Source organism: Paroedura picta, chromosome 16 (assembly GCF_049243985.1).
Source record: "Paroedura picta isolate Pp20150507F chromosome 16, Ppicta_v3.0, whole genome shotgun sequence".
Lineage (NCBI taxonomy): Eukaryota > Metazoa > Chordata > Lepidosauria > Squamata > Gekkonidae > Paroedura > Paroedura picta.
The window spans coordinates 2,553,027-2,603,863 of NC_135384.1; the positions used below are offsets into that span (position 1 = coordinate 2,553,027).

The window sequence follows — 50,837 nt, forward strand, 5'->3', positions numbered from 1 at the left end:
CCGCTGTGGGAGAGGAGCGCGAGGAGACGAGAATGGAGGGTGTTATGCCCTCTCCATTATTCATGACCGGATGGATGCCTGCGATTTTTCTGATGATTCATAGACAGAGACGCTCTTCGGCGCCTGGTTAACACGGCAGCGGGCCAAGAGGAGGAACGTCTTCCTCTTTGACTTGTTCTGCTGCCCCACCTCGGTGCCCACGGAGGGTCTGCCCCCTCTCCTGGCTCCGTGGGCCCTTTCTTCCAACCTGAAGCCCACCCACACAGTCCTCCTCCTCTCCTGTCCGAATCCCCCCCCCCCCAGCCTGATGGGCTCTCTCCTGTCTAGCTCTCACATAATCCATTAGGTCCCATTTTACCTTCTGAATAATTCATCCCCATGGAAGCATTTCTGGGCACGTATATTTTTTAGGTACACGTTGTCCCTGGCACCTGGACCCTTTTTCCGGCAAGGAGACGGGTCCTGGAAGCCGAGACCCCCCTCTCGCCACCTGCCCAAATCTCACAGGCTTCATTGCTCTCCCTGAGATTCCTCGGAGAGCTTTTCCGTGTCAGAGTCTGGAAGGGGAGTCGGCTTCACAAGAGCTGCATCTCTGAGCATTCTGGCGGTTCCTTTGGCTGGGCGGCCCTGACTAAAAGGATAGAAAGCCAGGAAGGAGGCAAGGTGGTGGGGCTTAATCGGCCCGGAAAGGCAGCGTGCAAAGATCTCCGAGATGGAAAGGTGGAAGCACAGCGACGGAGAGACAGAGTGAGAGAAAGAGAGAGCAAGGTAGGAAAGAGAGGGAGCCCCAGACATCCCGGCCGGCCGGCCGACTCCTGGAAAGAAAAACCGTGGAAGGCGGAGGAGGCTGGGTCAGGTGACGGAGCCTGAGGGACGGGCGAAGGAGACCTTCCAACTGGATCGATAACCTGAGAAAGAAGACCTGACGGGCTGAGCAAGAACCACATTGGGAGAACGCGGCAGGAACGAGGCGGAAAGAGCGGGAGGCGGAAGGTCTGCGGAAGAAGCGGGCGACGGAAAGGCAGGCGCTGGCTGGAGCCATCGAGGGATACCCAAAATAGACGCCAGCCTGATGGATTGCTAGGGAAGGGGAAGGGGACAGGGCAGCCGCCAGACCGGCTGGACGCCTCCGAGCAGATCGGATGATGGAGACCGGAAGCTGCCGGCAGCCGTTCCAGGAGACCAGCCCCAGCTAGGCGGGATACGTGGGAGGACCGGCCTTGCGAAAGAGACTGCAGGTGGGTGCTGGAGCGGTCAAGGGGTGCCTCTCCCCAAAATGGCATAGCCGGACACTCCTTCCCGGGAAGAAGACCAGAAGGAGGTGGTCCCTGGAGTCCTCGAGGAAGGGGGAGAGAAGAAGGAGAATCTCGCTGCTCCCAGGCTGTGTCCACGAGACACTCCTTGGCCTGCCCCATGGCCCGAGCCCCACCCTCCCCTCTGACCCCCAGCAACATCCCAAGGAACCTCAGCTACATCGCCGGCCTGTACGAGCGTGCCTACTACCGGACCTCCCGGCCAAGCTTGGCCGAAGACTCCGGCACCGAGGGCTCCGAATCGGAGTCGGAGAGCAGGCCCCGGAGCAGGCCCCGCAGACGCCGCCACCTCTTCGGGGGCCCAAGAAGGAGGGGCAGGCGCCGGACCCGATCCGCCCCGGCCAGGGGCAGAAGCCGGGGTGCCTCCCGCAGCCGGAGTCCCGGCACTCGCAAAAGGGTCCGTTTTGCTGACTCCCTCGGCCTGGAGCTCACCAGCGTGCGGCAGTTCTGGCCCAACGACCTGCCACAGGTGCCGGAGCGGGTCCACGCCCAGCTGAGGCGCGACTCCCTCAGCCATTTTGCCCCCTGCCTGCCTTTCTGCCCGCCGGTGACGGTAATGGGGTTCAGCTGATGGAGGGGCAGGGTGGGCTTCAGGGTGGGGAGGGGCAGCGGGGTCGCCGGGTCAAGAAATCCCTGGAGGCTTTGGGGAGGGGTCTGGGGGGAAGGGGAGGGATGGTGGCAGGGCGTCGTCCCTGCTGCTGCTTTCTCCAGGGAGACTGATCTCTTTATCCTTCTGGAGATGAGTTTGAATTCCGAGAGGTCTCCCTGGGCTTGCTCTGAGGTTGGCATCCGTGGTGGGATCGGGTGGGAGCTGGTCAAAGAAGGATCGGATGGGATCGGGTGGGAGCTGGTCAAAGAAGCAGAGGAAACAGATCTAGTGCTTTGGTTTCCTCCTCCTTCCCAGGGGACATGCCGGGAGAGGTCCATAGAAATATTATTTCCACTTGGAAGAATTTGCCACTCCCCATGGGGCCTCAGCAGACCAGCAGCTTTGGCCTGACGCAGAACCTCTCTCCAGAGGCCTCCATGAGAAAATAGCTTTTATCTGTGGTGCTCCAGTTGACCACCAGGGAGCGTTAGAGGTCCGGGGGTAGGGATGCATAGTAGGAAGATCGGTTGGGTTCCAAAGGAGAAGTACATTCCAGGATTTAGATACAACTAGTCCTTCTGCCACTCTGGCACGCAAGCAGAGGTGGGTGCTGCCTTCATAGTCCAGGGCCTCCTGGTGCATCTTCCGCCCCTCCCCGAAAGCCCCTGGACGTGTAGCGACAGGCCCTGTTCTCCACAGATGGCACCTGCCCGGTTTGGAAATTGCAGGACATGGAAATCCTTCCGGGAAGGCATCCCTCAGCCTCCAGAGATACTTAGGAATGCCCAGAACCTCACACAGAGTCTGAACCCTCCAGCCACCCCTCCGGTGTCCCCTAAACCTCAGCTTCTGGGGCCCTTTTGCATCTCGGTCTGCTCGAGGCGGACTGGCCCTCAGTCGCTGTACCTTACAGCCCCCTAAAGAGAAGAAGCAGAATTCCCTTGGGGGATCCTTGCAGAAGAAAGGTGTGTGTGTGTGTGAGGACTTACGGAATGAGCTTTTCTGGTCTTTAAAGGTGGCCCCCATGAGATTTCGGGAGAGGGTCACTCATGGCAAGCTGGAGGCTGTTCTGTCTCCCATTCTGCCTCCCCCCCCCCCTTTCCCTTAGGACTTCCCTGCTCATTTAGAGATTATCCCCTTTGCGGGCTTGGTAAACCTTTTCCTTGGGTTAGTTTCTCAGCATCTGACCTGTTACTCGTCTTGGGTTAACAGAAAGCGATAGAAATGGAGTCCAAGAGCACCTTTAAGACCGACAACGGAAGCAGCAGAAATATCTCGAAAGGAGATTTCCATTCCTCTTTTTATTTCAGTGTTTTCATTTACGGCAGCTTCCCTGGTCGGGATGATTAGCGGGGGATTCACCCTGTCTGCGGGACGACGTCCTTTTAGAGCAGGGGTAGTCAAACTGCGGCCCTCCAGATGTCCGTGGACTACAATTCCCAGGAGCCCCCTGCCAGCATTTGCTGGCAGGGGGCTCCTGGGAATTGTAGTCCACGGACATCTGGAGGGCTGCAGTTTGACTACCCCTGTTTTAGAGCCAGAATTCCCCTCTAGCCAACGCCTTCTCCTCCTCCTCCTCCCCCTGTTTTCAGGGCTCCTTCCATCTTATTTACTCTGCCCCACCCAGTTTTTTTCTGCATTCCCCCCCCCTTCCCTCCCCATTTCTTCATATTTCACATATTCTTCTTTCCCCCCTTTTCTTTCCACTCCTTTTTTTCAAATGTCATCCCGGTATTTCTTTGTCTGCATATTAAGTTATTGTCTTTCCTTCCCTCCTCTCTCTCCTGTTCTTTGTTTTGAAGATCCCTTCGGAGGGCTCGCCTGATCTTGCCCAGTCTCCGAAGCGAAGCAGTTTTTCAGCTCTCTTCCTCGGGCTTCATTTTCGCTAACCCTTCCTCCGCTGTCTCCCCAGGATGTGCTGAATCTATGGTGCCTGCTGGAGCCCACCTTCCCCGACCCGCTTTCGATGCCCGATTTCTTGCCACGCCTCTTGGCCCAGTGCGTCCTGCTGGAAGGAGCCCGCGCTGAAGGCTCTTGCGTGTCCGGGACCATTCGGGTGCTCAACTTGGCCTACGAGAAACGGGTCTCCGTGCGCTACACCTGGGACTCCTGGGCCACTCAGCGCGAAGCCCGGGCTTCCTACGCCGCCCCTGCAGGGCGGGACCGGGACCACGCCGACCGCTTCGCCTTCCGCCTGCCCCTGCCTGTCCCGTTGCCCCCAGGGGTCTGCCTGGAGTTCGCGCTCTGCTACCTGGTGGGCGGGAAGGAGTTTTGGGACAACAACCAAGGGCGTAACTATTGCCTGAGGCCCCCGCCCTCCGTGGAAGAGGAGGACGAGCCCCCCAGCCCCACTCAAGACTGCTGTGAGACAGGATGGATCCATTTCATATAGGCGGTCCAGGCTGCCACGCTGGTGGAAGAGGGGGAAGGAGATAAAACGAAGGAGAGAGCTCGGGCAAAGAGGAGACTCGCCAAACGTAGTGAGACTGAGACTCACCTTGAGACCAAGGAATTGGAAGGGCTCCCAATGCAGCTGATGAACAGTCGGGGTTTTCCCTACCATTCTGTCCCCCAGAGTCTACCACACAGTTGCCAGTTTAGTACCACCCATCCTCTAGTTGAGTCCTGGATGAAAGGGGGGGGGGGAGACCCTCTACGGTTGTCTCCTGCGATGTGGCACCTTGCTTTTTAGTGGGGTGTGTGTGCTTTCCCCTAAACCGTTTGACCCCGGGAATCCAGGAGGGAGGATTTCAGGACAGTACTGACTTTGACTGACCGGTGTCCTGATTCAGTCTAAGGCAGCTTCATGCATGTTCTCTGGGCCTGATCAAAAGCTACGTAAACATGGCAGATATTCTTTGCCTCTTCCATGCAACGTATGTGTTGCCAAGGAACCTATGCCCACCTTGAGGTTCCTCAAGAGGGTCTCCTTTCTGCCGTGGGGTCTCGTTGGTGCTTTGGAGCGAGTCAAATGCATGCCCAGACAGGAGGCAGGGGAGGAAGGCAGAGACAGCTCCCAGAGTAATGGGAACAAAGAGAAAGTTTGAAGATGACGGATATTCTCCACTGCCACACTCACGGGGGTCTCTGCCTGGCTGTCACCAGGTTCTAGGTCACTCCCTGGGTTATCGTGACCAAGAACTGGTTCACTTGTTACCTTCTTGTCCCACATCTCCCTGCATGAATTCTCGGGAAACACACATTGTCTGAATGTTCACGCTTGTATCGTTAGTGTGTCAAATTTGAGCAAACCTGGGGAGGGAAAGAGTTTATTCCCTGTGCATGTTGTTGTGCTAATCCTGTCACACACACCCCAAAAAAGACTTCCGAAATGTTAAAACGGATTTGCTTTGTGAGCAGTGTATGTATTGAAAATCAGTCGGGCCTTTGCAGCAAATTCTCATATCCTGGTTACACGCTTTCCACATACACATTGCTAAAATTATCTTCCCGCAGGAACAAAACAAAACATATAATGTTTGAACTGGACCTACGACGTGTGAACAGCTGCCACAGAAATGGCCTACATTGCAAGTTGGGTTTGGGGCCTTTGCTTGGCTTTAAATACTTGCCACCCAGGGGAGCCTGATCTTGGCAACTAAGCAGGGTCAGCCCGGGTCGGTCCTTCGAAGGGAGACCCCAAGCAAGTACACAGAGCCAGGTGGCACCAAAACCACCTTGGACCGACTCTGGCCTTGAAAGTCCTAAGGGGTTGCCCTACGTCAGCTGCGATTTGACTGCACTGCCTGCCATCAAAGCCTTAGGGCAGTCTCTTGCAGCCTTTTGACCAGAGGAATCCCTGAAATATTTTCCAGGCTTTGAAGAACCTTGGGCGTGGTGACGCGCCCCTTCAGATAAGCGGGCGCAGGAGGAAGATGGGGGAGCCAATCGATCTTTTACTGTTTCCGTGGTGGAGAAAGAGGCCTGTAGAACAACAAGGGAAGTGGGCTCTAGTGATGTTTAGTGAGGACAGCGGTCATTTGGACCTCTGGGAAAGGACACGGAACCCCACGGTTCCCCAGAGCCCTGGTTGGGAATCCCAGCTCTCCAGGCCCATCATAACACTGGGTGCTCCCCATTGTTTTCGCTCTTGTGAATTATGGATGACCCCAGACTTCTGATGGCTCGGCTGAGCTACTGAGTTAAAACTTGAACGCACTCCAACCTGATACTCAGCCTGGTACTTTAGAAGGTGTAAGTCTGACTCCCCTCCTTTGTGCCTGTGCAAATGACCGTTCTGTCTGTATTTCTGGACTGGGAGAAAACATGGGCGGTGATTCTTGCAGAGATGCAACAGAGAGTCCCCTCTGAGGGCAATCCTGCTGTGTCTCTATGCTGGGGGTGAAGAAACCCATAAAATTGCAGAACAGGTTTTGAGTCCACTGGCACCTTTAAGACCACCAGAGTTTGATTCTGGGTATATGTTTTTGTGTTCATGTATGCTTCTTCAGATACAATGAAACGCTTTCCCTCAAGCTCTGCATGCAGGTAGAGAGGTGGGGTCTAGTCAACATGCGGAAGGAACTGAGAGGTTTTAGCAAAGGCTGAATCAAAGCAGTTGTGAGTAACAGCACATTAGTATAATACAGATAATAAGAGTTAAGAAACAGATGCAAGAACAGAGTGACTCAGCATGTGAAGTGAGATAAGAACATGATAGCTTTGTTAAGCCCTGGGGGTTCCATAGCTCTACTATAATCACTTGTAAATGGGCTTCATGGTGCCACTGGAATCAAACCTGGAATGCAAGCACAGTTGATGCACATAGGGTGGAGTTGCCTGCCCCCCTTAAGGAATAGATTGGGGGGAGAGAAACAAGGCCAGAACAGGGATTCGTGCAAATTCACCCCTCTGTGGCTCAAATAAACCTCTTATTCTGTAATTATCAGTTCCTTCGTTTTAATGTGTTTGTAATTCATTTATGTGTATATTCATTTCTTGCATAAAAAGGTGCCCACAAGATCCCAGTGTGGACTTTTTCTTTATGGTGGTGGATCCATTTTCAACAATTAGGGTAGAATAAGTGGGGGCTAAGATAATCTAGCACCACTACACACACACACACACAGAGCATCCAGGTTAGATCAACTACAAAGTTTGGACAAAGGATTCCTAGGAAAGCTTTTTGTATATTTCCTAAATACTGCACGGGGTTGGACTAGATGACCTTGGAGGACACATCCAATTCTATGATTCTATGTAGACTGGTTAAGTCCAGGGGCACCTTGAAGAAAGCAAACCAGAATCTCCAGGAGCAGCGAAAGAAAGAAAGAAAGAAAGAAAGAAAGAAAGAAAGAAAGAAAGAAAGAAAGAAAGAAAGAAAGAAAGAAAGAAAGAAAGAAAGAAAGAAAGAAAGAATCGTGGAGAATAAAGCCAAGCACCGGTGTCCCGCCCCCCTTCCTCCTCTTTCTCCTCCCTCCCGCTCCCCTCTCCAAAAATCCCAATTCTCCTCCTCCTCCTCCTCCTCCTCGCTTCGCTCAGATCCCTCCTCCTTTCCGGACCAGGCGGCGAGAGGGGGGCTCCGGCGTCCTCCCGGCCCTTCGCGGACCACCCTTCCCACCCCGGCCAGGTAACTCCCTCCCAACTTTTCTTCCTCGGTGCCAAAATCTTGCAAAGCTCCCCCCCCCCGGCCCCCTTTGTTCGTACAAGCCCGAGCTGAGCCGGGGGTCTTTGTCCTCGCGGAAGGGGTCGGGGCCTTTCGGGGGTGGGCCGGGGGCTGCTTCTCGCCCTCTTTCTGGATCCCACCCAGAACTTACTGGGCGGTGGGGGGGGGGTTGTACTTCTCCCCTTCACGTCATGCTCTAGAAAGAGGCTGCAATTGGGGTCCCCCCTGCCTTTGATGCCCCTTATGGATGCCAACCTCCAGGTTGGGGCGGGGGGAGGGGTCTGAAATCTAAATGACACTGAAGTCTGGATCAGTTTCCCAGGAGAAAAGTGGCAGCGTTGGAGAGGGATTTCCAAGACATTATGCAACGTTCAAGTCCCCTCCCTACTAAGGATGCCAGCCTCCAGGTGGGGCCTGGAGATCCCCTGGAATTCCAGCTCACCTCCAGACTGCAGAGCTCAGTTCCCCTGGAGAAAACAGATGCTTTTTGGGGAGGGGGGCTCTTGGGCACTCTGCCTCGCTGCTGTCCCTGCCCTCCCCAGGCTCCAGCCCCAAATTTCCAAGAGTTTTTCAACCTGGATCTGGCAACCTTTGCTTTCTGTCTCTCTGCCAGCGGGGTCCACCCCCGACGACTCCACAGGAATGCCGTGTGGCCTGGCCCTGCTCTTGGTGGCCGCGACGTGGGCCGTGGCCTCCTCCGCCGACGGGTGTAACAAGGCATTGTGCGCCAGCGATGTCAGCAAGTGCCTCTTGCAGGTGAGATTCTGGGAAAGATGCGCCCCCTTTGGGGCTTAGCCCTTCGAACCAGTCGGTTAAAACGTGGCAGCCTCTAATCTGGAGAAACAGGCTTGGTTCCCCACTCCTCCACAGAAATCCAGCTTGTTGACCTTGGGCTACTCACAGTCCTGTTAGAGCGGTTCTCTCTGAGCTCTCACAGGATGTCTGTTGGAGGGGACAGGAAGGGAAAGGTGAAGAGCCTGCAGATTTAACGAGGTCTCCTTTGAGACTCAAAATGTAGAAGGTAGAAGCCAGGCTTGGCTCTTCTGTCGGAGCATGAGAAGAGGGCTTGTTTATTTGGGGACGTTTTTTCAAGATGAAAAGCCCAACCTTTACAGGGAGAACCTGTGAAATGCAGCAGCACGAGTCTGGTGGAACCTGCGTTCAAATCCAGACCCCTGCTAACTTATATCTCAAGTGTTGTTTATGAGACTTAAAACCACCTCTGGAGCCTGGTACCCTTTGGGGGAAAGGGTGGGATTAAAGCACCCTCGATAAAGTTGCGCCCTCTCCCTTTGGCATCCCTTGGCAGGAAGTGTGCCAGTGTGAGGCGAACCAGGCCGGCTGCCCATGCTGCCAGGAGTGCGCCTTTTGCCTGGGGAACTTGTGGGAATCCTGCTGCGAATGTGTGGGTAAGTGAGCGTTGAGGGATGTACGCGTGGTTAAAGCATGTGCTTTTCTCCTGCATTGTTTGATGACTGAAACAGGCTACGAACTTCCAAGGGAGGCAACCCTCTGAGCATCTCAGTTTTCGGAGGAGGGTATCTGTGTAGAGTAGGGGTAGTCAACCTGTGGTCCTCCAGATGCTCATGGACTACAGTTCCCATGAACCCCTGCCAGCGAATGCTGGCAGGGGTTCATGGGAATTGTAGTCCATGAGCATCTGGAGGACCACAGGTTGACTACCCCTGGTGTAGAGGGAGCCCAGATTGCATTAACCAAAACCGCTCTGAGCGTTCGGGGAGGGCGATATATAAATCTAAATAAATAAATAAAAATAAAATAAATGTTCATCGGCCCCAACCAAATGCCTGGCGGAAGAGCCCTGTTTTACAGGCCCTGCGGAACTGACTCAGCTCCATCAAGGCCCTTAGCTTTTCCGGGAGCTCTTTCCACCAGATCGGTGGAATCCCTCCTTCCACCCAAAATCTGGAATGGTGCCCCCTGCTGGGCTGGAGGAGCGAACCTTGGCTCCCTCTGCTCCCATCCAATGTGAACATTCAGGAAGGCTTTCTCTCTTTCCCCCACGCACAGGGCTCTGTGACGAACGCCCGGCCTCTGCCCCTCGGTCTGCCCAGAGGAGTTCCATGCACAACCTGATGTCCCCCGTCCCCTCGCTCTTTCGGGCCCTCATGGCGATCTCCGACAACGACTCCCCTGTGGGGTGGAGCATCCTGACCCTGCCCGTTGAAGAGGAGCTGTGGCAGAACCACGTGGACACGAGCCACCTCTTGCTGGGGCCGCACACTGGTGAGTCCCGGGAGGGAATTCCAGGTGATACAGAATGCACACGGTGCGCAGGGGACTGGGTGTGCATGAGAAAGCTAGAATATGCATGATGTGCATCATGCATGGGGAACTGGGCACGCACGAGGTACTAACGTGTAATAATAAATCCAGAAATGGATGGGGGAGCTGAATGGGCATGAGAAATTGACAGGTGCAGATCCACTCTGAAAACTCAGCCCCTCCCCTTTCACGTTATGTAATTAGTTGGGGGGAATTAGAGCATGGTTATGTTTTTAAGTGATGGTTTTAATGATAGATTCGAAAGCTCACGCCTTGAATAAATCTTTGTTGGTCTTAAAGGTGCTACTGTTTTAATGATGTTGGTGCCCACCCTGAATTAGAAGGAAAAAAGATTTATTTTTATTCATTTAAGAGGGTGCATACTGTGCATTTTTCCAGGCTCTTCCCAACATGACCCACACAACAGAGAAAAACTGTGTCTGAAAACAGGACAATTTTAAATGCAATCAGCAAACTTGCGTGCTGTCCTTAAAAATTCACTTTCTTACAACTAACGACAACTGAGTGTCCTTTTTAGTACTTCTTCTTTCATCCACGTCTTCTTTGTTGTGACCACAGCTGATGAAAGCTACTTGGCAGAAACCATTGTTTTGTGAAAGCAAAAATACAATTCAGAAACAGAACGCAAACAACTTTGTTTATCGCAGAGGTGGCCCACCTGTGGCTCTCCAGATGTCCATGGGCTACAAGGGCTCATGGGAATTGTAGTCCTTGGACCTCTTGAGAGTCACAGTTGGGCCACCCCTGGTTTCAGACTTATTTCTTCCCTACCGTGTTGGTCATTTTTTCTCTGTGTCTCCCACATGGTTGTAGCATGGTCTCCCGAACATGAGCCGCTGCCACCTCAGCTAAATGTGGGCAGGAGGCTTCCCCAGACATATGCAGAAGTGGGGCTGGGGAAAAGTGACCCCCGTGGCCCGGGAAACACGCCAGGCCCTGGCTGCAGCCTGACATCTCCTGTCCCGCTCTCTTTTGCAGGCCTGGCCCCCCCGGACACCAAGGGCCTCAACGGCACGGCGCCCCCCTGCCAGGCGATCTTCTTCAACGAGTGCCTGTCCATGAGCCGATGCCGCGCGGCCTGCCAGTCGGTCGGGGCCTGGCGCTACCGCTGGTTCCACAATGCCTGCTGCCAGTGTTTGGGACCCGACTGCCGGGGCTACGGGGGAGCGCAGGCCCAGTGTGCCAATTGCCGGGAATGAAATTCAGCATCTCTTTCTCTGTCCCTGGCACATCCCCCTCCTCCCCTCGCACAGGGGGACCTTTTCCCACTGGTCCCCATCCGGCTCAGCGTTCCCCCCTCTGTGCTCCCTTCCTTTTAAACCAAAAGGGCCTTCCCCAATCCGAGGCAACCCTGGGCAGCCAAACCTGGGTGGTATTTGGAAGGGCAGCCTCCAAGGAATACCAAGACAGGCCATGGCAGATCACCTCCAAACATCTCCTGCTTGGTAGCCAGGCGATCTTGGGAACTCCCGGCTGCATGACTCATGTGCCGTACGGAAAATAGAATAAATAAACAACCTGTAGCTAACTGGCAAAGGTCCCCTGAATGTCCAAATGCCATTGTTTGGGACCTGCATATATTGTCTGTACTGATGGCTGGTTATTTGCCCTCCCTGTAGTGATAATATTAATTAAAAATGTTTACTTATTTGGGGAAAGGAGTTTTGAATCGGCTGCTGTCACCGAGCCTGCTTAAAGTACTACAGGTGTGTTTTAAGGTACTGGGGAAGAGAAGGGTGTGGGCGACGCTGACCCTGGACCACCACGGGGCCTCTGGCCTTGCCTCCTTTTCATACCCAGACCAGAGCTGCTGCAGCTGCGGGGCAAGAAGTCCCCGGTTCAAATCCACCCCTGGGTCAGCCCAGAACTAACAACATATCAGTTCAACTGGGGTGGGTGAATTAGTCCCTTCAAGTAGGGATGCCAACCTCCAGATGGGACCTGGAGATCCCCTGGAATTAGAGTTTATTTTCAAGCTGCAGAGATCAGTTCCCCAGGAGGAAATGGAGGGTGACCCCCACAGCATTGGTCTCTGTCCTCCCCAGGCTCCATCCCCAAATCCCCAGGAGTTTGCCAACCTTGGGTGGTGGGGGTGGGGGTCCTGCCAACCCTCCCTTCTTTCTTTAGCTCATCCCACCCCTGCAAAGCAGCCGGAAGGGGCCCTCTGAGCACGTGCAGAGTCCAGAGCCATCCCGGGAAAGGAGGCGGGGCCGCCTTCCTCCAATGGTCGGGCGCCGGCCTAGCGCGCCATCCAAGCGGGGAGCCGGGCGCCCTCCTCTCCGCTGCCGCGCCCAGCGGCCGCACAAAGGGGCGCGCAGGAAGAGGAGACCCGGCGCGGCATCCCAAGGGAGGCGATCAAGAGGACTAGGAACTTGCGCGCCCCGCAAGCAGGCTGGAGCCCCGCACGAAGAAGCGCCTCTGCAAACACCAGGCAGGCGCTTCACGACCGCCCTGCGAGGCAGGCTGCGCCGAAGCCTCCCTGCGGGTGTCACGGAGCACGATGCTCGCGCGCGGCGCCCCCGATCCCGGGAGAAGCCGCTTGGAGAGCCAAGCCTGCCTGCCTGCCTGCCGAAGGGGCGGCCGGGCTCCTGCCGGCGCAAGGGGGGCGGCCTTCTGGATGCGGCGCAGACCCGCGCCCGCTCAGCCGCCTGCCTGCCCGGGCTTGCGGGAAAGGAGGCAAGGCGCAGCTCCCGGGGCGGCCCGCCTGCCCTTCGAGGGTGCCCTTTCTGGCCGGGGCGCAAAGTGGTGGCGCATCCGGCGCCTCTTAAAGGGCCCGCTTCCCCGCCGCGGAGAAACCCCGCCTTCCCGCCCCGTTTCCCGGCGTGCACTGCAGGGAGCAAGGGCGAGAAAGAAGGAAGGAAAGTCCGAAAGTGGCGGCGGCGGCGGCGGCGATGGGAGTGGGTGAGTCCGTCCGGGCGCGGAGACCCAGGCGGGGCGCGGGGAACGGGGCCGTGTTCGGGCACGCCGGACCCCGCAGGGGAGGACGCCGGGGCGCGCGGGGCCTCCCACCGCCCTGGTCCTCCCCCCGAGAGCCTGCGGGATTGCTGCGTCCCGAGCGGCAGGTGAACTTGCTGCGCCCACCCTAACTTTGGCCCCGACGCTTCGGTTCTGCCTTTCCGGGGCGCCCCTGAACGCCTTCGGTCTCCTCCGGTGCCCTGAATTGCTTCGCTCAGCTCCCTTTGGATTCAGGGCCAGCTGGTTTCCAGGACGGGGAGCCAGCAAAACTGGCTGTTCGGTTTGGCCGATGAGCGCAGCTTGCCGCCTCTCTTGGCATTTGGTTTAGGTTTCTGGGCTGCGCTGGTGGCGTGTAAGCCATTGTGTTTTTGAAACAAGGATTTGCAGTTGGCCTGTCCCGGAAAGAGTTGGGGAGCTTAAAGGCTCAGGGGGATGTGAGGGAACAAATGGGCTGCGATTTAGGAGAACTAGAGCACAGTTCCCGAACACACCGCAGGTCGGATTGCACCCGCCCCGGTTAGCGTGCCACAAATCTGTGAAATATATTTGCTTCTAGTTACAGCGCTGTAGAGATTTCCTTTGGGCCCTCGTGGACACAAGAGCCTGCTTTTGCAACCTTGTTGATGTAATTTTTGCAAAGTGCTCCTCGGTACCATGTCTTTTGCACCGCTCTCTTGCAGGAAGAGGCCAGGGAGCAGGGAATCCTGGTTGTAGCACCCTGTTCACCACCATCCCCGATGTCTCTGTAAGTACCCGTCCTTAAAGGTTGTGAGGATACTTCTTTTGGATCAAAGGCTCCCTTATGCCAGGTAAGAACAGCTTTCTGTGTATCGAAAATGTTTCCCTGTGATTTGCTGCAAGTTAAAAGCCTTGGCAACCCACAAGGCCTCCTTCTGCCAGTCCACGATGAACGGAATAAATTGTACAAATGCTGCTTGCTTTATTGGGTTACGTTTGATCAGTTGACACTTTTAGTATCTGGCCAGAGCTTACTTTGAGGCAGCGTTCCCTCTTCCCTTCCTGGGCTAGCTGTCTTGGGTGTAGTAGTCCACTAGAAGTGGGGACAGGCTGGCACCGGAAGAATGTTTACGGACCGGTCAAAAGGTAAATGGGATCTCTGGGGATGGCTGGGTAATTTGGGAGCAGAGGTACAAACCACAAACAGAGAGCAGGAGCATCATGTATACAATGACCAAAACTGAGCCAGGCTACATATTGCCAAAAATTAAAAATTAAAGGAAGGCAAGGATCACCTTCTCCCAAAGAAGCCGACCGAACTGTTCCAAATAAAACGGCAACTGTGTTTGGAGAATTACTGTGTCCTTTCCAGGCCCTGCGGCCCTGAAAACTGTTCCTGTAGTGGCTGACTGAGGTCTTCCTAAAGAATGGTGGATATTATTTCCATAAGTAGGGCCCATAAGTGAAGCCAGGTTCGCACAGAGAGATGGTGAATCTGTGTTGGAGACATCCCATACTGGGCTGCGGATGAGGGCTCCCCTGGCTACATGCTCTCTGCAGCTTGGTGTCCTTTGACAGGGGATTATTTTTTCCCCCACCTGCAGTCGGATATGATACAGGAAGACGTCAGCTATGTTCATTTCTCTCTAAACAAAACCATTAATTTCCCCTTGTTCTTGGTTGCCATTTTCATCTCCCTCGTTGCCCTTCTGTCTCATCCGTTCTCTGTTGCACCCCCATTCCTATTTGCCTACAAACGTTGTCATTTCTCTTTCAGCTGTTCTGAGCCACTGAGGCCAGTCCCCAGCGACGGAAGCCCCTTTCTGGCCCTTGGTAGGCATGCCCCCCAATAAGGACACTCCCGGTTGCCTCGGCTCCCCGCCGAGCCTGATTTGCCTGCCGCCCATCTCTGAAGACCTCCAGCTGGTGTGGACGCAAGCGGCGCAGACGAGCGAACTGGATGGCAACCAGCTCCTGCTGCAGACTTTCAGCTACTTCCCGTACCCCAGCCTTTCCGACCTGGCCTTGCTCTGCCTGCGGCACGGGCTGCACATGGAGAAGGTCAAGGCCTGGTTCATGGCCCAGCGGCTCCGCTGCGGCATCAGCTGGAGCGCGGAAGAGATCGAGGAGACTCGCGCTCGCCTCATTTACCACCAGGACCAGCTTCACTTCAGCTGCCTGCTGGCTGGGGACGATCGCAACTGCTCCCATCAGTCTTATAAGAGCCACGAATGCCACCCGCCGGGACCTGCCCCTCTGCACCAGCCAGTTAAATATGAGAACCACCCGTGTGACGTCACTTCCTCAAGCCATTGCAGCACAGCCCCGGGAACAAGGGCGCTTGGAAGAATCAGCCAGGCCACCTGGGAACAGAAGGGGAATGGCTTGCCACAACCTAGCAAAGCTCAGGAGAGCGGTGGACTTGTATTTCATCACAATACCAAAGAGACCCTTTCCAGCACTTACCTGCCCTCCACAGCCGCCAGCACGGATTACAAATGCCAGAACTCTCACACCACGGCCTGGGACCTCACCAAAGCCTCTCCGCTGCCCTCTGAACCGACCGTGGCAGCAGCCGTGAACGGCAAACATCGCCCGGTGATGCCCCCAGCGTGCACTTCTAGCAGAACTTCCTTGCCCTCCTCGGTTGCCACTTCTTCCGTTGAATCTTGCAGGCCACAAAATGACCAGTGTCCTGCGCAGGACCAGCAGCAAGCTTCCGGCTGCCTCTCGGATGTTTTGCGCAAGCCTAGGCGAAAGACCAAGGAGCAGCTGGATCTGCTGAAATCCTTCTTCCTGGGCTGCCAGTGGGCCAGGCGGGAGGACTATCACTACCTGGAGCAGGTCACGGGGCTGCCACGGGGCGAGATCATCCAGTGGTTTGGAGACACTCGCTACGCCCTCAAGCACGGCCAGCTGAGGTGGTTCAGGGACAATTCGGGACAGAGCGTAGAGCCCGCTGCCTCGTTGCCTCCTCAGCCGCTGCAGCCTAGCCATCCAAACGCAATGCCGTCGGAGCGGTTCTGGGAAGCTCATCCGCAACCGCGGGATAAAGACTTGCCCCTGCATTGCCAGGAACCGGGTCGCTCACATTCACCAGCGCCCTATGAGGTGGAGGTCTGTTTAGGGGACGAGGAGGAAGAAGATGAGGAGGTGAGAGCAGCTTTGTTAAAAGAGGAAGATGAAGACTATGAAGAAGAGGAGGAGGAGGAGGAAGAGGATGACGATGAGGACTGGACTATGTAGGATACAGTGTGGACATCAGAGATGATGGGTTTCTGGGGTGGCTTTGAAGGAGGGGAGAAGCTGTTGAGAGCTAGGTCCTCCCCGTCAGGGTCTTGCCATTTGCCCCTGCTCCAAAATATAAAATCAGGCCCTTTGAATGCTCTAGAATCTTGTGTCTTCCTTTTAAGCCCTAGTTTAAAAGTATTGTCCTTTTCTTTCCACTCAGATCTGTTCACAAAATGCTGTTGGAAAAGGGAGTTCCAACACTTTCTTGTAATTCAGAATCTATAGTGCATATCCTTTCAGTAGTTTTCTTGTATCTGAAAAGATAACTAGCTTTCTTTAGACTACTTTTGTGTTCATTGCATTTGTAGATTCCATATCTGGAACCGAAATAGGCAAGCTCTTGGCCCAAGGGCTGGGAAAAAAGCAACATGTACCTGTCATGTTGGTATATTGGCCAATGAAAAGGGAGGGGAAAAGATGAGGTTTATACTTGGGATACCATGTTGGGAGCAGGCTAAGCCGTGGTGACATCCCTAGTGTCTCAGGAGCTTGCCTCTGACTTGGCGGGAACCAGCCAAGTCAGGTATTGATGGCATAAGCCATGCCTCACCTTCTTCCTGGCCTCAGTTATGCTGTGAAAGTCTCATGGGCATCCCTTGTTGCTTGAGCAGAGAACTGGCCCTGGGCTTGGAGCAAAATGGAGGTCCAGCAAATATATTAGAGGTTGCATATCCCTGCTGCAGATAAAAAGATAAAGATACTACCCTCCTTGTTTATCATAAGAATAACATTCAGATCTAGGGTTTTTCCCTCTTACCATCAATCTTCCATAATTACTGCTTTGCTTCCCTTTTTCCTGCTGATTCTTTCACTTCTGCTTCAACAAGCTTTCAGTGCTACATCTCTGTGATTTTTTATTCATTGCCTTCTTTCCAGATACTCGTATCATTTTATATCTGTTTTCAGGTCTAGAGCAATGTCACCTTCATAAATAATATCAGGGAGGGTACTAAACCCAAATACTAAATATTTTTGGTTACGCTGAGTGAGGCAGGAGCCTAAGAAATGCAGTTTGTGTGTGAATTATGAACACTTTGTGTTTGGTTTTACAATCCGAGGTCCTGTAACAGGGAGCCAAGTTGAGAAATTAAGAATTACTAAGCTCGTATATGCGCTTCTTACTTTCAATTCATCTGTTTGGCTTTTGTTGTGTTGATTATTTTATTTAGAGACAGCCGTTTCTATGACTTTTAAATGTGACCTTCCCAAAATGACCAATATAGAGATTTAATTTTCAGTAATCATTGAACAGTGTGATGCTTAAAGGTGTTTATATGAATCTTTCATGACCTAATCCATCATTTGTCTTTTTTTTCATTCTCTTTTTAAGTTTCCTTGTGTTGTTTTTCTGTCTGTCTGGTCTTCTGTACTTAAGGTTTTTCATTACTGTTGTTTTATGTCGCCTTTCCTTCTTCCTGTGCTTTTGATTTTCGGTCTTCATCAGTTTCCCCTTAAATTCCTCTTCTGTGTGTTTCAAGTATGTTCAGTGTATCCGTTCTGTAAAAATTGGTTGATGCCTTGAATTGAAGGAAGTGTTTTGGGTTACTTAAGGTGTGAAAGGTTGCAGAGGCCATCTCCTTCATTGGAGAGGAAAAACATTGATTCCTTTGGGAACCCTTTTTTCCAATTCCAGACCTTCCACAAAATATTATATATGCTCATTATCTCTCAAGGGATCTGAGGGAAGACAGTGGAAAGCCTCAGTTGCAGTCACTTGTAAGGAATAATGGTGAAGATTAAGCCTGGGATATGAAGGTATAATTAAGCAGGAGGCTACAAATTGAATTAATCTGTGATTTATTAATCTGTGATTTATTAATAACTTCCCAAGATTTTTTGCAGAATTCAGCTAAATCAAAATAAAACATGCATTCCTTCCAGAACAAGAGCAGAAATTAGCTAATTCTAAAGAAGCTGCAATATAACCTCTGAAAGTTAGGAGACTACAGCTTGTTCTAAATGTTCTCAAGGGAGGAAAATGAAATAGACTGAAATGGAGATTGCTTAATAAATAGCAATCTCCAATGGCTGTCTTGAGATTTAAATGTTACATATTTACTTTTGGAACCAACTTTGTCTAAGGTCATGTTATCTCATCCTGTGGGGCAAGGATCAAATAGATGCAATATTTGCATTTTCTGCTGAGTTGCCAGTGGATTCTAGACATTGACAAAATGAAAGATACTGGCTGTCTTCCCAAAGGGATCTTGTTGCAATCTGAGCTGTTGTCACAAGATCACTTTCGCACCCTTAATATTTTGCAATAGAGTCTAGGTAAGAATCATGAACACCGACCTGAGGCTCAAGACCACCATGTGAACAGAATTCTCCCAACAGAGTAGTACAAAAGGGAAGGGTGGGGAGGAAACATAGCTGCTAGTAATGAGTAGCTTTTCCATCACTCTGAAATTTAAGTATTTGTGTGATCATTCACCGGTGGAGACTTGAGAGAGCTGCTGTTCCCTGTTATTGCTGGTAGACTCTGCTGATAGAATGGGGCCTAGAAGAAAATACAGCAAACTATGTGTATAGAACAATGGTGCACATTCAATGATGAATCACGTACACTCAACAAAATGAAAACAGTTCAAAGGACAGGAGATTCTTCACCAGGGGAAGCAAGGACCCAGTTCTGAGTGTTTTGGCAATGCCACTCCCCTGACGTTCAAAAATATTTGCAAGTAAGAGTTCTAAAACAACGAGAGATCATTTCATAAGTGTGGCTTGCACATCGAGAGAGGAAAATGACCCATTTATGTAAACCAGGAAAGTATGCTGAGTATTAGAATATTTTTGGGGAAAACTGAATTTATATTAGCAGCCAATTTCCCGCCTTGTAATAGAAGGAAAACTTTCTCCCAAGCCAATTTTTTAAAGGGGAGGGGCGGTTAATGGGAGAAAAAATAGTTTGTGTTTCAAGAGCTGTCTTCTGAGATGGGATGCTAAATACAAAGTATTCACTTACCTGCTCTGATAACATGGGGTAGAGTGAGGAGTGAATCTCAGCTGAGAAAGACAGAGAGGTAAGGATATAATTAATTTAAATGCTTCTGTAAGAGCGTTGTGTAATCTGCATATGTATATACACACCCCAGTCTTACCTGCATGGGCTGCAGCCTCTCAGTGCTGTGGTATTCTGGAATATGGGCCCTCTCCATGTGGTCTGTGAGTTAAAGTCAATAAAGAATAGCAAATGTGTAGTGAGAACTGGGCAAGATGGTATATCTAAAATAGAGGCTGGATCCCTGGGGGTTTCTACTGCCTTTGCCACTACAACGTCTGCTACACATATGACTGTAGTCTGCATCGATCAGCAAAACTGGACATTGAGATTGCAGAGGGATATAATCTTGACTAAATAGAAAGGATGGGTATGTTTCACTCACCAGAGAATATGTTAAGGCTGACGGCCGGAGTTTCGTGTTGCTGTCTACTGTAGCTTGCATTCTGACTTGGCCTCATCATGGGGGGCTGTAGGTTAAAGATGTTCAAGCTAGGGGTATGAGTAGAGGAAGAAGCCCTGATGGTAAGGGGGAAAGGGAGAAAGGGGATGGCGATTAGTGGAAATTAGCCCAATATTAAATCATCACTTCTTTTGTAGTGAAGGCATCATCTTGAAACTGACAGTTCACATACTTTAAAACCCACCTGTAGAATAAACTTTGAGAAGAAGCTGGAGACGGAGTCGCTGAAAAGAACGGATTTTTTTAGGTTGTTAATACCTGATAGTGAGCAAGAGGAAGTATAGGAAGATGAGATAGATAAGGAGCAGTGAATTTACATCTGTTTGGTCTGTTTAGTGTGTGGGCCCACGATTTACATTAGTTGGTACTTTATTCATCTGGATAATTCAAGTTCTTGCTAGAAGCCATGATTTATGTTCCCTGGCTGTCAACTCCTTGTCTCAGACAGGGAAGTGCAAGCATTCACTTTGCCCTGGCTCTGTATTGCCATCTTGTGGAGTCTAGTACACCTTGCAGCCTGCAAAGGCTAAAATACTTAGGAATAATGTTGCTTCCCAGTATTCCTTACCAATACCAGAGTCAGCTGGGGTCATCATGTTTGGGGTAATCTGGGTGGCTCCTGCACCATGCTGGGTAAAAATGAGAGATTTCTCACAATGAGTTTGTTGAAGGTCAAAACATACCCACTATCTCCTTTCCAGGGAAAAGGGTCATGAGGTGTAGACTTACTTGGAAAGCTGATGGGTGGGTCACTCGTAAGGGGAGAGAGTCTGTGGAAGAGGAGCGGCTGTGGGGTACAGAGGCACAGAAAGTCAAGCCATGAGTGGTGGGAGAGAGGGACAGACAAACAAGAGGTCTGTGAAGAAATCTAGATGGGTAAGTGGAATTTATAGCGCTAGCTGTTGATACCAATGTATGGACTGGAATAAAAGTAAGCATGTTAGGAGGATTTGCATATATTCTACATATTTTGAAGGAGGCAGGGATAGTCTGCAGAACCTGGGAGTCCTAGTCATGTTCCTTTAAGTGACTAGACAAAGAAACCTGCAGTGATCACCACAGGAAGTATACCGTGGCTGGATGTAATAAACACACAAACACACATATGATGACCGGCAACTGTTGCATAAATCAGTTCCTTTCTCTATTGACTTGAATCTCCAACCCCTCCCACCATAGTTTTAAATTTTCAGTAGGATATAGCCATATATTTGCCTTTTTATCCCAGTAAAACTATAGGGTTTTTTCATAAAAAAATAATAAAATCTGGAACTCCTCTGTATTCCTAAACAAGATCTGGACATTTTTTGTTAACACGCTCATAACCAAAGAATATTAATTTCCTTGTGTACTTACCTGACCACTTCGCTGGAGTGCTGGAAGCGAGGCCGTGGTGTAACTGCAAAATATGATTGTTGTAGAAATACCAATTTATTCACTATATTAAAGAGACCCTCTGGTTATTGTAAAGCGGTTCCTTGCATGATCACTGGAGGAAAGGCAGTAAAGATTTACCCTGGCTTTTGTAGAGGAATATCTGGACATATATGCATGGGTGGATTTGGTATCCTATATGCATACACACATTTTTTTTCTCTTCCAAGCAAGGATAACTTTGATTCTGCACCAGTAGGGCCATAATATATGCACTCACATGCTCCTTTGCCTAAAGAGGCGCAATATAGTTACTCAGGGGAATAATTACATGGCTTATGTTACGGGGCCCCATCTTCTTACCTGTCTGGGATGGTGGGGTGATGGCAACTGGCCTTGGGGTACTGTTTCTGTAGCAAATTAAAATGATTTGTGTTCATTCACAGTACAAGACACCTTTCTTTCCTAAGTCTGTCCCCCCATGTCCTCAACCTCAGTCCCCTGGTCCTGGTGTGAACAACCCCCTACTGTCAGCATGCCAGGGGCTGCAGTTCCTGGTAAATGGCAAAAAGGGACACAACACATGAACAGACCTGTTTCCCTGGTAGTGCCTTGGAGAATCCTGCAAAGAAAAGAGAGGGGCTGTGGAGTGGACCCACATGCACATGTGGAAAGGATGGCTTCCCCCTCCTCTACAGAGACAAATGCACCAACAAGTAGAGCTCTTCTCTTCCAGCAGAGGGCATCTAATCAGGGAAAGTGATTTGTTTCCAGCAACCAGCTTATACCTTCGTGACGTTTAGGTACATCCTCTTCAGCTTCTTATTCTCTTCCCTTATTGCCTCCAGTTCCCTAAGCAGTGAAAGGGGGCGGGGGAGGAGAGAGAGACAAGATAGGTGGCCTGATAAAACAGTTGGCAGTGCCCCTAATATTCTTCCAATGCCAGCCTTTACCTGCTAATCCCCCACTGTAGGATACCTGAATGGACAGCCAAGAGTAAGATTACCTTTTGGGCCTCACAAACCATCTGTTTAACTGAGCCTTCGGGGAGGGCGGTATATAAATATAATAAATAAATAAATAGTGATGAACATGTGCTAACCTGTTTCACATTTTTTAAAAATAGAATTTATTAATTTTTATTTATTATTTATAATAGAATGTAGTAAGAGTATGGTGTTCTTATGTTTTTAAAGAGTAATTACTGTTGTCCTCAAACTGCTCATTCATTATAATATTCTAAAGCAGGGTCCATCCCTGACCTCAGTTCAGTTCCACCTTTAGAGGTCTGCTCTATCTCTGATTGCGTGCCTCAGTCTTTGCCTGTTCTCTGTTCTTTTATCCTCATTATATGCTACTTCACCTATGAGGGGGCTGGAGAATGAAGGGCTTTCCCATGTTTGGGAAAGCAAAGACAAATATTTAAATAAACTTTAAATTTAAGAGGAGATCTCAGTGATGCTTCATGTGTCTTTACTGACACGATTCTGGGTGGACTTGGGTACATAAAATTAGTGTGAACTGTGAAAAAGGAAGATGTGCTTTCTTGCCTAATGTGAACACAACTGCATGCCTCACTTTTCCTGAGCAGTTAGCTTCTCATTAGCTTGCTGCAGGGCTCCCTCTGTTTTAGAAGCTTTGTTTTTGTAGAAAGAGACCATTAGCTCCATCTGGCCCTTCTGGAATTTCCACACCTGGGGAGAGAACCAAGGGTATACATTCACCTGCAGAATGTAGAATCATCTGGTCTTATACAGTCAAATTTGGTGGTTTGCTTAGGGAGATGACCAGTACATGGGTCCCTTTTCACTCAAGGTAACATGCCCACTCAGCAATAATGTCACAAGCTGGAGGCCTGTAAGAGGGTGGAACAATTTGGCGATCACCCCCCACTCAGGTGATGGAGAGGAGATAATGGCAGGGGGCGGAGTAGAGGTGGCAATTAGAAGTCAGAAAGGGACAGGAGCAGAAGATATGGAGATACTGGATGAGGTCATGCAGGTAGCCAACTCCTCAAGTGGGATGTGAGAAAGATCTAATCAAATGCAGGAATAAAGAGCTGGAAGATAAGGGAAAGAGTAGGAGAGAGTAGTCATGGTCATGAGGAATGACGCATACAGTTTTTCACCTTTACAGACAATCTTCTGATAGTTCTATCTTTCGGCAAATTGGTGCCCATCTGTCTTATGTTGTTGGCCTCTCAGTCGTGGAACTACTTTGCTCGTGAGGCATGCCAGATTTGGTACATGGTAGTGGGAAGTGGTGTCAAGTCACAGCCAACTTACGACAACCCCTTAGGGCTGGGGTTTCCTATCACCTGCTTCTGCAGCCCTGGACTTCCTTGGTGGTCCCTCATCCAAGTACTAACCCGGGTCAGCACTGCTTAGCAGCCAAGATTTTAAAAGACCGGGTTAACCTGGGCTGTGCCAGTCAGGGAGATTTAAATACATCTCAGTTTAAACAAGATTTTTATGCTTAATGTGCCTAATGGTTTTTATTGATTGCTGTGATTGTCATTCCTCCTACTCCCAGGCACATAGTAATTGCATCCTTTGGATAATTTGACTGATGTTTTATTCTGGTTTTAGTTCTCCCCCCCACATTGCCCTCTAGAAAATTGTTATACAGTCTCGACATAAATCTAGAATTCTCTAAGACAGTGACTGCCAAAGTCTGTGAGAGAGACAGAATAGAAAATCTTGGTGGATTTTAATGTCCAGGCGCTTGCTGATTCTGCTGAAATTCTCTTTGATGATTAACCAGTTAGCCCCCATATTTATCTGTCTCTCTTATCAGGACTTGTTGTAATTAATTTGCTCAGTTGGCAAATGGGGACCACCATGATTATTAACTTTTTTTCAGATTGGTTATTAACTAATCCTTTCACTGACCTTACTCACCCCCAGCAGTGAAATGCTTGTCTTATTGGGCTGTTGATTGAATTACTTGGTGCAGTGGAGGATCTGTTCTGGAGTTCAGGAGATCAGGAGTTCTGAATACCCTCTAAACATCCCTTAACATGCCATTCTCTCACTGTAAAGTTCTTCAATTTTAACTCTAGGCTGTTGACTGTTCCTTCCTTGTGTTGTCCCTTGTTTAGCCTGTCACTGTCACACATGGTCAAATGCAGAGTTCATGCTGTACAGCCAAAAAAAAAATACCTGGCTTGTAATTCTTACCTGAGAAATATTGGCAAAATATTTGAGTGCAATTTCAACAGGGCTTTTGAAAAACTTTTTGGCTTCCGGTTTCATCTGTGGGTCAGGAAGACAGAGAAATATAAGAAAGATAAGGGCCAGCATCTAATATTCTAATATTATACCCATGGGGACCCAAAGAAGCTTACATCCACCTCCTTTCATCCTTATAACAACCCTGAGAAGTAGATGAGTGTGTGACTGGCCCAAGGTCACCCAGGAAAGTTCCATGACAGAGGAGATTTGGACCTGGATCTCCCGGATCATAACCTGACACTCAAACCATTATACGCATTCAAGAAGTCCGAGTTCAAATTACTCTTCAGCATAGACACGGCTGACTTGGTTCTTGGCTAACCCCTGTATCTCAGCTTCAGTTTCTAAACATACAATGTGGATATGAATAATTATGAAATGTTATTAGAATTACTTACTAAAAAGTGGTTTGCAAATTGAAATCACTCTTCTAGTGCATTAATACTTTCCCTGAAATCCTCTTAACAAATAGTCTATTGTTTCAAGTGGAAGACGCGAAGAAGGCCAACCGTATCAATATTTAAGTTACAGTATTTCTTCTAAAACTAGGCAAGGTTTGTTTTTATGACATTTTTGTGCTTCCTTTTCAAAAGAACAAAAACGAGGATTCATGGTGGGTGCTTCCGAAGGTAAGGAGTTTCATAAAGGCTACCATCAAATATGCCCCACTTCATGTCCCTTTCAGGCTAGTCTTCCTCATTGACAGCATGTAAGTCAGCCTGATAAAGGTAGAAGTGGTTCTTCAAGTACCCTGGTCCCAAGCGTTTCAGGCCCTTAAAAATCAACACCAGCACCCTGAATTGTGCCTGGGAACAAACAAATAATATGCAGGTGACAAAACGAAGCAGTAATGATGAAGTCAAGACTAAGTTTCTGAACTATTTTAAAAGGCAGCCCCGTGTTACAGTAATCTAGCTAGATTATACCAAGGTAGAAATCAGCATTTTAAGAGGCAGGTTCAGATCCAGGCGTTTCAGTGGGTTGCACCTGCATTCCGAACAAGATGTAAATCTAATAACACAGCACCTTGACCGTTAACCAACAGCATTTCTGTTGCATGCCTGGTTCAATCCCCAGCATCTTTAGCTTGAAATAGGACCAGGCAGTAGAAAGAGTGCACGGGATCTTGGAAAACTGCTGCCAGTCTGAGTAAACAATATAGACCTTGATGGCCAAGTGGCCTGATTCAGTATAAGACAGCTTCATGGGTTTGTGTATTCATGTCTGGGCTGGATTAAGTTTCAGTTTATTAACCCACATTCAGCCTTTTATGTCCTCCAAACACTGATTACGGGTTTCTATCTCCTCCCTAGAATTAGATGGAAAGCAGAGATAGAGTTGTGTGTCATCTGCAAATTGACGGCATTGCTCTCCAAATCTGCAGGCAATCTCTTTCAGCAGCAGCCAGATGATAAATAGCATGGGAAGCAAAATGGAACCAAGAAGCAGAGTAGCAGTCACCCAGCAGCAGCATCTGACACCAATTCAAACTGCTGGGAAAGAGTAGACAAGGGGTGGCCAAGCTGGCTCTCCACATGTCTATGGGCTACAATTACCATGAGCCCCTGGACATAGCTTGACCACCCCAGGCATGGAGTCACTATAAAATAGTGTGTCTCTCCCCCATCTTGGTCAAGATGGCACAGAATGATGTCATGGTCCATGGTACTGAAGTCTGCTGAGAGGTCCATAAGAAGCAGTTTTTCCATTCCCCCCTTGTCAGTAGCCCTGCAAAGGTCAACAAACAGGACAACCAAAACATGTTCATAACCAGGCCACTGAAAGGGTGCAGATCACTTCTATCATCCAGTTGAGTTGCCATCACCTGTCTGAGCACTTTGTCCCAAAATGAAAGATTTGATTTGGGACCCCCCCCCCCAAATGTCCAAATGTAATGGCTCAAAGGAGGGCTTATTTAACTAAGGTTTTAGTAATGCCTCCTTTAAAAATTAGTGATAGAACCCTGCTCGAGGGAAGTAGTGATAATCCCCTCTCCAAGCAGATTTAACGAACCAAAAAGGACAGGCGGTGATACAAATGGTCTTTGCACAATTCTGTTAATCGTTTGGCTCCCCTGCTTTCTATAAATAAATTAATGATTCATTAGCCCAAATGGATATACTAGAATTTCTAAATTTTTAAGAGCCCTGAGAGAAAAGAAAGTGGCACACCTGCCAGAGAAGCCACAACTTACATTGTCATTGAGAAGCAAATATTTGCAGCTTGTTCCACAAGATGGGCATTTATCTGCCAGGATTAACACAGAAAGATGTCAGTGTAACCCCCTGAACGTTGCCCAAAGCAATACAGAATGTTCAGAGAAAGACAAAATGGTTCAGTAATCTTCTAATATCTAAAACTACTATATTAAAAAGCATTGTGTTTTTCTGACATTTGAACCCTCGGGGATTAATATTCTTCATGCAGCTGCATGATGTATACAAATGAATATTGGAAACAATTAGTGATACATTTCATGTGCAGGATCCAGGAAATAAAAATGAACATTTATTGTTTGGACTTGTTTCGAGGTGCATTTGTGTGTGAGAGAGATAACCCGGGGGTTGTTTTAGCTTTATTTCTAAGAACATGGTGATGTCACTTTTACCTGTACCAGCACATTTTTTGCAAAATATGTGTCCACAGCTGGCAAGACAAAAATCAGTTCCTTCCTGGATAAAACACCGGGTGCAATGAAACCAGTCCATGTTGCAAGAAGACGCAGTGAACCAGACTTCCCACTGAACTCCTGTTGGGAAAGATGGACCAGGAGGATATGTTACAAATGCTGGGGACAGGGAAGAAGTAGATAGCAGAAAAACTGCGAAAGCCCCACATATTATGTATTAGATTGCTATACTGCCCTTCCCAAGGGCTCAGGCCAGTTTACATCATAACAGAAATACAATCTAAGAATGAATTTGGTGTGGTTAAATTTAAAATTGTTAAAATATTTTAAATAATTGGGAAAAATTATGGAAGAATAGAGGGATTTGGGGAAGAATGGGCAGGCAAAAGGGGCACATATAATTCTGAAGCTCTTTTACAGGGCAGTCTATGGGCATTGGTGCAAGCACAGTGTTGGTGGTAGATTCAAGGTGTCTCCATATAAAACCATAAGGATCCATTTTTTGGATCTATGATCTTGTGCCATACTAGTACCAAGGGTGTGCTGAGTCTGTAATTTTTATGGCGCCGTCTGCGGACAAGAAACTTGAGCATTACTAGAGGCATTATTAAAAATCATGCAAATCCAGGATGATCCTGCCATATCCAACTTTTAGCCATGGATCAAAATAGGGACAAATGACGCATGAAGGACAAGCGCTGGAATTTAGGGGCTGTCCCTGGTTTCAATCCATACATGTGTGCCTTTTCCATCCCCAGGGGGAGTTGTATGTAACTTCCTGACAGGAGGGAAATTAACATCTTGAAAACGAACGCCAAAAGGGATTTGCCAGAAGCCCAGTGTTAACAGCTTGTTGAATACCTCTCTCTCCCTCTGTCAAGAGCTACCCCCTCAAGCGCAGCGCTCATTTTCACACGCGCTAAAAATCGCACAATGAGGGTTTATTATCTCATCCGCACGTCCCATTAAGGGGTCCTCAGTCTAACCCGTGTGCTGCTTGCCTGCAAAGGCAAATGGTCCCCTTTCCTTTCCCGCCTCACTGCCCTCTTTTCCCGCCTTTTTCTTGAGGCGGTTTTCGACCCCCCCCTCGCCCCGCCCCCCCCCCGCCGTGCTGAGGGGGGAGGAAAAACGGTCACGAAGAAAAAACGGCTCAAAACGGGGGTCGACTAAGGGGGCGGGGCTAAGGGGACGCATCAGTGTGGGCCGCTGACGTCAATGGGGCTAGGGTTGCCAGCCTCCAGGCGGGACCTGGGGATCCCCCGGTTTTCTAGCTCCTCTCCAGGCGACAGATATTCGTTTTCCTGGATAAAATGTTGGAGATGTTTCAGAGTGTGGCAGGGGTGGCTGTCCAGAGGTCCATGGACTACAATTCCCATGAGCCCCTGCTGGCATGATGCTGGCAGGGGCTCATGGGAATTGTAGTCCTTTGACATCCATGGACATCCCCTGCCTTATAGGGTTGCCAGCTCTGGGTTGAAAATACTTGAGATTTGGAGGGTTGAGGACAGCATGGTTTGTGGAGGGGAGGACTTTGGTGGGGTCTAATAACCCACAGTCCACCTTCCTAAGTGGTTTTCTCCAGGGGAACCAATCTTGGGTACCAGGAGATGAGTTGCAATCCCAAGAGTTTTCCAGCCACCCCCTGGGGGTTGGCAACTCTTTGTATGGGGTGAGAAATAGACTTCTAGGGTGGGGCAAGGGGGTAATGGCGAGGAAAACTAAGGTCTTGGGAGTGGGACGGCTGCGTTTTAGGGGTGTAACACAATGAAAACATGAGACCACCTGTTTCGGTGTCCTGGATTTGCCCCTATTTTTGTTTTCTAGGAATACCCCAATAGAAACATGAGTATGAGGTCTTGTCATCGTAATTTGTCAAACCAGTTCATTCCCCAGAGTCTACAAGAGGGAAACTTCTGGGTAGATCCCAAAGTTTCTAAAACCCCAAGTAAAAATGCATTTAAAAGTTCCTTTATGGGCTTTTTTTAAAACAGGGAAAGTACTTAGGAATTTGACCTGTGTGCATTCAGTCTAAGCTGTAGCATACGGTGTTTTCCGGTTATTTTTAAAAGCGATTTTATACCCAGCAGTTGCACTTTGACCATGATAGCCTTGCAATAACATAATTATGGTTTTCTAGTAATACCTTTAACCAACAGGAAAAGGCTTGTGAGCCTGTGGAGAATCTGCTATGACATGGAAGTGGGTTTGCTCCTTGCACATCATCCGTCGGAAGCGGAGTTGTTCCAGACACATCCTTGCTAGGCCTTGGGCTTGCCAGAAAGGAAAAATGTTCAGGCGACAGAAGTAGAGGGGGAAGAAATGCAGGGATAACTAAAATTCAAAGGCTAGATTTGAATCTGATAGCAATGACAGGCTACCTCTGTTAGACTCTTGCCCTGAAAACCTTATGACATTGTCATTAGCTTTCAATAGACTACAACCTACTTGTACCTGACAAAGTGGACTCTGTTCTACACAAGCCTATAAAACTGTAAATGTTCTGTACATGCATGAAGCTAAACCTCTGGAATGGTAGAACCAGCGTCAAGGACATGGTGGGAAGAATTTGCTGCCAATTCATGATGTTCAAGGCAAGAGCTACTTTGCCATTGCCTGCCTCAATTTATATGTCTTCTCTCTTGCTTTATTCTCTCTCCTTTTTAAAAAGTGGATGGTGTCACTGATGTCCTTAGTTCAAGCCAGGCCCATGTAATGGAACTCCCTGTGAGCTGCTAGAAGAAGGTGGGAATAGAATGCAGACGGGGTTGGCAGCCAGGTGGAATTTTTGAGAAAGAAAATGATAAAATAGTAACAAAGAAGGTGTTTTTCACTACCTGAAGGAGTTCCAAAGAGGCTTAACAAACACCATTCCCTTCCTCTCCCTACAAAAGAAACCCTGTGGAGGTGAGGGAGCTCTGAGAGAACTGCTCTGCAAGAACAACTCTAACAGAACTGTGACTGGCCCAAGGTGACCCAGCTGGCTGCAAGTGGAGGAGTGGGAAATCAAACCGGGCTCTTAACCATTATGCCACTCTGGCTTTCAAGAAGGGGCCAGGAATGCTTAAGAGCCAAGCAGTACAAAAATGAGAATCTGCTGATAGGAGATGTGTTGAAAGGTTTGTGGAGCACTGTTGGAAGCATTTAGAGGAAATGTGGTGAGTCAGAGGTAGGCAAAGGATGCAGAGCAAGGAGAGATTTCAAGCAGCTGCTTGGGTTGAAAGCAAAATCTCAGTAGAGGGAAACACACAATGCCTTTTTATTAGGGCCAGACAAAATGTCCCAAAACACAAAGAACAGTTTCTGACAGGGTCAACCTTTCCAGGTAGCTGAATATGAATCTGTTTGATGGGAAAGGTAAATATTAAGAAAAGGGGCCATGTTTTCAGGTGAGCCTGTGTGTGTGGGGGGGGCGGGTGTTGTGTTTTTAACAACTGCTTGAGTGGCAAAGGCAAGAGACCCAGCTGGGGAAACTACACCTGTGGAATCACTGCCCGGGGCCGCAAAGGGGCACAGCCCCATATACTAAGGAGTATAAGAGATGAGCTGAAAATGCAGAGGGAAAAATGCAGAGACTCGTCTGGTTTGGAAAAAACGCAGAGACTCATCTGAATAGAGATTATTCCTTTCACACCACGTCCATAAGAAGGCAGAACAAGCTGCTGCCAGGCTGCACGGCCCCAAAGGTATCTCAAGGTCCTACTGATAGATTCAAATGGGTAGCCGTGTTGGTCCGAAGTACTGAACTCTGATTTTAAGGTCCTACTGAATTGGGGATTTGGGGGAGATGTGCTGGACTATTATCACAAGCCGCCTTGCGCTGGAGGAGAAGTCGGATGCTTATGTCTAAAGAAATGAATCACAAAAGGTTTGGGTTTTTTTAAAATAAATTGTATTTCTCTTTTGCATTTTGGACTCCTGGATTCGCACTCGCTGCGGCCACACCTTCAGCAAGCTGAATCTGCTGAGCTGACCCTGAACCTCCCCCCACATCTAGGCAGGGCTTTCATCTCATCTCGGCTTGTGCAGTTTTATCTCCTCCACCAACCTTTGGTCCTCAGGTATCCTGCTGAAGTGATAATAAAGAGACAGGGTGCTCCCCGCGGGCTGGACTTCAGCCCGTCTTGCAGGAGAAGGTGCAATATCAGCGGAGGGGGGGGGAGGGAAGCAGGGGCATGTGCCTAGCAAGGGGAAACAGGGACAGCGAACAGATGGGATGGAGCAACGGTGCGGGGGAAGGAGAAAGAACATGATGCAGGGAGGGGGGGAACATCACTCGCTATCATTGTGATCTTCCATTTTTTTCCCATTTCCTACGTGTCCAGCCTTCGCTTCTGTCTTTTCTCTTTTCCATTTGCTAGCTTGAAGCTGCTGCTCTAACTTCCTCAATTCTGTAGCTGCAAGCAGCAAAATTGGACCCCTTTGCAGTTTTTGCACCATGCTGACAGCCCCGCACTCCTTCCTTGGCCCAGCGCCTTGTTGAAATTGGGCAAGAGCTGCCCTTGCAAATCTGTGTGCAGTTCAGGCTGAAACCAGGCCTTCTACACACACGCGTGTGTTGTGGGAGAGGACAACCCCGTAGGAGTTTAGTCTGGAATATAAAACCTCTTGTTTATTATGACTTCTGTTTCTTTTTGCTGCCGCAGACTAAAGGCAGAGAAACGGAAGGATCTGTACGGTCAACAGGAGAGGGGAAATAGGCGTCTGGAAACGTTATTTATAAAGCACGGTGTTTAATTATTTAAGTCCTAGATCAATTGTTTCAGTTTGCAGAGCTATTCTAAAGGCTCGGGGTGGATATCCTGCACAGGCCCCTGTGGCTTTTTTTTTACAGAACTGCAGTGACAAATTTGTCCAATTTGGGGGACTTTGGAAAGAGGAAGTAATTGACAATGGAGGATAATGAGAAAAAAAGGACTATGTATCCATTTTGTGAGCCCATCCCTGTAATCTGGTTCTTTGATACAGGGATTACCAAAAACTCAAGGAAAGCAAAGAATTACATAGGAAAATTTAAGAGTGGACTTTATGTGGCATAAAATTTCTGGGGGAGGCATAAAAATACAAGTGGCCAGGAAAGGAGGAGTGGCAGGGTGTACAGAAAGAGGAACGTGTGAATCCTAGAGTGAAACAAATGTATCCCCTAACTGCTTGTTTCATTACGAATGTTTTAATTAGATTCTTATGAGTTGGTCTGAAGTAGGTCTGAAGTCTGAAGTAGCACAATAAAATCAGAGTCCAAAAGCACCTTTAAGACCAATAAAGATTTATTCAAGGCATGAGCTTTTGAGTGCAAGCCCTCTTCCTCAAACTAAGAACTGACCATCGTAGCAGGAGGACTATATAAGCAAAAGTTAATCCTGTTCCATTAGTAAACTGTGTCACAGCATCCAAACACAGCCACATGATCATTCCCTGCCAAACCAGCCAATCAGACGCCTCGAACCCATCTGGAGTTGACAAAGATGTATCAGAAATGAAATTATCAATGCCAGGGATCCATGGCTTCCCCCCTCCTATTTATTGATGGCCCTATATGTTGTAAACTGGTATCTGGGAGGGGCAGCCCTACAAATATAAATAAACAAATAAACAAACAAACAAACAAACAAATAAATAAATACAAAGCTATGTAATATATATTTGCTATATATATTTTATATACTATATATATAAAATATACTATATTTGATTTACTATATATAGTATATTTTATATAGAGTATATTTATTAAGGCCAACAGGGTAAACCAAAGAATTGAGGTGGCGGGTTGGGCTCCTGCCAAGGAAAGCATCTCTCCCCCCCAAAAAAAAACCAACCCCAATTTCCAACTCCTTGGCGCATCAGCCTCAATGGGGCTTGCCCCCTCTGCAGAGTCGCCCCGTCTCCCTAGGGCAGCCTGAGCAACTCGCTGGCGGATTCCACCGACAGCCGTGTGGTCTCAAGTAGCACCCTCAAAGCAGAGGCCGGGAGCCCCTCGCCCGCCTTGACCAAATCTTGGTGGGTCTTCCTGACAGTTGCGCCCGGCTGCTGCTGGTGCCGCCCTGGGGCTGCCGCCTCGTGGCCGGGCCCGGGGAGGAGCCTGGCCGTCTCCAGGTCCGAGCCTTAACCCCGCCCCGGGGGCTCCGGCGGCAGCCGCTTGCGGACGCCAGCCAAGCGGGCGGGGGCCGTATATGAAGCGGAGGAGCGGCGGCGCGAGGGAGGCAGGCGGCAGGCGGCAGGCGAGCGCGGCGCCCACTCTGAGCCCGCAGGAGCGAGCGAGCGAGCGAGCGGCGGGCAGGCGGCATCCCGGGCGGGCAGCGCCCCGCGCGCCTTCCAGCGCAAACTTCCGCGAAGACGGAGCGGCGGCCGCACGCACGGGGGCTGCAGCGGCGCCGGAGCCTGGAGGACGCCCCCGAAGCCGCCGGGTCAGAGGGAGCCCCAAGCGCCAAGCCCGGAGTCTGCAGCCCGGAGGGAGGTGGGAGCAGAACCCGCCCGCGGCACCTCCCAAGAGGATCTGGTCCCCCCCGAGGGAGAGCGGGGCTCGGAACCGACCCAGCATCTCCGGGGAAGAGTTCTTTTGGGTTCGGCTCCGTCTGGCCGGCCGGCCCGCCTGAGAGGTAGGGCGCCATGGAGGATGGAGCGCGGCGCCGAGGCGGTTCCGAGAAGGAGCCCGGGAGCCCGGAGAAGTCCGAAGGAGGCGGCGTGGCGCTCAAGAAAGAGATCGGGCTGGTCAGCGCCTGCGGCATCATTGTGGGTGAGTGCGGGGACGGGCGGGGGGGGGTGGCCCCCTTGCATTGCCTGAGGTGGGCCCCCACCCCCCCACCCACCCCAGAGTAGCCACGTTTTCTCTTGGTCCTGGGTCCTCTGTTTTGCCCACCTTTATTCCCGTGGCCAACCTGAACAGTTTATACCTCTAAATAACAGATCGCTTCCCCATTTATTCCTTTTTCAATCCTCACCTTGTTTTTCTCTTCCTCCCCCCCCCCTTCTATAAATACCTGAGAGCTGTCAGCTTGCATCACCAATCCAATCTGAGCTGGTTCTCGCCTCCTTGAAGCGGTTCCAGCCCCACTGTCTGAACTCCTCCTGACTCCTAGCGTCTTTAGGCTTTCTTCCGAGTACAAAACCAGATCCCTGGCCGAATTCCAGCCTGCGCGGCCGTCCTCGTCTTCCTCAAGACCTTGTTATTGTGTCTGTGAGTTTCTCCCTCCTGGGCTCTTAGGGCAGAGAACACGACATCTCATATGTGGGCCAGAAACGCTTGTACACGGCAGGGAGAGCTGGATCTCAGGACCAGGCAGGGTATGCCAGCATGCACAGCTGTTTCTCCTCCGAGTGGGTTGCAAATCAGTGGCAGACTACAGGTGGCAGACAGCAGGGTCTGAGCAAACGCCATCTCAGAGCTGAACAAGCAGTTGCTTCCCCTCGTCGCTCCTGCCTCATGAGGAGCTACACTTTGGTAGGAGAAAACCTTTTCCTGAAGCCGGCCCTGCAGGGCGCTTCGGCTCTGACGGCCTTCAGCAGAGCATCCCCCAGCCCCTTGGTCGAGGTTTGTTTTCCACTCGAGGGCTGCTGGAATGGCAGCTCTTGGTGCGTGTTTGTTCCACCGATCCAGGAGTGCCAGGAGACCACTGAGCAAACACACAGAGAGGCGCTTGGAATGACAGACAGAGGCCTCCATGCTTCCGGCTCCATCCCAGCCCCACTAATCCCCCATCATTCAGCTCTAATTGAACTTCATTCGTCAGCTTTCCTACAGTTGCTTTTCTCTCTCTCGTACAAATGTCTTTTACTGCACTCTTCCAAGTCCTCCTTAGCTTTGCCCAGATCTACCTTCATTTCCCATATTTTTACCCTGCCTTCTTGACAAGAGCCCTGGGGCTCAATCAAGGCCTAGCTTCCCTTCCCCTTCTTTCAGTCTCTCCCAGCCTTTCCTCCACCGTCATTCTAAACAGCCCCAGGCCCCCATCCCACTTTCTCGAATTCTTGCCTATAAGTCCCGAGTGTTGTCCCATCTGTATCTTGTTGCAATACCACCTCACCCCTCCCTGCCCTGCAGCTGATGGCTTCTGCTCTGTTTCTGCCCAGAGTCTTGGCTTCAGTTTGCAGCCGCAAAGTTTTAATCTTCTTAATGAAAAATGGTGCCAAAAGGGCAGAAACGCAGAATGCATCAGCAGGGAGGAAACGCCGGGCAGTGAGCACAAGGACCGGAGCTACAGATGCAAGGAACAGGGGCACATCTATAAATAATAAGTCGATATAAACGAGAGGACGTAGAGGGCCCAACTAGACAAATACTTCAGTGAGGAATGGGGACGGGATATTTTTAAGCAAGTGCTTTTTTTTCACCAAGGCAAACATGCTGCACAGCTTCCTACCAACGAGCGTGGGGAGTCCCACCACTCACAGAACAACCTCTGGACATAAAGTTTTGTGTGGGCCTGGAAGCTGTCAGCTTGTGGACAGGTTATAACATTCATGGGCAATAAATGGGGTCGATACGTAAGTTTGGAGAAGTATGCCAGACCCCTTCAGTATATTGAGTAAACACATGAATCAGGCCATTTGTCCATGTAGTCTGACTGGGGCCCTTGATATCACAGCTCATTATCACTGGAAATGCTGGGGATGGACCTGAGGACCTTTTGCGTGCCAAGCAGATGGTCCTATATCACTGAACCACGGGCCCCTTCCCTAAATGGAGGCAGGCCACTGAGTTTCTAAGGGAAAGCGGAAACTGCTAACGGGATTCAGAAGTCACAGGCAGCCAAATTGGGAATCTGTCAGCCTCAGCCCCCTAGAGACCCTGAGGCCTCCTGGCGTTTGCCAGGCAGCTACAATGAAAGCGATCGGAAAAAGGCTACGGTAACCACAGTCGTTGTAACATTTGCCGAGAATGTGGCATTTTTCATGGCACCATCGGCACAAGCTGTCCCTATCTGGAACGGGAAGCCTTGAATGGGTCACGTGTAGAGATTGACTCATCGTGTGAAAAACTGGATTGGACCGGGGACATGGTGGTGAGTCGTGCGCTGGCTGTCGTCGAGTCCTCATAGGATTTTTCAGCAAAAGGGCTGCTACAATTGCAGCCTGATTTGGGGTGTTCACTGGGAACTCCTCCAAAGCATGCCTAGGACTGCAGTGACAGTCATATAAAATTGTTGCATAGATTATTCCCATTGGTTTCAGTGGAACTCAAGTATTTCTCCCCCCCTCCAATGGATGTGTTTCTCCCCCCCCCCCGCCCCAATTGGGTCTGAGTTTCAGTTCAGATGCAACCACCCAGCAGCTGTGAGGAATTGGTTTTTAAAAAGAGGACAGACCATTTGGGCTGTCCTCAATGGGGGAGGAACTGCTTCGGACTCCCCCCTGAGCTATTTTCCCACGCTAAAACAGCACTGGGGGGGTGGGGGATAATTTCCCCATTTTTGTTGCTCCACTTGGAGCATTCTAAGCATGTGGAAGAGCAAAAATGGGGAAAGAATTCTTCGCCCCAGGGCTCTTTCAGCATGGGAAAACCGCCTGAGGGAGAGATAAGAGATCTGTGGTGGCATTCCAGGCCCAAAGGAGCTCTCCTTGATATTTACAAAAGCGAATCCCTACAGCTGCTGGGAGGTTGTGGTTGGGAAACAAGCACCCAGCTCTTTAAAAATAAGCACATCTCGTTTGGCCCTTACACTCTGCCCCTAGTTATATTAGCCACCTTGGTGGCTTTCAAGAAACCAAGCTATGGACAGTTTAAACAAAAATAATATGCTCACTCGATGTGAAATAAAACCAGTTTTGGAAAGCTGGTGAACATGGATGTTTCTGGTCTTTTTTTTTACTAACGCAGAAGTCCCCAACATGTTTCCCGTGGGCACCATGGCGCCCACCAGGGCTTTCCTGGTGCCCTCCAAGTACTTTTAAGAAGTGGACGGGGCCAGGTAGATCTTCTGTCCAGCACGTTGCCCACTGGAGATCTGATTGCAGTTGAAAAAAACATCCTGTGATAGATTATTTTAAGGGTTACTGTTAGAATTTTACCTAACCATGTTCCCTGACGTTTTGGGGTTGGCTCCGCCTCCCGCAGCAGCCATCTTGGGGCCAGCTCCATTTCCTGTGGCAGCCATCTTGTGGTCGGTTATATCCTACTGAGTTGTGCCCATCCCTCTATGTCAGAATTCCCAAGGTACCCTCAGGATCCAAAATGCTGGAGACCCCTGAACTAGTGTAAAGTCCAGAATTTGATTTGGAGCTCAGAGCTAGTAATGTGGGGATGGCCAAACAGTGGCCCTCCAGATGTCCATGGACTACAATTCCCATGATCCTCTGCCAGCAGTGTGTCCTGGGGATTGTAGTCCATGGACATCTGGAGAGGAACAGTTTGGCCACCCCTGAGTGGGTTCTTCTCCTGACAGCATATGAGGAAGCTGACCTTTGTAAGTCACCCTAAAGTCCACCATCTCCCTTAGAAACTGGGAGGAAGGTGGTAATATTCCTTTTCAAGACCAATGTTTTCGCTTCTGCAAATCCCACCGGATGCCGCCACTTTCTCTCTCGTCTAACCCTAACAGTTCCTAACCCCTTTGTCCCTTTCGTTCCTTCTCCAGGTAACATCATTGGGTCGGGGATCTTTGTTTCGCCGAAAGGCGTGTTAGAAAACGCAGGCTCTGTAGGGCTGGCCCTTATCGTCTGGATCGTCACTGGCCTCATCACGGCTGTGGGAGCTCTCTGCTACGCAGAACTAGGAGTCACCATCCCCAAATCTGGAGGAGACTATTCCTACGTCAAGGACATCTTTGGGGGCCTGGCTGGGTAAGTGTGGGGGGGGGGCTGGCGGAGAGATGACCAGGAGCTGGGGGCAGGTGGGAGCAAGAAGGGGAGAGGTCAGCGGGGCTGGGCGGGGATGGGCACCTCTTTTATACTGCCCTTTTTACACAAGATTCCTGCGGCTATGGATTGCTGTGCTCGTGATCTACCCCACCAATCAAGCTGTCATTGCCCTCACCTTCTCAAACTACGTCCTACAGCCACTCTTCCCCACCTGCCTCCCCCCCGAAACCGGACTGCGACTTTTGGCTGGGGTCTGTCTCTGTAAGTACCGCCCTCCGTCAACAATGCACCCGCTCCAGCCGCTAGAATTTGGTTACAGCCTCTCTGTTTATTAATTTGATCCATCCTTTCCCAACCTTTTTGACCGTAGAGGAGCCCCTGAAATAATTTTTCAGGTTTCGAGGAGCCCCCGGAAGTGATGTCAGTTGGCCATGCTGCCTGCCGTGCCTCTACAGGTGACATCACTACCTGTACCTTTAGCCTTCCTTTTGCTCTTTCCCGCCACCTTGGCTACTACTATGGCATCTCTGCCTCATGTAGAAAGAAGAGTATGAGCTGAGAAGACAGCCTGGACCCTCCCCTCCCACAACGCTTCAGAGCTCCTGTGGTCCCATAGGGCTGCACAGACCCCCGGGTGGGAATCCCTGGTTTAATCTGTTTTTATTTACTTCCTTCATAGTTCCCCTTTGTCACTGAGGCGCAAGCTGGATTGCAAAAGCGTTTAAAAATCCAATCATGTGGTGGGACTAGGGTTACAGATCAGAAAACAGACAGTGCAAGCTAATGTAAAAAAACCTGCTTAAGACATGACATGCCATCATGCGACACTTGTAGAAAAGAAAGCACTCAAAGGAAGGTGATGGATACAACAAACACTGCAATAGACAACCACTCTGTTTGCTTACAAAAGCTGAGCTCCTGGCCTGTTCCCTTTGATAACAGTTCTAACCCCTTTATAAACATGGCCGCCTGAGCATTTCTGTTCTGTAAAGGGGTGGTTTGCCATTGAGCCGGCTGCTGGGATCAAACGCCCAGCCTCGTGGTCAGAGCTTCAGACAGCACGTCGGCTGCCTTACCGCCCTGCTCCACAAGAGGCTCCTTCTGTTTTGTACAGTCTGCAAAATGACAGGAGGGAGGTCTTCCTGAATTGCTCAGGTGGGCTTGTTCCCCAAGGTGAGAGCTAGCACAGAGAATGCATGTGAGCAGACAGCGGTGGATTCTACCCACTGGCAGGGTGGCATCTTGAGAAAGCTGTGCTCTGATGGGTAAGGCCGTCAAAGGAGAGCGGAGTGGCTGTGGTGGGCATTTGTAGGTGATAACTGGGACGTTAAACCTGCAAATTAATCAGGTTTGTCTCCCAGGTAACAAAGGTCAAAGAGAACCTATTCCACAAACTGTTGTCCCACAGTGAAGGTACGCCTGGCTTTGACGAGGGCCAGGGCCTTTTTGGTCCTGGCCCCCACCTGGTGGAATGAGCTCCCGGAAGAGCTGGAACTTTTCCAGTTCTGCAGGGCCTGCAAGATGGAGCTCTTCCACCTGACATTTGGTTGAGGCCAGGGCTAGGAAGATCTTATTGGGGCTCTCCTCCAAGCACCTATCTTGAGGCATTAGGTCAAGATGGGTAGTCAGAAATTTTGGAGAGTTATTTTTTTTTGTTGTGATAAGTTTTATTTTATTGGACCCTTGTATTAGTTTATTCTATTGGGCTACAACTGAACTAGCAAGCAGCTGGGCTGGCATTTAGGGAGGGGGGACAGCCTTTGAAATTTCAGAGCACATGTGATCATTCCTCAAGAGCATCTCCACTCCCCCAGAGGGGAGTAAAAAGGACGAGGGTAGGAATGGAAAAGGCAACATTTTCGGGGTGCGTATTAATCTACCTCTCTCCATCTATCCCTGCACGTGTTCCTTTTGACGTGTACACAGTTGACCCTGTGGGGGGTTGGACTAGATGACCCATGAGGTCCCTTCCCACTCTAGGATTCTACAACTCGGGCTTCATATGAATGGAGAGCGGGCCCAATTCCGTTCCCAGGGATTGGAAAGAAGATTATATCGATGAGGGGGTAAACCTCGCCGAGGTTACTCCAGGACATCACATGCTGGGAAGATCAAGCTTGAACTGGTTTTCTTCCTTTCTTTCCAGCCCCACAGCAGGAGAGGGGGAAGGATGAGGGACGGCCGGGGAGGGATAACCGAGGTGCTTATGCAAGCCAGCTGCTGCAGCTCAGTAAGAGTTTATTAATCAGGTCAGAACCAGTTACTCGGAGCTGAGTCGGCAGAGGAGGGAGAGGGAGGGCGGGAGGGTGTATTCGCGCGCATGGCAGGAAAAAGATACAGAGGAAGAGAGAAACCTTCCCCTGAAGCCCAAAAATGAGGAACCGCTTATGGCTGGGCCTTCTGCCCTGAATCCTCCAGAACCAGAAACCAAGAAGGATGAGCCAGGAGCTTGTATAGATCAGAAAACACAGCTGGGTGGGGAGGAAAATCAGAGTTCCCCGTGAGTTTTACAGTACTGTACAATTCATTTGCTTGATGATAAGATGCAAATTTTAGGGTGGCCGATCTCCTCTTATTACCATTGCTCTCTAGGCATCAGGGAGCAATTCTGGGCTGCTTTTGGGAGTAGCATTCACTGGCAGGGGCTCATAGGAATTGTAGTCCATGGACACCTGGAGGGCTACAGTTTGCCCACCCCTGCTCTGTGGGACAGAACTCTGGTGAGGTCCCAAAACCCTGCCTTCCCCAGGATTCTCCCCCAAAATCGCCCCATATTTCCCAACCTAGGTGACAGCCCTAGTCGCAGTGAAGCAATCGTCATAAACAGGTATACAAAATGCCAGAAGGAATAGGCCAGGTTTTCCCAGCCAGCGTTTCTTGACGGCCCTGGGAGCGTTTCCTGAACGGTGGGAGTTCATTTGTTAAATGCTTCTCGGGTGACATGACCATATACCGTGAAAGCGGAGAATTGGCCGCTTCCATTGACCCGGGGGTGGCGTTCACAGGTGGTTACAGCCCCTGGGGATGGGAGCAACACCTGGACGCCTACTCCTGCCTCAAACTGGCTCCTTTCTCCCCCCCTCCCCCCTCGGGCGTGGCGAGGAGACATGGCCAGCTGGCATCTCTTCCAACCCAGTTCCAGGGCTCTTCAAAACCTGGAAAACCTGGAGGTTGAAAAAGGCTGGGCTCCAGGCTAAACACGGGGGGGGGGGGTATCACCGGAGTCCTGCGAAGCAATTCTTATCTGCCCTGTTGTTTTCTGCTTCTTATCTCTGTGCTGAGCTAAGCAGCCTGGAAGTGGGTCTGAAAGTTGTTTTCTGTACCAGCCTGGGCTTGGTTGCCGTGAGACAGCCCGTATCAATGTGTGGCTTGCTGCAAGGGGGAGACGGTGACGTCAGGGTGTCGGGATTGCGGGTGGGGAGGGAGGGCAGCTCTGGGTTGGAATATTCCTGGAGATTTAGGGGGTGACACCTGGGGAGTGCAGGTTTTGGGGAGGGGAAGACTCCCTCAGTAGGGCACCATGCCGCACCGCCTGCTTTCCAACGCTGACCTTTTCTCCGGGGGGGATCTGATCTCTGCCATCTGGAGAGGATTTGTAATTGCCGGTCGTTGACCTCTCCGAATCGAGCAGTGGATCTTGCGATACGGTAGCAGGGCGGCTGGGTTGGATGGATCCTGGGAACAGAGCGTGCTCAGGGTTTTGCAAGAGCCCCCGGCCAGGCACACCCTCTTGCGTCTGTGTCGCCTCCTCGATCTGTGCCTGAAAGGATCCCGGGAAATCTGAGCCCCGCTGGCCCTCCTCCAGTCCGGCTGAACGCCAGGGATACTGAGAAACAAGGGGACCAGGAACTTCCAGGAGATTCAGCGGGGCCGGAGAAGAAATGCAATAATATATATTGGGAAGCAGACTCTGTCTGCTTTTCCTGACGCCGTCCTTTCCCAACGCCAAAATAATATTGCCTCTCTGCTCCCACTGCAGAGACCCACCTGGAAACACACCGTGAAGCCCAACACTCAGATGGACCCCTCACCGCAGAGCTATTCCTGTCCTCTTCCCAGGATCCCAGGTGTAACTTTAGCTAGCCCTAAACTATTCCTGGGGTCCAAGAGCCCCGTCTAGGCCTTGGTCTCAGGGTCAGGCCTGTACTCTCTCAGAGCCGCTCCACAAATAGGCAGCCTCAATTCCGAGGGCAACCCGATATTCGAGATGAGCCCTGGACGTTCGGCCCTGCTCCGTGATCGCTCTCCGTATTTCTCCTCTTACGCGTCACTGACCGCACAACCTCAGTCCCCTTGGGCATATTGCGCAAATTAATGTGAAATATGTACCCCGCAGATATGTGCACACTTGTGTGCTATCTTCCGGGACAGAAGAAGCACATTCGTTGTTTTAGTATGCGTTCTATGTGCAGTTACCCTGTTTCGTCTTTACTATCAGGATAAAGTATGTTGAAAAGGTGCCCACGTTGGCTTTGAAGTGGCAAACTCAGAACACTTCATGCCACAGTAAATAACCGTGAGTAGTAGAAGAAGAAGAAGGGTCGTTTTGATAGCCTGCTCTTCACTGGCCGAAGGAGTCTCCAAGCAGCTTACCATCGCCTTCCCTTTCCTCTCCCCACAACAGACATCCTGTGAGGTGGCACAATAAAATCAGAGTCCAGTAGAAGATTGGTCTTAAAGGTGCTACTGGACTCTGATTTTATTGTGCTACTTCAGACCAACACGGATGCTCATTTGAATCTATCCTGTGCGGTAGGTGAGGCTGAGAGAGCTCTCACAGGACTACTCGGTCAGAACAGCACTACCAGGGCTGTGACTAGCCCAAGATCATCCAGCTGGCTGCATGCAGGGGAGCAGGGAATCAGACCCGGCTCGCCAGATTAGAAGCCACTGCTCTTAACCGCCACGCCATGTGTAATGCCCTAATGATCCTGCCTGTAGTGGGAAGCTTCACATGTGAAACCGTCCTAAGAAGATGGCGCCTCTCGTTCTCTCCCACCCACCCTCCAGTTCGGTTTTCTGCAAATGAGCCACATTTCCTGTTTTGAGCCTATCTGACTTCAAAATTGTTTGTGCCAAAAGAGAAGCTGAGTCAGCAGAGAAGTTCCTGTTTCCTTGTGCTCCGTCATGTTTTGGGGATCTCGACACTCCGTTCCCCCCCCCCCCACTCCGGGAGGGGAGAAAGAGTAAACAAGAACAGGAGACTCAACAGAAGAGGAAAGAGAGACACGATATCTCTCACCAATCTAGATAAGATCAGGAAAGGCATTCAACCATGTAGCAATCATTACTTTGTGTTTTCACACATTTCTGTGTTCATACGTGCTGTTCTGTTTTACGTAAAGCCGTCCCGTGATTGTTAGGGGCTTCTGACGTGGTCCACAGGATTAACTAAGTTCATGTATATCTTGGATGGATGCTTGCTCACATGTTCTGATAGCTGCAGGCTATCGGAGGCAAATACCGACTGTATAGTAGCTCTCATTTACTGTATTCAGGCTATAAAGTTAAAGGCCAGCCTGAGCTGCAGGAAATGGTTCTGTTTTTTAAAAATTCAGGGGCAGAGTCAGATTGAGTTCATGGTTTGGTATCAAGCAGCTGACATTTTAAGCGAGAAGTACAGCGTGTAGCTCTGATTTATCTGCTGGATGGGAGGGGCTTGGTCCTTCAGGATTTTTAAGCTCAATATACATTACAGTGGGATTTTAATAAAAAGTTTTGCTTGTGCTAATAGGATTAACATGTGTGGTACATGGTTCCATAGAGGGCAGGGGTGGCCAATCTGTGGCTCTCCAGATGTCTATGGACTACAACTCCCATGAGCCCCTGCCAGCCACAGTTTGGCCACCCCTGGCGTTCTCTCTGCCTGTACACATGCTATACAGATGTTAGGTTGCAGTCTTGTTGGTTTGTTTATGGATACAGTTCTTGGAACCGTTTAGAAAGCCATTGCTATGCATGCAAACTTGTTGTCCTGCATTTAGTCACATGTTTGTGTACCTGTACACTGAATTCTGCAGGTATTTTGGGGAGGCAGGGAAGGTGCGAAAACTTTGTACTGGCAGAGGGGGCGTGAGTGTGTAAGAGATCTTCAGCTTTGCGATGGCAAGATAGTAGCCCTTCCCTTCATTTCTAGTGCCCTGTCTATCCCCGGTGAGCCCTGTTTGTGTGGTGTGAGGTTACCAGGGGCCAGTGGTTGTTTGTGCAGACGGGGATGTTTTGGTGCAGCAGGCTGAGAGCCAAATAGGTCAGAGCCTCCTCTCCCCCCCCCCCCCCCCGTCTCCCACCGCTGCTTGTTTTTCATTCCCTCAAACCTACAGGAACAGTCATAAGATCCCTGTTTCTTTCCTCTCCATATACTGCAATGCACAGAATTAACCCGGGGCAGCCATCCTGAGGAATGGGCTAGTTACCCTGGCCCTGAAGGAGGATCAAGACCAGGGGTAGTCAAACTGCGGCCCTCCAGATGTCCATGGACTACAATTCCCAGGAGCCCCCTGCCAGCATTCGCTGGCAGGGAGCTCCTGGGAATTGTAGTCCATGGACATCTGGAGGGCCGCAGTTTGACTACCCCTGATCAAGACCTTGCAAGTCTCTGTCCTCCTAAACCTTGTAAGAGCTTGTCCCGAAAGAACGGAGCAGAATGTAATGGCCTCCGTGTATTATTGGAAGACAAACATACTGTATAGTCAGGGACGCTGTGAGAAATCTACAGAAAGGCTACGCTACAATCACCCTGAACCCAAAAGCAATCCATGTTCTGGATCGGAGAAGGCGCCACTTCCCCCAAACACCCCTCTCCAGGCAGATGTTATGTCCTGCAGGGGTGTTAAGTGGCCTTGAATGGGAGATTTGGGCCTGGCCTCTTTGCCCGCTGACGTTTCCTGCCTCTCCACAGTGCTGCTGACTTGGGTGAACTGTGCCAGCGTGCGGTGGGCCACGCGCGTCCAGGATATCTTCACAGCGGGGAAATTACTGGCACTGGGACTTATCATTGTTATGGGGATTGTGCAGATCTGCAAAGGTGAGGAGCGCTGCCAGAAAGGTGGGGGCGGCCCCCCACCCCCCCTGCATGCTAATCCTTGCCCACCTTAAGGGAATGGGCAACGTTCCGTAGTAAGCAGATTTCAGGAGTGGGTTGGCTGCCAGTTTCTTGCCTTGGCCTCCACTGGAGGGTGGGAGAAATCGGGTGATCCAGGGGAATCTGATTTAAAAAAACAGCCTTTTTTTGTGGGGGAGGTTGTTTTCATAGAGTTGGAAGGGACCTCCTGGGTCATCTAGTCCAACCCCCTGCACTATGCAGGACACTCACATCCCAATCGCTCATCCACTGCCACCTGCCACCCCCTTGAGCCTTCATAGAATCAGCCTCTCCATCAGATGGTTATCCAGCCTCTGTTTAAAAATCTCCAAAGATGGAGACCACCACCTCCCGAGGAAGCCTGTTCCCCTGAGGAACCGCTCTGACTGTCAGGAACTTCTTCCGGATGTTTAGACCGAATTTCTTCTGAATTAATTTCATCCCATTCATTCTGGTCTGTCCCTCTGGGGCAAGAGATAATAACCCTGCTCCATCCTCTACAAGGCAGCCTTTTCAATACTTGAAGATGGCTATCAGATCCCCTCTCAGTCGTCTCCTCTCCAGGCTAAACAGGCCAAGCTCCCCCACCCAACCTCTCCTCATACGTCTTGGTCTCCAAACCCCTCACCTCCTCTGGACATGCTCCAGTTCATCTACATCCCTCTAACGAACCGTCTCTCCGTAGGTGAATATTTCTGGTTGGAACCCCAGCATGCCTTTGAGTTCTTCCAGACGCCTGACGTGGGCTTGGTAGCACTGGCTTTCTTACAGGGCTCTTTTGCCTACGGCGGGTGGAATTTCCTCAACTACGTCACTGAGGAACTGGTTGACCCTTACAAGTGAGTCAGGGCCCCCGGGGTCCCTTTAACGGCAGCCGGAAGGGAACAGAACCCGTATTGATACTGAATTTCCCCTTCTTCCACCTCACCTTTCTCTCCCACGCAGGAATCTTCCTCGGGCCATCTTCATCTCCATTCCCCTGGTCACCTTTGTGTATGTCTTCGCCAATGTGGCCTATGTCACTGCCATGTCCCCCCAGGAATTGCTGGCCTCTAATGCTGTTGCAGTGGTGAGGCCTCATTTATCCCAAATCTCCCCCCTCCCTCCCTGACCCTGGGTTCCAGTTGGAAATGCAGCTGTCCACATGCTGTCTCTTGTGGTCTCCTTCCCCTACAGACCTTCGGGGAGAAGCTGCTGGGGGTTATGGCTTGGATCATGCCTATCTCTGTCGCTCTTTCCACTTTTGGAGGGGTTAATGGATCACTCTTCACTTCTTCTAGGTAAGCAAACAGGATCTCCAGCACCGAGGCTGAACTTATCGGCCTTGTTGACAAGCTTCTGCCTTCTGAAATTCACACCTATCGAGTTCCAGAAGGGCAGTTCATCTGACCCGGGAAAAGGGCAGATTCCCCCACCCCCATGTCTTTGTCCTGTCCCCAGCCTGGCCCTTCCTGGCCACAGCCCCTTAAAGGAGTCTTGGGGAAGCACAGGGGATCTCTATCCCTTTGTGTCTTTTCTTGGCGCATGGCCATCCAGGCCTGCTGGCTACACAACACTGTCTACGTTATCGTTGCCGGCTTCCAAGTGGGGCCAGGGAACTCCCAGAATTACAGCTCATCCCCAGGCAGCAGAGGTCAGTTCCCCTCGAGGAAATGGCTGCTGAGGAGTCCCTCCCCTAACCCCACCCTCTGCAGGCTCCACCCCCAAAGTCTCCAGGTTTCCCCCAGCCTGGAGCTGGCGACCCCAGTCCAAACACTTGTCCTGTCGCTACTCATTTTAAGGAAATACTCTAGTGCGTGCCATTCTGATTGTCTTCCCTTCACTTTTTCCAGACTCTTCTTTGCCGGAGCCCGGGAGGGTCATCTTCCTAGTGTACTGGCCATGATCCATGTGCGGCGCTGCACTCCCATACCTGCCCTTCTCTTTACGGTGAGCCCTCAGGCAGAGGGATGAAGGGGATGTGGATGGGCACCGCTCAGGACATGTGGGAGGAATCATAGAATCATAGAATCAAAGAGTTGGAAGGGGCCATACAGGCCATCTAGTCCAACCCTCTGCTCAACGCAGGATCAGCCCTAAGCATCCTAAAACATCCAAGAAAAGTGTGTATCCACCCTTTGCTTGAAGACTGCCAGTGAGGGGGAGCTCACCACCTCCTTAGGCAGCCTATTCCACTGCTGAACTACTCTGACTGTGAATTTTTCCCCTGATATTTAGCCTATATCGTTGTAGTTTAAACCCATTACTGCGTGTCCTCTCCTCTGCAGCCAATGGGAACAGCATCCTGCCCTCCTCCAAGTGACAACCTTTCAAATACTTAAAGAGGGCTATCATGTCCCCTCTCAACCTCCTTTTCTCCAGGCTGAACGTTCCCAAGTCCCTCAACCTATCTTCATAGGGCTTGGTCCCTTGGAGAGGGTGTCTGTCACTTCACGATCCATGAAGCGGCTCATGAGTGACATTGGGGTTTCTTTCTTCCCCCCCCCAACAAATGCTAATTTGCAAATGTGGAAGTAATATTTAAATTCATGCCTCAGGTGATAGAGAAGGGCCGAGGCTGCTGGTAAAATAAGCAGATGTCTTGGCTCCACCTCAAAGAAGTTCAGCAGTCTGGAGATCAGTTGGAATTCCGGGAGATCTCCAGACCCCACCTGGAGATTGGCAACACTTATTAGTTGGTGACATCGGTTTTGCAGACCTGCATGCTCTGAGCGTCATTTTTATTTATTTATTATTTATGGGGCTCTTTCTGTCTCCGGCAGTGTCTTTCAACCTTGCTGATGCTGGTGACGAGTGACATATACACCTTGATCAATTACGTGGGATTCATCAACTACCTCTTCTACGGCGTAACAGTAGCCGGACAAGTCGTGCTACGCTGGAGGGAACCTCATCGGGCCCGCCCCATCAAGGTGAGCGTTCCCGTCTCCCTTCTTGCACTGTCCCCCTCCCCCCGGTATCTAGGTAAGATATAATCGCCCCTTCTAGCAGGCCTCTTGCGCCCTCCTTGCTAGGCAAAGGGACCTTCCTTCTGCCATCATTTCTCACCTGCATCTCCATTCCTGTTGAAAACCAACCCCTCTTTTTCCTCCCCAGGTGAGCCTGTTCTTCCCCATCATCTACCTGCTCTTCTGGGCCTTCCTGTTGGTGTTCAGCCTGTGGTCAGAACCTGTGGTCTGCGGCATCGGCCTGGCCATCATGCTGACCGGCGTCCCCGTCTACTTCCTGGGAGTGCACTGGGAGCACAAACCTCCGGCCATCAATACCTTTGTTGGTGAGTTGCGGGCAGAGGGAGGGCAAGCGCGCACCAGCAGGTTCTTTTTCCCCGCTACAGCTCGCCCTCTTAACTCTTGGCCTTCCCACAGGTGCAATGACCCGGGCCGGGCAGAAGCTGTGTGTGGTTGTATACCCCGAAATGGGTGGGGGAGAGCCTGACAGCAACCTCAGCAAAGAGACCAAAGAACAGCTTGAGCCAATGTGCAAGATGGAAGACCTCAACGGCCTTCAGAACTGAGCCCTCAGGTTGGGGAGGGTGTCGAAGCAGCCGGATGTGGACTGCAGGGTGCCCTTGCTGGGGCTGAAGCCAGCGGGAGCCCCCTACGGCTAATATTTCCAACCGGGAGTGGAATATCGGGGAGTGGCCCGCCAACACCAGTGACCCACTGAGCTTTCTACGGAAAATCCTGCCGGGATTGGAGCACTGCCCCACACCCGCGCCACTCCACGCAGCGTCCCCCTCTCGAGACCGGACTAAGTGGGAGCTTTGCTCACAGCCCGTCATGCTACCTACCCCCGTCCCCTTCTGGAAAGGATCTCTTCATTGTTGCTGCCTTCTCGTGTTGGAATGTTCTCTTCAGGCTTGAAGCTCACGGGGGTGGGAGAAGGATCCCCCCCCCGTCCAAGTTTTGTGAACGTGTATTTTTCACATTTGTCAGTCTCTCTTTTTTTTTGATGTAATAAATTAAGCTGAACTTGTCGTCCCTGTTGCCTGTGGGCCTAGCAAGTCTGATGCCAAAACATCATCCAGTGATGCCCCCACCTGTTTCCTACTGGAATTATTTGGCTGAAGGGCTTCAAATATTCTGATGCCCAGCTGGAAGACATTGCACTCCCCCACCCCATATTCTTAGGAAAGCAGGGTTTTGACTGATTTGTAGGCAGCATGGCAGAAAGGCCCCCTCTCACTTTTTAAAAAGAGAGAGAACATTTTGAAGGCCTCCGAGACTCTGATGGGTGAAAAGTCAGTCTTCCCTGAGGGAATTTTCACCCTTCAGTTAGAGTCTCAGAGACCTTCAAAATGTTCTCACAGGGTCACTGTGGGTGGGCAGGCAGTGGTCCATGTCTTGCATTCTGCAGGGGGATGAACTAGATGACCCTTGAGGTCCCTTCCGTGATCCTATGGTTCTGAGGTCTTCCGCAGAAGAGCTGGCTCAGTGGAAGGGACAGCAAACTGGAGAGTGAGTTGATGCAGGAAGGCCTTTGAGCCAGCCAGCCAACGAGCAAAGGAAACAGGCCCATCCACTTTTGCCCCTGTACTTACACAGAGACCCAGCTAGAGTTGCCAAACTCTTGGCCACCCAGAGCCCAGAATTAGGGGTGGTTGGAATGGAACAGTAAATCCTAACTGGGTATTCAACACCCCTTCCTTTATCCATGGGGACTCTCTCTCCTGCACTGCGTTTCCAGCTTAGAGGGAGATCGAGGCTGGTTATGAGGGATGCCAGAGAAACTTGCTGCAAGCCCCGAAGGTTTCCTCAAAAGGCAAGACAGAGCCCCAAATCCTATTCCTCAGGCCCACCCTGGTGTTTCTGACTACTCGTCACGTACCAAAATAAAGAAGTGATGTGAGAATCTGTCAAACTACAAGCACTGCCAGACCCCACGACATCCTCCAACCCCCCGCAGGAACTCAGAGGTCACCCCAGGGGAGGAACCTCTACACAAGTCGTTCCAAATCTCTAAATTAAAAAAAAAATGCCTCTGAGGGAGCGATCCAAGCCTTACGCAGTGGGGTTTTCACCCAGGAGCGAACGTTCTTCGAATTGCAGCCTGACCAAACTCACTTGGACAAGTAGCTGCCATTTCAAAGGGGTCATAATTCATTTATCTTTATTTTGAGATGAGAGAGGTCGAGCTTAAAGATCCTTCCGGATCTTCCTCTTAGCAGCATCCTTGCTACTAGCACTTTACGTATGAACAGGGACTGGTGACTCCCATTTCATGCACATGAAAAGTTACCCCTTAAAAGGTGCCGTTGGGACTCAAGCTTTGTCCTGCGCCTTGAGTAAAAGTCTCCTACTGCTTCAGACCCACACAGACACCCACTTGAATCTATCTTGGGGAACTTGATCATTGTAGAGAAAGGGCAGAAGTAACTCATTTGCAGAAACTGTTCTGCTGCCAACACACCTATCGGCTGCTAAGCCGGCTTTGGTCCGAGGAAACTGCAGGGAGTGGCCTTTTCGGAAACTGTCAGTCACCTTTTTTCACCTCAGCAGAGTTTACTCGTGATGCCCTTGCTCATCCAGGCAGACTGATTCAGTGGTCCAGAGTGGGACGAAGCACAGTGGCTGGGAGGGGTGGAACACTTAGCCAGAATTAGACCCAAAAATGGTCTAATGTCTCCAATGGACATAAAGTTTCACCTGCTTCCAACAGCTTGTAGACTCTGACGCAAGCGATGAACAAAAAGTCAACCTTAGGAATTTTACCCTGAATCCTGTCGGCTCCAAAGCTGACAAAATAAGAATGATAAGAAACCAAGGATAGATCAGCCATCGGAAGAACACTGCAGGAGTGACAACCATTAAGCCTGCTGGTTTTCTTTTCCGCGATCTCTTCTAGCACTGCTCCAGGTAGTATCTGTGTAGTTCTCTTGTCCTGCCTCTTGGCTCCACCTGCTGGAGCAGAGATGGAGGGTTACGCTGACTTTGCCTTGACGTCTCCTGTGCAAATGCCAAAAATATTCCGTTGGTCAGGCAGAGCTCTGAATTCCTCTGACATGAAACACATTCACACATGGCCAAAGCAACAAGGAGGAGATGCAAATAACACTTTTTAGCATCTTGGCAGTAGCACAACAGGCTGTTCAGCAAGGCAGAGTCAGGAAGCTGTCAAGACATTTGGAAGAAGATGTGTGGGAAGGAATCATCCAATTCAAGGTTTTGGTCTTCACCTTTAAGGCCTTATGTGGTCTGGGCCCTGCATATCTAAGAGGCTGCCTCTCTGAGTATGTTCCCCAGAG

At 50.4% G+C, this 50,837-nt stretch overlaps 5 protein-coding genes across 9 annotated transcripts; 4 read left to right on the forward strand and 1 right to left on the reverse strand.

The window, feature by feature from the left end:
• Positions 1–559: 559 nt before the first annotated feature.
• PPP1R3E (protein phosphatase 1 regulatory subunit 3E) lies at positions 560–6,935 on the forward strand. Its single transcript, XM_077315155.1, has 2 exons — positions 560–1,866; positions 3,815–6,935. The coding sequence occupies exons 1-2, from the start codon at positions 1,414–1,416 to the stop codon at positions 4,292–4,294; spliced, it is 933 nt and encodes a 310-aa protein (XP_077171270.1). The 5' UTR covers positions 560–1,413; the 3' UTR covers positions 4,295–6,935.
• Positions 6,936–7,341: 406 nt separating this feature from the next.
• LOC143826653 (twisted gastrulation protein homolog 1-B-like) lies at positions 7,342–11,462 on the forward strand. The gene is made up of 5 exons (XM_077315522.1): positions 7,342–7,471; positions 8,121–8,263; positions 8,817–8,916; positions 9,539–9,754; positions 10,793–11,462. The coding sequence occupies exons 2-5, from the start codon at positions 8,150–8,152 to the stop codon at positions 11,011–11,013; spliced, it is 651 nt and encodes a 216-aa protein (XP_077171637.1). The 5' UTR covers positions 7,342–7,471; positions 8,121–8,149; the 3' UTR covers positions 11,014–11,462.
• A 619-nt stretch (positions 11,463–12,081) lies between these two features.
• Positions 12,082–17,259, forward strand: HOMEZ (homeobox and leucine zipper encoding). Of its 2 annotated transcripts, XM_077315514.1 has the most exons (3): positions 12,082–12,715; positions 13,450–13,578; positions 14,505–17,259. In XM_077315514.1, exon 3 carries the CDS (start codon positions 14,567–14,569, stop codon positions 15,971–15,973), a length of 1,407 nt encoding a protein of 468 aa, XP_077171629.1. In that variant the 5' UTR covers positions 12,082–12,715; positions 13,450–13,578; positions 14,505–14,566; the 3' UTR covers positions 15,974–17,259. The 2 variants fall into 2 exon arrangements, with proteins under 2 accessions (XP_077171629.1, XP_077171630.1); XM_077315515.1 differs by lacking the exon at positions 12,082–12,715 and having other exon boundaries at positions 12,737–13,578.
• Positions 17,260–17,798: 539 nt separating this feature from the next.
• On the reverse strand, positions 17,799–34,015 carry RNF212B (ring finger protein 212B). Of its 4 annotated transcripts, none has more exons than XM_077315518.1 (16): positions 33,696–34,012; positions 26,698–26,838; positions 26,284–26,336; positions 24,036–24,110; positions 22,435–22,550; positions 21,645–21,708; positions 21,450–21,478; positions 21,220–21,266; positions 20,839–20,881; positions 20,212–20,269; positions 20,051–20,111; positions 19,667–19,706; positions 19,405–19,538; positions 19,120–19,181; positions 18,984–19,024; positions 17,799–18,518 (listed from the first exon to the last, which is right to left on the reverse strand). In XM_077315518.1, the coding sequence occupies exons 2-16, from the start codon at positions 26,795–26,797 to the stop codon at positions 18,485–18,487; spliced, it is 957 nt and encodes a 318-aa protein (XP_077171633.1). In that variant the 5' UTR covers positions 26,798–26,838; positions 33,696–34,012; the 3' UTR covers positions 17,799–18,484. The 4 variants fall into 4 exon arrangements, with proteins under 4 accessions (XP_077171633.1, XP_077171632.1, XP_077171631.1 ...); XM_077315517.1 differs by lacking the exon at positions 33,696–34,012 and adding an exon at positions 27,580–27,817; XM_077315516.1 differs by lacking the exon at positions 26,284–26,336 and having other exon boundaries at positions 33,696–34,015.
• Positions 32,901–48,569, forward strand: SLC7A8 (solute carrier family 7 member 8). The gene is made up of 11 exons (XM_077315513.1): positions 32,901–33,451; positions 37,290–37,494; positions 37,622–37,773; positions 44,411–44,536; positions 45,279–45,432; positions 45,539–45,662; positions 45,770–45,873; positions 46,426–46,522; positions 47,356–47,505; positions 47,690–47,867; positions 47,959–48,569. The coding sequence occupies exons 1-11, from the start codon at positions 33,325–33,327 to the stop codon at positions 48,105–48,107; spliced, it is 1,566 nt and encodes a 521-aa protein (XP_077171628.1). The 5' UTR covers positions 32,901–33,324; the 3' UTR covers positions 48,108–48,569.
• The last annotated feature ends 2,268 nt before the right edge of the window (positions 48,570–50,837 follow it).

Coding starts and splice junctions, on each gene's coding strand:
- LOC143826653 (XM_077315522.1), top strand. CDS start 8,150: ATGCCGTGTGGCCTGGCCCTGCTCTTGGTGGCCGCGACGTGGGCCGTG. Junction 8,264..8,816: donor TCAGCAAGTGCCTCTTGCAG/GTGAGATTCTGG, acceptor ATCCCTTGGCAG/GAAGTGTGCCAGTGTGAGGC. Junction 8,917..9,538: donor ATCCTGCTGCGAATGTGTGG/GTAAGTGAGCGT, acceptor CCCCACGCACAG/GGCTCTGTGACGAACGCCCG.
- PPP1R3E (XM_077315155.1), top strand. CDS start 1,414: ATGGCCCGAGCCCCACCCTCCCCTCTGACCCCCAGCAACATCCCAAGG. Junction 1,867..3,814: donor CTTTCTGCCCGCCGGTGACG/GTAATGGGGTTC, acceptor CTGTCTCCCCAG/GATGTGCTGAATCTATGGTG.
- HOMEZ (XM_077315514.1), top strand. CDS start 14,567: ATGCCCCCCAATAAGGACACTCCCGGTTGCCTCGGCTCCCCGCCGAGC.
- RNF212B (XM_077315516.1), bottom strand. CDS start 33,716: ATGCAAGCTGACAGCTCTCAG. Junction 21,709..22,434: donor AAGCTAACTGCTCAGGAAAA/GTGAGGCATGCA, acceptor TTCACTGCTTAG/GGAACTGGAGGCAATAAGGG. Junction 20,882..21,219: donor CACCCCACCATCCCAGACAG/GTAAGAAGATGG, acceptor CATATTTTGCAG/TTACACCACGGCCTCGCTTC.
- SLC7A8 (XM_077315513.1), top strand. CDS start 33,325: ATGGAGGATGGAGCGCGGCGCCGAGGCGGTTCCGAGAAGGAGCCCGGG. Junction 44,537..45,278: donor GATTGTGCAGATCTGCAAAG/GTGAGGAGCGCT, acceptor GTCTCTCCGTAG/GTGAATATTTCTGGTTGGAA. Junction 47,868..47,958: donor GGCCATCAATACCTTTGTTG/GTGAGTTGCGGG, acceptor GCCTTCCCACAG/GTGCAATGACCCGGGCCGGG.